The sequence below is a fragment of the Corvus hawaiiensis genome, chromosome 6 (genome assembly GCF_020740725.1).
Source record: "Corvus hawaiiensis isolate bCorHaw1 chromosome 6, bCorHaw1.pri.cur, whole genome shotgun sequence".
NCBI lineage: Eukaryota > Metazoa > Chordata > Aves > Passeriformes > Corvidae > Corvus > Corvus hawaiiensis.
In genome coordinates, this window is record NC_063218.1 from 19,969,258 (window position 1) to 20,041,346 (window position 72,089).

Consider the following 72,089-nt stretch of genomic DNA (forward strand, 5'->3'; position numbering starts at 1 on the left):
TGATCCATTCAGGTGTATTTGGGGTAGCATCCAGGTGCCTAGAGAAAGGCCCTAAACTATGAAATCACTTACTGCAGTAAAAATAGGTGAAGGTGAAGATTAAATACAGTTGCTTACTAAATTCAGCTGAGTCTAAATGCAGCTGGAATGTGGATGAAGGGCAGAAGTGTGTAAGGGAATGGGAGCCACTCTATCACATCCCATTGAGAATGCAATTAACAGAGGGTTACAGCACAAAACCTAAAAACCCACAGATGGATTTAACTTGCCTCTGGTGTGACACAGTCTGAAACAATCCCTTCTGTACAGGTTCTACATTACTGTTTTGGGTTTTGTTTCCTTCAAAAAGATTGACTTCCATACTTCACGTAATTAAATATAGAAACAACAACCAGGATTATAAGAATTGGGATTGTTCAGCCTGGAAAAGAGAAGGCTCCAGGGTGACCTAGTTGTGGCCTTCCAGCACCTGAAGGGAGCCTACAAAAAAGATGAAGAAAAAGTTTTTATGGTCATATAGTAATAGGTCAAGGAGGACTGGTTTAAAATTGAAAGACAGTAGGTAGAGATTAGATATTAGGAAAAAATTCTTTACTGTGAGGGTAGTGAGGCACTGGAACAGGTTTTCCAGAGAAGGATTCAATGCCCCACCCCTGGAAGTGTTCAAGGCCGGGTCGGTTGGAGCAACCTGGTCTAGTGAATGTTGTCCTTCACTCGGAATGTTCTGTGATTCTATTATATTAAAATCTCATGGTTATTTTATTTAGTGGTGGGCTTTTACTCTAAGTTGCACTACAGCAGAGATTTATACCTTTCAGTAATTCACTTTCAACATACAAATACTGAAACATACACATGTTCTGGCTCTGCTAAATTACTAAATAAACTGAATACAGGAGATCCTTGATCGGACAGAGGTCAACAGACAATCTCACTTTGGTTAATGTTGAATTTTGCAAGATTATATATAGAGTACTGTAAAAAGTACATGTGTGCTTTGTAACATCGAGAAAATTATACAGGCAGGATGCTCACAAATGAGCTGTCTTCTCCCCCAGTTTGCTGTTAGTAACAGTGAATATAGGACTGATCAAGTTCTAGGTCAGACTCTGCAAATGGATTCAGTTCACAAAAAAATTCAAAGCTGTGTTATTTTGTACTCACTAAAAATGTAAACCAGACAAAATCATAAGACATAGAAATATCACGTTTTTAAAAATATGTTATTTTCCTGAATTACTTTGTTGTTACTGTTCTTCCAAAGGTCACCCAGCTTGGTACATAAAAAGGTTTTTTATTTTAGGAAAAAACAGCTTCCATAGGTCCATATTCTGCTTCATTCTTTTTGCTTCCCATGTCATGTTAAGAGTCAAAAGGAAAAACAAGTATTTACTTAAAACTAACTGAAACAAGCACTAGTAATTTTAACTCTGACAGACTACAAGACACAATGAAGAACTCAAATGTTACTGCATCAGTAGTAACAGATATGTAGGTGACTAACCTGATTGTGTAAACTCAGTGAAATAGATAAAGAACCAAAAGTATAAAAGCAAAGACATAGCGCACCTATACTCTGTCCTAAGTATTTTAAAAATAGTCACATATAAGTGTTAGTTTAAATCTGTTGATTAAACAAATATGCACAGGGAACATACATATACATAAATCTGTGCATGTGTGGAAATAACCAAACACACACAAGTACTTAGGTTTTTGTATGTTTTCATAAAGAAGGAGCAAGAGAAATGGAAGTGGGCTTGCAATTATGTGTTGTTATCCCTTGCTAAATGAAAGCCTAAATGCCTGTGAGTCATAAACCCAGTTCTGACAGCAGGGATGCTCCCACTGGTCAGGTAGGCTTCAGCAGCAGAAGCCTCCTTCTTTGCTGGATGTGGTTCCAAGGAGCTGTTGCACTCTGAGGAGCAGCAAATAGAGACTGAACTACCCACATGAATTTCACTCAGGTGCTCTTACCCTGATTTCTTGTTGACCTTTGCAGATCATACCAGAAAAAGGGGAAAAAGATGAGACTGGAAAACAAGAAAGCTAGCAGGTTTTCATGGTTTGGGTTTGTTTTCCACATGTGTATGAATATTTTAAATGAATGAGAAAAGTACCTTTGTAGTCCATCAAAAGAAATACAGTAGGTGTTGTTCTTCATGCAGAAGATGTCATCTTTTGGGAGCTACCTGTAATGTTATCTGTGGATACAGTTCAGTCAATAAATGTGTGAATGGTTACAGTCTTGTTAGTCATGTTATAGTGCTTCACAGTCTTTGGAAAGTCCCTCTACAGCTGCAGGCCATGATAGATTGGTCTGTCACATTTGCTAGCCTGCATTGCAGTGATCTTGCTTCCTACCTTCATCTTTCCTCTTCTACCCTTCCCCTCCCTCCTCAAGCCATTTCCATTTGACTTTCATGGCAGTCATTCATTGTATCAGCAGCTCCCCTTTAATCAGAGCACTGCTTCCATCTGAAATAGCTGGTTAAATGACTGAGGGTCCATTAAGTGAATTATTTCAAGCTCTTGCCCCTTTCACAAATCTGCCCCTAAAGCAACACAGCAAGTAATAAATTTGAAGCACCTCTCAGTATGGTGAGGGAAGCAGACTGCACTTTACAACTAGCAATTAGCCTTAGGGCTTCAGGTATTTTTCTTTTCTCACTACAAATGAACTCACTTGGTTTAATTTTTTTTCTTTTGTTTGTTTTTGTTTTTTAAAGGAAAATGCAGGCCTTGTCCAGGGTTTAGTGTCTGAGACTGCTAGCATGTCCTTATAGTCTGTTCCCTGGTCTGTAGTATCCTAAAATATTGTGATATTCTGTAACATTTTCTATTCACTCAGTGATGGGGAATTATGGGAAATTATGATCCAGAAATGCCAAATATCAGACAGATTCAATGCCATCTCCATAAACATGTTGTCTCCTACCCACTGAGATTCACACAGGTTTAGGAAATGCAGGGGATCATAGGACAGGTATGTACAAAGTGGTTTAGACAATTAATCACCCTGTAATTTTAATAAATAACAGGATTTTTGTGCTGTAAGCATAGTGACAGCAGTCATAATAACACCTAGGAGTATGTGAAAGAAAATCCTTTTTACCAGTACAATGTCATAAAGTTAAGACATTTGATCTGAAAGAGTAAAATGCAGAAAGAATCACAAACCAGTTTCTAGTCTATTCAGTATATCACGCTGTGTGCAAAATCTGGGTTACTTCACTACCTTCTTGCTCGGCATTCAAATTTGTCACTCTTTTTACCCTTTTTAATGGAATTTACTTTGCAATTTTATTATCCAGCTCACCAAGTTTCTATCAGCTTTCTCCTTGTCCCTTTCCCAATTTTCTTTCTTTTTTTCCCTCCCTTGGAACTATGTGTGTGGGAAGAATTCTTTTATCTCTCTTTCAGCTTCATCTTGTAGTACTTTTTTGTTCTCTGGCTTTTTTTTTTTCCTGCTAAATTTATATGCCTTGTGATACAGCTTTTATCAGTCTCACACGTACTGCTGCTATTCCTTGTTCCTGATCATCTGTTTATGTGTCATCAAGTGCACCATGTGCTCTTGGCAGAACATCTGCAATTACTAGATAGTTTCTCATCTGAAAATGAGGGTGTTACCATCACTGATATAATTGAACTGAGCTATGGTTATGGACTGTGATTAGGTATTTTTTTTCTGTGACAGAGACTATAAGGGAAACAGGAAATGTGGCCCTGCAGTTTTCTGAAAAGACAGAAGGGTTTTTAGCAAGGCTCAACCAAGCGTAGAGCAGGCATAATATGCTAGAGACTTCAAATTTTGTTGCCATCAGAGGAGAAGCTGTCCATATAAATGAGACAGAAAGGAATTTGATTTGGCATCATGGTTAGTATTTGATTGTGCAAGAAAGGTGAATAGAAAAGTGACTGTTAATTTAGGGGCCATTCTTCACAGTTGACAGTGATTTATTTAGAGAAATATTGCTCAATCTCAAATAAAATTGCGGTTTAGGGAATACAGATGCTTCTCTCTACTCATACTGGAAATCAGTAGCCATGGCCACTTTTTGTAAGTGGGACTACTATTTTTTGGCAGACTGCACTCTTAACTTTTCCTTTACTACCAAGGGAGCAGTGGAATTTAGTAATTGTTAAATGCCTCTTAGCTCATAGCTATAGATAATGTTTTAAACAAAATAAAGTTAGAAATATATAGCAGCTATGCAAAGATCAATCTAAATGTGCTCACCACCAAACATTTTCAGATTTCAGAAAGCATTTTAGCAAGTCAGCCTTAGAATAACTGAAAGAGATTAAAAGACTGTGTCCAAAAAATGTTCAGAAATTTGACTTGCTGTTGGCCAATAACATAGGTAAATTCAAATCAGTGCTGCCAAAGGTCCACTCTGTGCAAGAGTAGCTCCTAGATTATTGTGAATATACAAATATACCTAAAACACATGAATCACTGCTTTGACTAACTCAAATAAATACTCACAATGGCAAAGTTCTTGGATTTGTTTGACAGTGAAGCCCATGTACATCATGTAGTTTTATCTCTGAAAATTTCTCCTAAAAACTGGAAAGAATAATAAGACAATGGTAACTCTGGAGCAACTTCTCAGAGAAAAAGCATTGTATTCCTTTTCATTATTTGCCACTTAAAATATCACTGAATCAACTTCCTGATCCTCTGCTATACCAGGAGTCCTTCTAGATTGGGGAAATTCTTAATGAATACCTGCTGCAGCTTTCAGAACAACCATGGGTTTCATCCTAGATGACATCCTCCAAAAATACCAAACAAGGCTGAGTTATTAGAGAGCCTTCATCTGTATGAGAGAGGAATTATGCTTGGAGGAAAGAGACAATGGAGAGCTCACAGAATTGCACTGAAGGGATGATTAATTTTTGTTTTGAACAGTGTTTTGGATCCCTCTTTGAGTCTGACAGTGACAGTGGGGCACACAAGTGGTTGTTTGGCACTATTATATTTTTAATGTATGTTGATCCACAAGACAGATGATCTGCATCAGACTTTTCTACATTCTTCCCAGTTGTCACTGGTTATGATTTAGCCTGATCCAGCCCACAGGTCTTCAGCAAGCTTTCTTTCATTGTTATCTGGATTGAAGTTCTCCTTTTCTGACGCTTTCAGCCCTGATAGAACTAAAGCCCAGGTTGCTTTACAACTCCTACATCTCCGTCATTAATTGTAATTGATTAACTTTCTTCTTGTAACACGTTCCTGATCAGCTCCAGCACATCTTTCTTTCTTTCATGCAAAGACATTTTTCCCTTATCTGTGTTACAAACTCCAAGTGGCAGGTGTGGGAGTAAAGAATTTTCTCTATGAACCCTTAAGCTTTTCTATACCTACTTAAAACCCCTTGCCTTTTAGAAAGCTTCCTTTCTATGCCTCGCTTTCCATCTCCTTTTTTTTCACCTTAGGACCCCAATACAGTTCTGTTATTTATACTAGAATTGTTAAACACACTTCCAGTATTTATCATCATCTCCTCACTGTCTTTTTTTCACTAGCTCCCTTTGATTTCTGCAATTACAGTGTTTGCAGATCTGCCATGATCCAGGGCAATGGTGTGGTACTATTCCAGTTACCCAAGGTATCACCAAAAAGTTGTTGTTTTCATTGCATTGTCAAGCTAACATTTCTGTGTTCTACCACTGAAAATTGCAATTTCTAAATATCATAATGACAGAGGACCTGGCTTCTACTCAAACTGGAGTAATTACTCTTTGACTACTGAAAATTATTCATTTGAATTCCCAGTGGATAAAGGAAATCCCCATCCATTGTTCTGAACAGTGGGCTTAACAATCGACCAGTATAAAATAGCTATTCACTTAAAACACTACCGAAAATCTGGAGTATTTTATTGCTGCTGTATTTTCCTCAGTGCTGGTTAATTTCAGACCCAGCAGAGACTGTAATTCATAGGGAAATGAACTGTTGCTCATAGTCCGCACATTATAAAACATTTACATTACAATTGTCTCCTTTCCGCTGCTTTTATTCAGGACAGAATCCCAGAGGAACTACTCTCAAAAGAGGTGTTCCTCGGACACAGAAGGGAGAGCAGTCAGACCTTTTGCTAGGAAAAGGAGTAGATGTACCTAGTATAATTTCTCAAGATGAGATGTTCTAGACAGCTGTCAGAATTAAAATTAAAAAACTCCGCCAACAATCTAGCTACTCGTGCTAGAGGTAAGCTCAAGTAGTGAATGCCAGTTATTATCAGCATTTGAATTAACAATTACAAAGTCCCAAAGGAGATTTCCTTGTTCTCTGTTTCTTTTAATTCAAAATGCCATTCAAGAAATGTAGAAAGGGCTCTGTTGGAGAACATTTAGAGTACAAACCAAGTATAAAGAGCTGTGGTTCTCCTAGGATATTTTGTTTGTCAGCTCTAAACTTAAGCAACCACTGAAGTCGAGGACAGTTTTGCCTTATGACTCTGCAGTTTGCCACTTCAGGGTCCCAAGCCAGCTTGGACTCCCAGCACACTGCATAGGAAGGACATTCACTCTCTGAGAGCTCTCACTGAGTGTGTTCTGCTCTACTGAAAGGCTTTTATCATTCATGGAGATCTCCTGATCAACCCTCTGGTCTAAGTTAGGATAACAGACTGCAGATTTTTAACCCCTGAAAACCACATGAGCAGTGTGAATTTGAAGAAGTCAGATGACAGACACCCTGAAAGTCCAGACCCTACCCTCTTGCTCTTACCAGAGTAGGCTGCTAGACTGGTTATATTCAGGCAACACTAATATACACACACTTAATCTCTTCATGGAGAGTTTTTTCACCGTAAGTCTTAAAACCAACTATTCTTACATACAAGAAAATTTTTGTTTTGTTGAGTTAAAGGACCATAAATGTCATTCACAAACAAAAGACCATCATAGTGGGAAAAGGCCCTCACCATGAATCCCTCACTTGTGAACACTTCTGATTCATGCCAGATCCCTGCTCTCTTAACTGTAATGGAAATTAAGATATTAATTTCGACTGCCACTCTGCATATGTTTTCTCTCATCTGGTGCACTTTTTAATAAACAGATTTCCCTCAGTCATTTCCCATTTGAAAGAAAGAAGGGAAGAAAAAATACCCTTTGCCCCCTTCAGGATCTTTATCTTTGTTAACACAACCTTACATTGTCGCCCTGAAGAATGTAAGATTGGTTTTGTTGTGCCCTGCAGGGCTTCCATGTCCCCAGAATCCTAGGGCAGTGGCACTAGCAAGTTGGCACACTGTAGCAGAAATGTCATTTTTTAATTATGTGGTTCTAAGGGAATCTATTATCTACTGCTGAGGTGCTGAAATCAGACAATTTATCTCCAAGGCAGCTCTGTCTACAATCTAGAATATATATCTTCTGTCACTGCACGAAAAAAGAATGAAAGGATGTTTTTATTTCTGGTGCTTTATGTTTATAAATGTATTCTTTTAAGTTTTGCAAGCAGATTTGAGGGGGTTGGGTGCTAAGGGGCAGGGTATAAAAAAATCATAGTCTGATGCTTCTCCAGGTTCTCTTGATCTCCCTAGTAGATTGTCCAAGGTCAAAAGGGATCTAGCTGCCCTTCAGGAAGGGTGTCATACCCCTTCAGGACAGGATGTCATACACATCCTAAAGGGGCTCATGTGCCAACCATAAACTAGCCTAGGTATAAGTCATTGTGCTGGGAACTCCAGGCACCCAAGTGCTGAGAGCACTGTAAAAGTGAACATCAACAAAAGGGCCAGGAAACTTGTTTACCTTAATTAACATAAATACTAACCTCTGCTTGACACCTCAGGTAGGTGTCCGCAACAGTTTGAAAGAATCTTTATTTCTTACACGCTAAGTGTTTTCATTTGAATGAGTAATAATATACATGCCAGATTATGTACACTGACACTGAATTATTTCTCTTTCCTCCCTAAGGTATCGAAGCAAATCAAAGAGTTTAGTACATGTTGTTTGTATTTTTTAATCTGCAAAATGCATTACACAAGCCACTCTGTGAAGCAGGATCTGAGCTGCCAGCAGTTCGTATGTATTAACGAAAAGGTACATTCCAAGTACTTTTAACACAATCCCACTCACGCATATTTTGAATTAATGTATGCTTTCTGTATCCTATAAAAGTTTACAAAAAAGTTGTAGGGGAGGACAGAGGGAAAGAAATAACGACTATCCCCTCAAAACTGTAATTCTTGCATTGCCCTCTAGTGCACACATGACAGCATGACACCCTTTTTTTTTTTTTAAACTCTTTGCAATATAAATTATTAAAATGAAACCTTTAATGTCATTTGATGGTTTACTGCATTTAATTTTGACAGAAACATTATATACAGTTTGTCTGAAATACATGAATAAGTTGCCTTCACCAATCTCTTCTGGAAAATCTGAGAAATAGTTTGATTTGTGTTGCTGACAAATACAGGCCATGTCTTTTCAAAACAAAATAAGTATGATTCCAAAGATTCCAGTCCCAAAAAATTCAGTCCTGAAAAGCCACCTGAAATGAAGCATTTGCAAATTACAGGATACCTATAGTCTTTACTATATGAGGGCAAAGTAAAGTCTTTAGTAGTATGTCACTGGTCTGCATACATTTACTTCTAAAAGTCAGCTGCCTCCCTCACATACAGAAAGATCAGCATACAGAGGAACATGCAAAATAGTTAAAGTGGACAGAGAATTCACATACCGAGATGAAATTTATTGTAAAACATTGTAGAGGCAAACATTTCAGAGGCTATGGATTCAAACAATAACCTTGTTACTTAAGTGCTTAGCAAGAACAACCTCTTAAGTTTCAGACCAGCCATTTGTGACTTTATGAATCACTGTAAAATCTTGTCATTTTTCAGATGCTTTTCTCTCACGCAGCTCTTAAATGTACTTGAGTATAGGAGACATAGTTGCATCTGTGCAAGCCAGAACACTTTCAGAACATCAAGCACCTGGATAGAATCAAGATTTGAATAGCAGAGGGAAAGAAATGGGATACTATGAAGATATATGTCTGTAATTGCATTGTGTAAATGGGAAAACATCTACTATCCATGTTGCACTGGTGAAAGCACAGCTGCTGAAGGAGCTCATCAAGTAAATATATTCCAGGCCTGTGTCCAGCATGATAAGCAGTTTGCCACTACCAAAGTCAAGAAAAAAATTATACACCACTTTAATAATGTCAGACTTTGATTACAGTGTGACACTGTGCCATGCTGATAATCTTACCTTTGTATTTGTATAGTAATCTTTATTAAAGAAAACTTCTGGACAACTTTTGACAATTAATTTTGTTCTTGCATCTTCATGTAAACGCAGGATGCAGATGTGCCTAGGTTTACCTCATTGTTTTGTAGGAAGCTGCCCTTGTAGTAATAACAGTTCCTACCTCACCAATTTTATTTGTCAGGATTGTGACATGCTTGTTCCTAATGCTTCATGATTTTTTTCTGGACCCATATCCCAATAATTTAAAAATAATGATAGTAAGGTTAGCATAGTTAGAGTTCATCATAATCACAAGATAGAAATAGTTAATTTTTAACTTAATGCTTGAAGATATGTTGGCACACACCTGTTAATGGATCATGAGCGATAATGGAGACTTTGATCAATTTCCCTGTTCACAGCTTTGGAACAACCCTAGCTAGAAGCCAAAAATAAAAAGTTTTAATATGGTTCTGCCTGCCAGGCACAGCCCTTTAGCCACTGCTGTCTAGCCTTTGGTTTTCAATCCACAAATCTTTTCACAAAGCAGAAAATGGTTATCAAGCCTACATGGGACAGGCAAGGTGTTTTTATTTAAAAACCCAAATGAGCAGCATGTGGTAAAACTTTCTATTTGGTTATCACAGAATGACTTCCTTACATTGACAGATGAATAACTACTTGTTTTACAGTCTCTCATTCTTTGAGCTTGCAATGTCATGCTCACAAAACCAAACTCTAATCACACTAGACTGCCACCAGATTTGCTCCCCGCATTTCAGGGTGTCAAGCCTGCTTCTACCACTCCAGGAAAGCAGGGTAAAAATAGAGACATCATGTTTGGAAAATGTTCATGGCCACAGAGCTGCTTTTTGTGTTATGGAGATACTTAGTTTCATGTGCCATTCATGTGGTTTCACCTCCCCTTTCTGTAAAACATACTGTGCTGGTTTTGACTGGGGTAGAGTTAATTTTCTTCATAGTGTTGGCATGGGGTTATGCTTTGGAGTTGTGCTGGTAACAGTGTTGAAACTTCAGGGATGTTTTAATCATTGCTAAGCAGAACTTACAGAAAGTCAAGGCCTTTTCTACTCCCTACTCCATCCCACCACCGAGAAGGCTGGGGGTACAAGGAATTGGGAGGAGATACAGCCAGGACAACTGACCCCAACTGACCAAAGAGATATTCCAGATATTATCACATCAAGCTTAGTGTATAAAGCTGGGGGAAGAACAAAGAAGTTGGGGACATTTGGAGTGATGGTGTGTATCTTCCTAAGTCACCACACATGAGGCCCTGCTTTTGTGGGGATGGCTGAACACCTGCCTGACCATGGGAAGCAGTGAATTAATTCCTTGGTTTGTTTTGCTTGAATGTGTGGTCTTTGATTTACTTTTTAAACTGTCTTTATCTCAGCACCTGAGTTTTCTCACTTTTACCCTTCTGATTCACTCCTCCATCCCACTGCGGGGGCGGGGGGGCACGGAGGAAGGAGTGAGTGGCTCTGTGGGGCTCAGTTGCTGGCTGGAGTGAAACCATGACACATACAAGTAGCAGAAAAGATGTCACTGATTCAAGAGGTAGCTGCTGTTCTCATTATCTTATGCAACAGTTTTTCCTCTCTGCTTCAAAGGCCAGTACATTGCATGATCACTGGAAAAAACCTGTCTTGATCTTTTTTCTGGAAAATTATTTCAGTCTTCCAAACTCAGATCATTCACACCTTGTAGCTCTATAAATTCCTTTTAAGCAGAGGGAGCTTGTATCATCGAAGTGGAAACTCAGCAGCACTAGGAAACTGGATGAAAAGTTCTCAAAGAAGCTGATTAAAATAAAAAAAAGTCATAGTTCAGTAATCTGAAATCATGAAATTTTTCTTCAGAACATCCTGAATGTTTTGAAGCCTTCTGTGACTGATCATGAATGCATTCACAACTAAGATCTTGGAACATGCTTGTGGATTTGGGTTACTCATTTTTGTGTACCTATGCTGTTAGCTTTATTTTGGGTAGGTTTATTGTTTGGGGTGCTTTTGGGGGGGACAGTTATTGCTGGCTTGCTTGTCTCGGGATTTTTTGTGTATGTGTTTATTGCTTTTATTTTTTGTCTATTAATCCTCAAAACGTTAAGGTTGCTTTCCCATCCACCCCTAACTTGGGCAAAGACTTGAAATACTGCTTTTCTATTGTGAATCAAAAAGCTAACAATAAACATTCAACCACGACTTTTTCTTACCCTCTCTTTTACAGACTGTGTTCTGCCTACTAAATCAGAGCAAGTCACAGAACTACAAAATAAGCTGAGTTGGAAGGGACCCATCAGGATCGTGGAGTCCAACTCCTGGCCCTGCACAGCACTATCCCCAAGAATCACACCATGAGCCTGAAAGCATTTTTCAAATGCTTCTTGAGCTCTGTCAGGCTTAGTGCTGTGACCGCTTCCCTGGGGAGCCTGTTCCAGTGCCCAACCACCCTCTGGGTGAAGGACCTTCTCCTACTATCCAACCCAAACCTTCACTGACAGAACTTCAGGCCATTTCCTCAGGTCCTGTCACTGCTCACCACAGAGAAGAGATGAATGCCTGCCCCTGTACTTCCCCTCACAGGAAGTTGTAACTGCAATGAGGTCTCCCCTCAGTCTCCTTTTCTCCAGGCTGAACAAACCAAGCAACCTCAGCCACTCTTCACATGGCTTCCCCTCAAGGCCCTTCACCATCTTTTTTGCCCTCCTTTGGACACTCTAATAGTTCGATATCTTTCTTATACGGTAGTGACCAAAACTGCTCACAATATTCAAGGTGAAATCACATATCTAATTCAAGCACTTAACTTTAATTGTTACCTAAATTAGACTTCTGGCAACCTTATCCAGAAAAGACAAGCACTTTCTGTGAGTAAGCCAGACCTTTCATATTCTGGAGTGATTTTAAGAGAAGCATCAAGTTTCCTTTGCTTATTCCTTGATTTCTTTCCCTCTCTATGTTTCCATCCCCTCTTTAATTTCATCCTGGGATATTCATGGACCGTAACCCAGATTTACAAACTTTATCTGTGAGAAGTTCAGAGGCCATAAATTTATGATCTGTCATGGTTTTCTTTTCCTGAAATCCTTACACTTTGTTTTTCTTCCCATGAAAGTAAAATATTGGCTTAACAATGATAATAATGAAAAAAATAATAATGACTTTTTAAATCATAGTGTTTCCCTCTAGAACAACAGTTTTATTCTACCAGTATTCCCACTGATGTATTCTTTTTTTCCCTCGAAATGGATTCTTGGCTAACTGATTTTGCTAATGTGCCTTTCATTGGTGTCCAAATGTACTTTGCTACACCACGTTATGGGAAAGTAGCTTAAAAATGGTTTTTATTATTCTTTTCTTTTAAGCAACTGACCTAGCCAGGCCAAAATCAAAAGTGCTTGGTATGAGATTGACCTTAGAGAAGGGTTTCCTCTCTATCCTGTTGAATAAATAGCCATCTCAGAATGCATAAAAGATTACTGAAATGCTCAGTTGAACTCATGTTGCAAAATAGGTTCCTGATGAAATCATGCTCAGTAAAAGCTAATGAAAAGATAAAAAAAGTGAGAAATATAACAACAGTGCACATAAGATCACACAATGAAAAAATATATATGGTACATACATTGGATTTCTGATATCTGATATCAGATTCTAAGACAGTAAGGCGAAAACATAGACATAAACAAATTAATACTCCCAAAGAGCCTGCTTGGTGACAGTGAGGTCCACAGAAACATCAGGATGAGACATATGGCATCGTACTAGCTGAAAATCAGATCCTAATCTAATCCTAGGTGTTCACATACCAGCCTCTGTGGATACATGCAGGACAAAAAACCCTGAAAAAAAAATCAGTCCATGTCTATCAAGTTGCTCATGGTTAGCACTGGAGCAAGGCAGACAGGAAATTCCTCTGTAGGCTTTGTTTATTATGTACTCTTTTTGTGGTGATGTGATGTTTTTATTGTATTTTCATACGTTCTCTGTACCCCAATGGTTCATCCCTACCTTCCCCACTTCTATTACCAGTTGGTCTGTCCCAGATCCAGGCCACTCCCCCGGGGCTCTCAATATGGTGATCCCCTCCCCTTGTTCTGGCTCTTCCCCTATCAATCACCCAAACCCCTCCTGTTGTTCCGAAAGTTCGGTATCTATCACCTGAGCCCTCCCTGTTATCCTTATATGGTCCTTGTCAATCCCCTGAGGTCCTGCCCCTTCTGATCCCTCCCCTCTGGAAATCCCCTAAACCTCCACGCCCCATTGGGGCATGTGACCCCTTTCCCTCCACCCCTCAAGACTATTGGCCCATGTGAATGTCCATCCCTGTCCACATCCCTCCCCTAAAGATCCCTATTGGTCCCCTGTCAAGCAATCCCTGTTGTAATGCCTCTCTTTATAAGTTGTTGCTTGGATCTGCTCTGGGCTTGTCCTTTGTGGATATCCTCCAATAAACCTGGATTACCTCCCGTGGCAAGCCTCCCTGCTATTTTTTCTCTCTCCCTTGGTCGAGGGCTGCTGGCTGCTACGCTGTCTGGAGCCTGTGCTCCACAGGGTAGAGCAGAGGCTTCAGAGGAGCAGCTTTAAAGCTCCGTGCCTCTGGCTGCTCCCCACTCCTGCTGCACACCGCTGGAGCTAGCCTGGACAGTGGACAGCAGCGGTCACTCCAACATCTTTTCCTTCTGTGTAAGACTCCGTTTCCAATTTTGCTCTTAGACAAATTTACCTTCCTTAAGTAAGTTATTTAATCTGTCAAACTCCTACACAGTCATTGACATCTAATTATTCCAATTTTGCACGGATGATTGCAAAAACAAAAGAGATCATGGGTCATGCAGAAAAAGATTTGAGATCTTCTTTCATTCTATTTCTATCATTCTAAGAACCTGACAGTTAACGTATATAAAAATATCACAGAGGTATCATACAAACCTGGCAGCATGCCCCTGCCACATAAAAATTTTAATGTAATGTTGTATTATTTGCTTGACTCTATAGATCAGCAGTGCATTTTTTTTGGTTTTTTTCCCCCCTCTCCCTGCACTTTTTTTCACACATAAGCAAAGCAGAGAATATTTCAAAGATTATTTAATATGGAAAAAACTGGTCCAGTTGCCTTAAGAAGAGGTGTACCCCAGGTTCCCTCAGGTTCACCAGAAACTTAAAAGTTTTCTCAAGGTTACCGCTCAGCTCCACAGGGACACAGCCAAATCTGGCAGACTGAGATGCAGAGAAACCTGAAGACTTCTTACTTGGTAGAGCACAAGGAATAAACAGATCCTGGGAAAATAATAAGCACGTCCATGTATTTTGTCACCCTAGATAATTTCTAAAACAACTTCCAAGTGTCATAAAAATAAATATTAATGCATTTTTCAAGCACTTTAGTACTAAAATCAAGGCTAAGTGTTTCCTCCATTCAACAGAGAGGAAAGGGCTTTTCTGCACCAGTGAAAAATTTCAGCAGAAGGTTGTTTTGTAAATGACAGTACAAAGCCCAGGAATCTAATGTCTCTTTAGCATCAGTCTTCACTGAGAATATCAACAGCAATGAAACTGTTAATGTAACTGAGGGTAGTAACAAACAGTTAGAAATTCAGATTAAAATAGATGCATTATTCTAGCTTATGGCAACTACACTCCCATATGATATAAGTTGTTTAAAGCTATTTAGTATGATTCCTAACCATACTACCTACATTTAAAAAACAACCCGCAAGAAAACATTGAAAATTAGGAGCTTAAGTAGTACACACCAGTGGGTTTCTTAAAATACTGGAACAAATTAATCATATTATTCCTAGTAAGCTTAAAAAGGATAGGAGATTAGTTGCAATTGGTGTGGACTTAACAGGAAGAGATTGTGGCAAACCAATCAAAATTCCTTACACAATCTATTATTCTATTATAAATACAGAGGAATGATTAGTTGTTTTAAACTTGAGTTTCAATAACCCTCTGTCATTGCTTCATACAGTATTTCCAAAAGTGTGCCAAGACACCTAAATGAAGATATCAATTAGAACCCCAGACATCTCTGTTCTGAGCTTGGTGCAACTTCATTTTATCTTTAATAACTTGAATGATTAACTAGATGGTCCTCTGATTATTTTTACAGGCAATGAACAAGAGAAGGAGAAGGTAAGGAATCTGAGAAACAGGATTTTAATTTCAAATAATCCTGACAAACTGCAGAAGATGAAAGATTACATACATGAATAGGAACAAACAGCAAGCTATTTTTAAAAGATCATTGGAGAATACTACCACATTCTTCTCTTTCCTTTCTTTTTTCCTTTAATAACTTTTTTTCTCATTCCAAAGAGTTTCTTGCTCAAAATCCCATCTGTAGAATAGTCCTAGTGAAACTGGCTTCTTTGAAATGTACTTATCTGAGTAATTAACATCTGAGTAATTAACATTCCCACTTACCTGTAAGGGGCAGAGAAACTCATCCTTAAATACAAAAAGACTGTGTAGGTTATAGCAAACCACAGTCAGAAGGAGTAGTTCCCTTGTCTCTTGTCCACAGAAAAGATGGTCTAAAACACTTTTCCTTCCTGGGGTTTGACTCTGTGATATTTAGAAATTATTACTGTTATTATTACAGTATTATTATATTATATTATTATATTACTGTTATTATTACAGTAACAATTATTATTGTTGTTGTTGTTATCTTTTTCATAAGCCTTTCAATGGACTCCAAAAGCACAGATGGAGGAAGAAAGGATGACACCAGGGCTTTTCTCCAGTTGTGGTATGCTAATGGAAAAGTGTTCAGTAAAAATAAACTGTAGAAATTAATTACCAAGAATAAGGGCGAATAGGCTTGACACTGAGTAAAAGGGTAGCATCAGCTTGCTCTTGTGACATAGAGTCAGTCAATATACTGTCAATTCTAAGACAGCAGTACATTTGAAACTCAGGGTAAGTAATCATGACATTATAGGTGTCAATTTGAATAAAGCACACTATGCAAATAACCCCTGAATTTGAAAAAAAGCCTCACAAAGGTTGGGGTGGTTTGCATTCTCAGTAAGTAAAAATAACTTGTGTGTTTTTAGTAGTGTTTGGGGCGCTTGATTTTATGGAGTTTTTTAACCCAGAAGATTTGCATTTCTATTAGAAATTCAAAGCCAACTGTACCATGGTTGTTTCTCAGTCATTTGTGCAAACTCCTATTAAAAGTCTCCAAAGGAGGTTCCATGGCCTCTACAGATAATATGTTCCACTGTTCCAAAACTTACATAATCCCTCTCTGAACTTCAAGCTTATTACCTGAAATGTATTTTTTTACCCATTGTCATTATAAAGAGCCTCTTATTTATTTTTGTTTGGCATCCATCATCAATCCAAGTATTTTTCTGTCTTCCCCTGATTCTTTTGTTCTTAGGTCAGACTAGTCTGGATCCCTCCATTTCCTGTGTAGGGTATGTTTTCTAAACATCTAGTTCTTCCTGGTTTTGCTCATGACACTCTGATCCAAACCGTAGTGTTCGGCACTCCAGCTGGGCCTGAGGAGAGCCCAGCAGCCTAGCCCAGTCTATAGAAAGTAATACCTTTTTGCTTGCCCATAAAAAGGTGTCTTTTTCACCAAAGTCTTCAAATCTGTGCTCTGCATTTTTGTTGTTTCCTGCTGCACTATTCTCTCGGGCAGAAATACTCTGTGGATGAAAAGTCACTGCTGGATTCCCTCAAAATAGAACAAAAATGTACCCCCTGACAGAGATAGGGCTTTAGTTTGTCTGCCAGGCACCTCAGGGGATTTCTCCAATATGTGATATGGATGAGGTTATGTTAGGTTTTTCACTCTGCCTGGTCCAGTACCCCAACAGTGTTTCATCATGCTTGTCATGCAAATGTAGACAGATAAGAAAATCCAAAAATGACAGGTTGCCTTTATTCATTTTAAGCATTTTCCTTATATAAGTAATGCCCTATAAATTCTGTTTACTTTAAGAGCAATTAGTGCATCTTTTATGTTTTTTTGCATCTCTCTTGATTCTTTTGGACATAAGCTATGCCTGAAACTTGTCCAAACCCTAAAGGTTTATTATGACTTGACCACCTGTAAAAAGATGTCCATGTATGTATAACGATTTTTAATATACTTGATTAAAAAAAAAAAAATTATAAAGTGGAAGTCATTTGCCTATCTCCCTTTCCAAAATTTATCATCTGGAGAACTTAGCTTTTGCCACTACATATACATGTGTACATAAGGAGTCTCATTCAAATTGATGTCCTAAAACACTACTACAGCCTTGTGTTTTGCTGAGGAAACTTTCCTGTCTGACCATCCAGGAGACACTCTGTCAGTCACACTTGCACCACCACAGACTTTCACTGCTGGGACCAAATTCACTTCACAGCATGTGGCTCCAGTGATCCAAGAGGTGCCCTGCTTGACCTCCTACACCCCCCACACTCACAGTCAGGTAAGGTTCTGTTGCCAGCTCAACCCCAGGTTTCCCACAACAGGGCTTCAGGCATCTGGATCCTTATAATAATTTAATCATGGTGCAACAACAGAATAGCAGCTTGAGCTTGCTCTGAAGATGGACCTTGAACAAAGGACTAGCTGGGCTTTTTATACCCCTCCAGTCTAAGTGTATGAAAGTCCGTGGTCACTGGCTCCTGCCATGTCTCTGACTGTCCAGTCACCAAGCTGGGCCCTGTACCTATTGTTATGCAAAGGGTCAGAACTAGTTCATGGCCTCTTGCCGTCATATCAGGGACAAGATAATACTAAGGAGGATTGATGAAGAAGCTATTTCAGGAAGATAGCACAAAGGACAGGGATGAGGTGTTGCAAGTGACTGATTATCCTTGGCCACTCCTCAAGAGGTGGCCCAACAGATTTTAACTGCAAGGCACCCCCACTCTATCAAAAGGAAATGAGGAAATTTGAGACTGAGTACACTAGTCTTAGGAAACAAGACTCTGCACTGTCGCAGCTTCCTATACATGGCAGCATTTAAACGTGTCACTGCTCTTCTTGGCAGTTTAAACAATTACAAACCCAGCCATTCTTTCCTGATGAAGCATAGCTCACATGTTCAAACATCATCCATATTACATGTATTTCCTTGGCAAATTGCCAGTTCCAATGCTTCCCCAGCCTTATCCTTGACAAGATGTTTGTACACTCTTCCTGACACCACTGCCTCAGCCCGAACACCTGCACCCAATGATAGGTTTGTTTTTCCCCTCCTCCCATTCCTGCCTGACATCTGCCTCAGATGGTCTGCATTGTGCACCCCTCTGCAGCTCATGGTCAGCCCACTGGAAAATATTGCACTCATTTTTAGAAAGAATAGGAAGGAGGAAGGGATTGAGAGCATCCCGGCTGACAGCGTTCTGCAGGGTGGACTGCTGGATGAAATGCTGGCTATGAGAGAGCAATGGGTACTTGGCAGCCCAGAATACCAGCTGTACCCTGGGCTGCATCAAAAGCAGTATGGCCAGGGAGGGAGGTATTTCTGACCTTCTGTTCCTCTCTGGTGAGACTCCAGCTCTGAGGTCCCCATTGCAGGAAGGAGATAGATGTGTTGAAGCAGGTTCAGAGGAGAGCCCCAAAGATGATCAGAAGGCTGGGGCATCTTTCCTATGAAGACAGGCCGAGAAAGCTGGGCTTGTTCAGCCTGGAGAACAGGAGACTCCAGGGAGACATTATTGCATTCTTTTGATATTTAAAAGAGCTTATAAGAAAAATGGTGTTAAACTTTTTAGCAGAGTCTGTTGCAGTAAGACAAGAGGTAATAGTTTTAAACTAAAAGAGGCTCAATTTCTATTAGATGTATAAGGAAGAAGTTTTACAATGAGGATGAAAAAATACTGGCACAGGTTGCCCAGGGAGGCGGTAGATGCCCCTCTCCTGGCAAGATCCAAGGTCAGGCTGGATGGGGCTCTGAGCAATGTGATCTAGTTGAGATGCACTCAGCTGCAGGTGGCTGCACTACATTGCCTTTAGAGGCCCCTTCCAACACAAGCCATTCTATGCATCTTTGAACCTTCACTGAATTTCTATGAAAGCTCACACCCTGCCAAAAAGTATTGCTCCAAATTGTATGATCCTGAGGACAAAAATATTTTTAAGCTCTGTTTGCATATTTCACATAACATATTTATATTAGAGATTGCTTCTTACTGTGTTCCTAATAATTTAATATTCTTAAATGTATAATAGCAGCTTCTAATTTTTTCACAAGGTGTTTATTTGAAATTAATCTCCATGTGATTATTGGACAGCAAATCACTCACCACTGAAGAGTTTTGATTAGTATATAGATGCAGTCAAAATTGCTAGAAGTTCAATATTCCTTTTCTTCAATTTTCACTTCTACTTATATTGTTTCTGTAAACATTGTCTACCTAGAGGTAATAGAAACAAAAGGTAAAAAGAAAAGGTCTTTTTTTACCATCTCAGCAGTATTTATGAAAACATTTTACAGTAACCCCTAGCCTGTAACAGAAGTCTATGAAATATTAAAGATTAGTATATATTTCTAAATATATAATTTTACCCATCTCCATATTGCACTTTAAATTATTAGTCAAATACAAGCTTTTTTTTTTTGCTATCTTGATATATTTCATACAAAATTTCATATAGGTTCAGTAGTTCATTGAATAATATAGGGGCTTCAAAGGTGAATCTATTAGGATCCACATTAAATTGGAGTATGCTTTTAATATTTAGAGAAGAATATGAAATGTTTTATCTACAAATTTTGTGTATGCATCAACTGGCAAAAATAATACAGTAGGAAAATCAGAAATAAATTGTTACGGACTATTTTTTATTTGTATTGAAGGTTTCGAGATTATTCTTTTTGTTTTTTTCCAGTTACCATGATTGTGACTTGTTATGTATCCATACAATATTTAGTAGCTTAGATATCTGAACAGGCAATCTCAATAATGTAAAATTTTTTGGTGTACATTTTTCATTGAATGATAAATTTTCCCCATATCAAAAAATACAGGAATGTTCCTAAAGAAGCACTTTGGCATTCTGAAATTTAATTTTCCTTATTAGGTACTGAGGGAGTCCACTTATATCCTTATATTGCTGTGATTTGCACAGCTAGAGATCAGTGAAACATTAAAAAATATTTTCTGCCATTCTAAAGTAGCCTAACAGTTTCTGAGAAGGCCTATGAATTATACAGAAGGTACAACAGAATAATTTATTGTGAAATTTTCTCTTTTCTTCAGTATTTTCTTTTGGGTATTTAAGAAAAAAAAAAGTGTTTAGAATGCACTTGGAGATTTTAGCACTTCACCCACATGAAGATGTGAAGACAGAGAAACCCATGGGGATTTAAACTCAGAAAATCAAGGATAGACTTGTGATTTTTTCAGTTCTTTTCTTCATTAAATGGATATAATATGATACATGTCATCTACAAGTAATATTAATTAGACTAATTTATTAGCATTTGTGAATGCTTACAAATCTTTGTATAAATGACACTATATGATAATTATATTTATGTACTGCATTCTGATTATTCCATCACTCAAATATTGGTTTGTATTTGGCTGAATAATTTTAATTAACATTTACTTTCAGCACTGATAAGTAAGGTACCTTTTCCACAGACTCCTGTACCATTTAAGGGATACCAAACACTGGATGTTATACATAAAGCATCAGTCACTATAAACATGACATCTTACTATAGTAACTAAATAAGTAGAAGCCATAGGTCAGGTTTTTAGATTTGATTTACATGTGAGCATTTTCTCAAACCAACAAGTACACTGGTACAATAGGAACCCATCTCCTTGGAAGTTGTTTATAAAGTTACTCTGTTTACTCACCTGGTATCTACACAAATATTGTGTCTACAACACAGGCAGGCAGCAAGGAACACATTTCTGAGTAGTACTGTTACAGTTCCTCTCCTTTCCTGGAACAAAGTTTATTCCCTGCTGAAAATTAGAATTGCTATTCCACCTGTCAGTAATACTAAAAATTTCCTATATTTTGCTTTAAAAAACCCAATCCTTGCAAAAGATATAATATATGAAATTAACAGCTACATTTTGATTCAGATTATTTATCCATACAAAAAGAAAACAATTATTCATTAACATTTTCTCCCTCCAGTTTCCTTGCCATCTTCCAATTTTACAGCCACAGAGCCTTCCAAGTCTCAGTCCAGAGCTGTGCACACTTGAAACAAGTGCATTAAATGAAAGAAAGGGAATAGCTTTGGTTAAATATCCTTATTTGCTGAACTGAAAGAGATTGTATAGTCATAAATTTTATACCAAGGAGGAAGCAAGAAGGGAATTTCATGACAGAGGTGTATCTTGATTACAGTGCTGCATCAAGTCATGGTCAGGGCAGTGTTGTTATTCCACCCACAAATGAAAAAATCATCCAGTAAAATCTGACCAAAATCCCCTCCCTCCTCCTATTTTATTTTCACATCTACATCTGAAGTACCTGTCATCCAAAAAAAAATATGACATCAATTAAAAATTGTAGCTTTGAACAATCAATAGCTTGGCACCTTGAGCTAATATGAACTAAAAAGCAAACCACAGTTTACTATATGTGAAGTGAATCATACAGTGGAAAAAAAGGGGAGATAAAATATTTTTTAGCTAATAACTTACTTTTACTCACAGATGTATTTAACAAAGGAACCCAAAAAGCAAGTTAGTGTGTTGCATAATCATTACTTCAAACATTTCTCTCTGGAAATTCCTTTATGTCCCTGGAAGATTATCATTGCATTATGTGTTTACACATAATCATCCTTGTGAATAATTCTTTGCTATTCAGTACTTTTTCTCTCACTGAAACAAAATCTCTGACAAGTTTCACAGCAAAAATAAATGGTCTCTGATTTACAATCCAGGTTGCTTCACTCAAAATTTGTGAGTACATTTAAAAACAACTCTGCATGACACCTGCTAATTAGGAATGAGCAGTTGCACTTAGTTAAAGGTTTCTCTAGCAACAGAATGTTCCCTTAGCAAATTCCTGAGATAAAACAACACTCCATTCTTTGCAGCTTCTAAGAGATGAGAAATGCTAAAGATCAAATATTAGGTTGTCAGATGGTTAGATGGTGACATGATTCCAGAAATCATTAAAGAATGGAACCAGCTGGAGACAGTGGGACAGGAAAAGACAGAAAAGGGGAGAGGGGTTGGTCCTATTTAAAGGACAACTTTTAAGAATAAACCAAGAGAAACCAGGTGTATCTTCAAAGCAACTGTCTGGAACAGCAAGGTTGAAATAAGAGAAAAATTTAAAAAATGAAATGTTGGGGAAAGAGAAAGCAAGCATTGTGATAACACATAATGGAAATAAATAAATGAGCTGATTTTAGACTGAGACATATGTAGGTAAACTGTAATTATGAAGATTGAAATCCGATCAGTAAGGAGGGACTGGTTTTCTGGACTGATACAAAGGAGTATGTAAAAAGTTCCACAGGAAAAGAGATGTCCCCCATGCTGTATGAGAGTATGTTATACTCTCGTTTGGCAGCAAATTACAAACTGGACTCTCAAGATCCAGTAACCAAAAGAGAATTCGTATTTGCCCTGCAACAGAAATAAATAAAATATCATCTCAGTTTGTGACATGAAAGTCCTTTCTGCTAGAGTTTTTGGAAGGTGCATTGCAAGGTCAGTGAAATCAGTATTGTCTCCAATGTACCATCAATGTTTATTTTTAATTTGGGACTGGTGAATAAAGATTTAATGGGATTTTAATGGCCTGTTGGACACACTTCAGTGTCCAGAGATGTGGCATCATATCCAGGACTGTCGTTATCTGGATTAATTATCAATAGCAGGCAGTTATCATTAGGGAGAAGTGAAAACGAGAGAGGTAGTAAATGAAATTTACTGGGCAGAGATGCTCAGAAATAAATAAATAACAACATCTGAGAAGTCACCAATGGATACTTCAAAATCATTTTCTGGTTTGATATTTTGCATTACATCTGGCACTTCTTTTGCTGCTCCAGAATCTGTAGTGACTGAAATATTTCCTTTGCCAGCTAGTATAAGCTAAACTCCTTCTTCATAATTGCACCTGTACAACTATATATTATATACGAAATTAGTGTCCAAATTTGCTTTTTAATGTCAGCAATGGGCTAATGTGAAACCTTGAGAAGACTGCATTAGCTTAACCAGTAAATATTTTATAATGTAATAAAGGACCCTTGATGATACATCTTTAACAAATGACAGTTAATGTTTGAGTGTCTTATTGAAGACATGACTGATAAAACCTACTATAAATAGGGGCTATCTTGAGTGATACAGAGTATCATGAATGTGACTTAATGTCTAAAGGGTAGTTCCACTGATGTAAATTATATGCATTTCTATGCATTGTTGCACGTGGACTGTCCAAGACTTCTAGATAATCTAGCATTTGTGAATGCTTAAACAGTCAAAATTTAGCAGTATTTGTCTTAATATAGGTAAAGACGCTACTAAGAGGGAAAAGAAGGCAGGTTATCATCCTCAAGAGAGGGAGATCTATTGTGGGGGGAAAAGAAAAGATCAGAAAGGATTTAGGATTAATCTAACTACTTGATACTGTGTGAGCTTTCACTGCAGGACTTAATAAAAAGATAAATACTCCACCTGTTTGCAAACACATGGGCATATATGTGAAACTAATGAGACAATATTAAATGGAAATAAAAAATTGATACTGTGTTTCTTAAATATTCAATCCCCGCTGTCAAAACCCGGGTTTTGTGTTCAGAACTTAACAAACAGTATTTAATTATATGCTCTGTCTCTGTTTATTCTGCTGTGTCTCTGGAAAAGTATTGAAGAACTACCTGTAACACAAACAGATACAAACTTCATCAGTGGGTCTCTGTATAGTGTAATAATAACAATTCACTGAGAGAAAAACTTTCTTCTCCTGAAATGTATCCCCTGTTTTAGAAGGAATATGATAAATTGTTCCCCAAATACACAGAAGTTCAATGCTGCAGATCAGAGGAGGTATGCCAAGAAAATTAAATGTCTGCCCAACCAGCAATTTGCTCAGAGTTTGAGGAACCTTCCCAAGAACACATCAGTCAGCACTTTGCTGCCAGCCTAACGCAACTTTTCAGTTTTATTTTTATCTCCGTTAATACAAGGCTATTGAAGACACAGAAGGCTAAGACTAGATAGGCCTGTAGCAAGGTTGGTGCAGAGTTATTTAAATTTTTCTTGCTTCTGTTCAGCAAAGGTGAACAGATGCATTAGATAAGCCAGAAATGTTTCTGAGCTAAAATAAGGCAATTTATGTTTATAGAGCATTTTTCACTTAAGAACCTTAAAATTACTGTGCCAATGGTGGGCTAAATCCAAAGCAAAAATTCATTTCCAGGTCCAGATTACCTAATTATACTTTATATACCAAAGAGGATCTCAGATACTCAGATGTGTCAAACCCACCAAAACCTCAGTACTGAACACAAACAGCTCGTCTAATCCTTTTCTGTGAGCAGCTCCTATCTTTGTGGTAATCTGAAACAGCATAGCAGATCTGCAGACTCTTACAATGCCATGTGTTTGACATCTGCTCTACTGTTTCATTACCAAATTCTTTTAAGAATCTGGCCCATTTAGTGTTTAACAAAAGAAAAAAGAAAAGTACTATAAATAAATTCTGCCACTTATTTCCCCTTTGCTGAGAGATGAAGATGGTTGACCTCCCAAGGATTCTATATAAATGCTGATTTTATCTAGCAGCAGGCCCTTGACCTTGGTGAGGCTGACAATTACTCTGATCAAATGGATGAAAAAGGCTGACAGACAAAAAGGGACTTCTTCCACGAGAGATCAATAGGTCATCAAAAATGAGACATCAAAATGAACTATGCTAAGGAAATTTTGAATTTAAATTAAACGGAAATCTAGAGCTAGGAATGAATAATTCAGATCAGTAAAGTGGGGAAAATTTTCCTTATGCTTGTTCACTTGTGTCTGAGAGTTTGAGATCCTGTGTCTCTGGCTTACTTCAGTTTTATTTTAAATAAAGCTATTTTATCAAGCAAAGACAACGTTAACAATGATTGTATACATCCATAAATGATCCAGTTATTTTGAGTTATACTGTTTGTTTAATTAAGGTTTTTTTTGAAATTATTATTTATATTTGCATTTATATGATATTTAGATATGCAATCTTTTTCAGTATCTGCTTCCTAAGTACATTTCAGTGCAACTATGCATTATTTGTGCTGTTGGCAACTAAGATAAATTTTTGAACTAAAACTTATCTGGAAAACCTATTCTCCTATTCTAGAAATATAGTAATGAAGTCCAGTTTTCATTGAATCTTATTTTTATGCAGTTTCTATGTTCCAGTTACATTAGCTGGAGTCCTCTTAAATTATAGTATTGTCTCAGTATTCAATGTTAGTTACCTATAATCACTGATGAACGATTATTAGCAAAAGCAATAGCTCTATTTTAGCTCATCAACATCATCAAGTCTATAATGTCCCTGAACTTACCATAGTTGGCTATGGAGAATATTGACTACATTGACACTCTGGAGAATAATCCAGGATGACAAGCAAGGTAACTTCATCCTTTCTAAATTCCCTCCTTACTATCTATAGCATGCATCAAATCTCTCTATGCTGTGAGTTGAAAGGAGTCTAAGATTTTACAGAAGAGCACATTTAGAGCACACATAGCTGGAAAGCAGTCAGGTTGGTGAGGACAGGCTGCTTAGGGTTCCTTCTGCAGACTCCCATCAAAAGCAATTAGAGATTTAGTCACGGCATGCTCTTTTCTAACCAGATCTTCCAGCTTTAGCAATTCTGTTTAACAGCATAGAAAACATTTTCATAGGCTGCACATTGAAAATAGAACAGAGAGCAAGCTACCCAGATGTACACTTGGCTGTGGTATTAGAATTAGAAAGATAGTCTAGACAGGCTAGAAAATATTCCTCTCATCATATCTTACCAATATTTCAGTGTCCATAAAATTGTCTGCCTGATTTTGCTAAATATCTGTGTGCACAGTTCCTATTGGCAACAGCTGGGTCTGGGTGTGAGAGAGAAGCCTGTGTATATGCTGAACTCAAAATTTATATAATACAATAAAGGGGAAATGAAAAGTTCTTTAACTTTCTGTTTTTCATGTGAATCTTAAAGCTCAATCCAGAAGGAACACATATGTGAAAAGGTATTTTGAAATACCAAGGCAGGGAGAAGAATACAATATTTTGTCAAGCATCTTAGCGGTTTGCAGTGATTTAGCAAGGGATGAGGAATCACAATGGAGTAAATATATTCATGCACCCAGTGGGCACTTTATGCACATGCTTGCGGAGGTGCACTGACTGGCCTGTACTGTTTCTATCCACACATCAGAATTACAGAACTGATGCATGAATGGCAATTGATGCACTCATGGCTGTTCTGATTACATAGAATTTTACCTCTTAAGTATCTTTTGTGTCATGTAGTCCATTGCGTTTGTGATTCACAAGCTTCAGTTTTGTGTAATTTTTAGACTAAGTGAAGCACAACTTACTTTTATGAATTAAATAAAGCTACACTCTAACTGCTTAAAGTTACACTTCAGCTAATATGCTCTGCTCAAATCACAGGCTTTGAATTTCAGTCTGGATTTCATCCACTCCTTTCCAAACGTTTTTGAAATACATGAGAAAAGTTTTCAGCCCTGAGAAACATCCCATTAACCAAAATTCACTGAAGGTGACGTTAAAGACATACAAGCAACTTAAAAGTAATGGCCCATGCCTGCATCAGAGATGACCTAAATACTTCATGAATTCTCTCCTTACACATTTCTCTTTTTGCCATGTCATCCTCAAAGCACAGTTTACATAAAAAACCCTGACATATTTACATCATTCCTTCATTGTTCCAGCAGCACAATAAGCAAAGTTTCGAAAACAGCAGGTAATTTTCATGTTTTTCATGGACACTCTGAATCTATGGCTAATTCATTACTAGATCTCCCACTCATTACTGATACAGAAGGGCTACCTGATGCAGCTTCATCTAGAGTCATCATACACATTGAGGAAAGACCATTAGAGAAATCTCCCTAGCTTTCTTTCTATGTTGGATTTTGCTTTTCTGATTTATAATGGTCTTGTCCAACAGGTAATGGGACTGATGCTCACTTGCCTTAGTAAAAGGCTGTTTGAAAGACTATAAAGTTAATTTATTGAAATATAATTAGCACTACTATTAATTTTTGCCATGCTTACTGTCATCAGTTTTAATGCCACAGATTCAATTTACAACGAACTGAACAACATTGTGAGACATTAGTATTAATTCACCTGGTCTTCTCTCCCCCAGTAAATCATACTGTAGGGCCCTGAACGCCAAGAGAGCAAGCAAGAGAACAAAGATTATTTGAAATATGTAACTATATGTCCTTGATCTTATTCAGCTCATTTACTTTGGCAAAGACTGCCAACTTCCAGGCCTGAAAGTTGAACTCTGCTTAAACAGAGAACGAATGCAGTGGGTCCCACAGTAATTCAGGCATGCCTCCCCAATTATGGTCTCAAATCCTAAATGGAAGGGCTCCTCTGTAAATACAGGTATTCCCTATTGACCTTCCAGAGCACCTCTGACCATACCTATTAGTCTGTATCAGTTTATCCCAGTGGAATCCCACTTATCCGTCGGCTGAAACTTATACTAGTGGTTATTTAGTGTGTTTGTGATAATTTAAAAATAAGACACCCTGTAGCACTCCACAGGTTATTTGTCTGCCAAGTCTGACTTACTTGACTTTTTTACACTTTCATAGTATCCAAGAATAAAAAGAAAAGGATTTTTTACTATTTTCTGCATAGACCAAGGAAAAAATGAATATACTTTCAGGAGTACATTTGGTTTACTTCAGAAATTGATTTATTTCTAGTGTAAAAAGAATGTCTTCATTTTACAAGACTGGAAGTGAGACACAGGGAGCCTAATATCCAGATCCACAGAAATACCTGGATGCTTAATTGCTGACATAGAATCATATCCTTTTGTAGAGTGCATTAAGCAGCATAAGTACAGCATAAGTAAGCAGAGTTTAAAATCTCACTCTGGAAGTCACAACCGCAAATGAAATGTGTGAAGATGCAATAGTCCTAATGGGCATTGAGAAAATATCACCAAATCCTCAGTACCTGAAAACTTACCCAGTCACCTTCAGCCCTTCTCCACTGTAAATCACAGGAAAACCTGGTGTGCATATTCTTTACATCAGCAACAGATGAAGAGAGTGCAAATCTTGTATGCCACTGCAGTTAGTCTCTGAGCAGGTGTTTTAAAAATTCTAGTTCTGTAATTAGGCTCCAAATCTTATGAAGAGTTTCCACTAGATCTAGGCTTAAGGAATGCCTCAAGACCCTGCAGAAAGGCTAGATCACAGGTGTTTAAGGTGTGAAGCATCCCACCACTAGTTTAGTAGGGAAAAAAGAGACACATAAGAGAAAAATGTTCTACAAATTGGATGTCCCCAGTACTGCATCTGGAGGAGGACACTCCCACCAGATGCAGTAATGCAGATACTGCATAGAAAGAAGAAACAAAGTGAGAGACAGTGTTTGTAAAAACTTCAGTAATTATCTTTAGTATGGTCTTCCCCAGTGCAAATATGACTTCCATCATTTACTCTCACATGATCTGGTTGCCATAACTGAAAGAACCATCTCTCTTCCTGCTCTTGACATCTGGAGTTACATTCCTCTATTTCCTTACCTCACTAACACTTCATCCATTTTCTGAAATTCTGTTATGAAATCTTTTCTCCGCTGCATTTTCCCTCCCTCTGCTTCTCGTATTTTCTACCAATTTCATTTTGTTCAGTACCTGCACAGCAACCACTAGCTGCAAAAGCACATTTAAGAGCATAAAGAAGGCAAGTGTTTCTCGCTTGTTTCTATATGAATGTATACAAAGCTGCATTTATTCATTTACCTGTACTTAAAAACACGTGCTGTCAAATCAACATCTATGAAAAAGAAAAGCCTTGAGAGATTTCTGTGCTCGTATCACAACACTTACACACATGTTTCTCCCACTATGAAATATGTGTGTAAGTTTCCACATGCACATATGGACATAGAAAAGTCAAAGCTGTCACTATTAACTCATAGTGTACTTTAACTTTCATGATATACACATCATTAAAGCATATGTTGAACACAGGTGTCACAGCTGTTAAAAAAAAAAAAAGAAAATCCAGGAACTTACAAGAAAAAAATTTCATAACTAAAATAGTAAAATCAGTACCTTTCCAGATGACCAGCACTCATTAAAAAAAAAAAATAGAACTTGGAACAACTGTATATAGAAATTTTTATTTAGGTACAATTTCAGTATTATAAGTCCAAGTATATTTGATTGAATTTGGAAAATATTGCATGAAAATTACTCTTTCTTTACCGATAGTATGATATACAGCTGAAATGAGAGAAGAATGAGGGGGTTTGGGATATACATTTAAAAACTGCTCTATCAATATATTTCAATATGCACTTAAACCTAAGTTTGAGCTGCCATGTTTATTTAAGTGGTACATTAAACTTTTTTGGTGTTGGGTTGTTCCATTATGCAAATATTCCTATGATCAGGTTCATTTTTTTAAAAAAATTGAAGCAATTCTTATTTTTATGTTCTAAAGAAGTAATCAGGGGAAATGCAAGTAAAAGAAGAGAAACAATAGGTATTAAGATGCAGGGAAACACAAGGCTTTAGATGTGTATATTCATAAAAATATCAATAGTCACTGGCAAGTATGCTTTAAAGATAAAAGGATATAATTCAGGATGCATAGGAATACAAAAGAAAATTTGGGGGACCAGAATAGCTCATTTTCCTAGTTAATGAATGGCCCCAGACAGTGTTGCTTTTCATCAATACAACAAAACTGGTTACCAGATACAGTACAACGCTATTTAATGCACTGTCAGCCCTGTTCATTCCCAGGTGGTGCTTGACAACCCAGAGACCTCATAGCAGACCAGGTGAATTGCTGACATGCAAGAAGTGTCTCTCCTTTTAGCAAGTCATTTTAGTACACAAAACTATAATCTTGAAGAACACTCATCTTTAACAAGACTATATCCTGAAAATTTCAATATTATATCTTGAAAATTTACATGCAAAGTGTGAGGTGTCATTATGCCTAGTCTATACATCCTATGACTCAATGTGAAAATGTCAGAAGGAGACTAAAAATAGTTGTGCAAAAATAATTATTATTGTTTTGATTATGCAAATATACTTTAGGTTCTATTTTTAGCAAAAGCAGTGCTTTTGAGCTATCATTTGATATCATTCTGAGCTATCATCTGCAGCACCTCCTCTGAGTATACAAGGAAGTTACAGCCTTAAATTTACTTTACATTTTTGTCATGGTCATATTCCACAGGACAGACTGTATGTAGGGCATTCACTCTTCTCTAAACACTGAAGATAAACAAATTAAAGCCCTCAAGTTTTTACTGAGTTTATCGTAAGTTCATGTTCAATCACTTACAGTTACCATTATTATTTTTTGAGGGTACCCTTGATGTAAGTATATTTTGAAGAGATGACACAGAATGATACAAGACCTTGTGGTATTTCTGGTTTTAATTACTCAAGTTCCAGTCACCTCCTTCAGTGGAAAGCAATTCTGATAATAGGACATGGAAACTCTTTTATCACAATGCTGGAGAAAGTTCTGATTCATATACTATTGAATTGTGCATGAGTATAGATTATTAGTTTATATTTACATCATACATCATGTATTTGGTTATATTTAGATCATATTTATATTAGATCATATTTATATTAGATCATGTTTAAATTATAAATGTCAATAGATGACAGCCATCAACATAATACTACCACAAATCATTCCTTACCCATACAAAATGAATGAAAAATAATACTCTTGGAAACTATACAATAGAGACTCTGCAAACTACTCAAACTTTAGTATCAAAATAAAAAATGAAAACTTGCTATTGTAAATTAAAAATCAGGAAGTTTCCCTCATGCAACTTTACTTAATACTTTCAGTTATCCTGCATATGTGCAATGGTTCTACTGTCCAAGAGCAATCCGGAACAGGCAAAGGCTACTACTGGGATTAAAATTGAGTTTGTGACCAAGTTCAGTTTCTCTGAGTAGGGATCTCTGGATTTTTTAAATGGAGTTGTTCTACAATCATTTAACACAAGCTAAGATTCAAAAGTAAGCCTTAAAAAATTGGGGAAAATTTCAGATAATCCAGTCCCTTCTAGGCTGGCTTGGTTGACTGAAATTTTTGGGGATTTTTTTTCATCAAAAAACCCTGCCAACTACACAACAATATATGCAAGTAATATATTCCAATTTTTGTAGAGTTAGGGAATGCACCTCATGAGCTAAAACCCATCATTCTACGTATTGCGCCTAGACAGTCCCTGCTCTCAAGTGTTTTGCCATTAACATCCAAAACAAGCAACAACCATGCAAGCAGCCAACAGAGTTCAAAGACGAGTCCAGGCTGATCAGCCTCCTCAGCAACTCTTACAGTTTACCTACAGCCTAAGAGCTATCAGATTCTTGGACACAACTGAGAGGAGACCTCTATCGTTATCATACTAAGACAAGGCTTTGGTACTGTCATTTTATGTTGACCAGCCCATTTTCTATGCCAAGTAAGTCATGGTTAGGAAGTCCAAGCCTGTCAGAAAGTGACAAAATACCAACTTCCCACAGACAATTTATATAGGCAGTGTTTACCTGTGAAGCTGAGAGAGAGCAGATCTTGTCAAACTGAAAAGGCCAACAGAAAGTTGTAAACTGAAAGGTCATTCCTGGTGAAACACAAGGACTTAAAGAAGGCCAGCCATCCCTAATAAAAAAATTCTTGTTACCTCCAAATTACTCTGTATTTATGTGTTTCAATGTGAAGAGCTTGTTTTGACTTTGTGAAACAAAAACCCCAGTATGTAATACATCTATGAGGAACAGTATGAATGTAACTGCTACATTAGATTGGCTAAAAATGTATGAGACATGGACCTAGACATAGATGTGGGCATAAAAACTGACTAGAGGGAAATACCATTCTCACCTGTAGCAGTTTGGAACAGTTTGCTAGTTTTTCTTCTTTCTCTGAAAATTTGGCACCAGCTACTGTTGAAGGTAAGGCATTGGTTTACATAGCTTTGTTTTGATATGTTTCAAAGTGAAATACAGCAAATCAACAGAGAGTCTTGAAAATCCTGATCAGTTTGCACAAGATAAGGCCCTAGACTTGCACTAATATATGGTCAGTGTCACTCCATGAAAGTCAATGGACCGTATTTTTTCTCTTCATTACACTAGTACAGCTCCATTAACTATAGAAATCATTAATCATACAGCAACACTGAACTCTGTGATGTTGTGCAGGATATAAATTAGGCAAGAATTTGGCCTCCTGGAAAATTTTTCCCCTGATTTGTAGCTGGCAGGAAATCCCTTGTTTTATTTTGCCTCAAAGTTTTAGTCAGCTAGGTTGATAGTAATTGTATTGCACAAAAAGCTATATTCTGATATACAACTATGAGCATGAATATAAATTAACATATGAATAAATATTTAGAAGTTTGGCCATAAGTAACTGATTGACTTCCTGTAACAATTCGAACCTCCTCCAAACTTTTTCTCTCCCCTCCCCATTTCTCTTCTGCAAAATACAAAAAAATAAGGCAACTTTCTCTATTAAGAAGAAGAATTATGCATAATATTGTTAAAGCTTTTCAAAGCCTCTGACATAGGGGCAAGTTATATCTTCTTTCCAACTAAATGTCAGGGTGGTTTTTGTGTTTTGGTTTTTTTTTGGGATCTCTCACAAAGTAAGGACAGAGGCACGAAAATTGCTTCCTCCTTCAGATCACTAAGAAATCATTTACAAAATATTAAGGTCACAAGTATTAGAAACATTCAACAGTAAAAAGATTATGAGTTGGAGCACATCTAACTAAGGCAGGCAAGGACACCCACTTACTAGAAATAAATAACTTGAAAAGAGCAGGAAAAATATCAATACTTAAACTCACAAAAGAAAATTTAATGTATTATTCAAATCCATTCCATTCTACTTTATCTATGGAGCTCCAGCCTATATATGAAGAAAATTCTTGACTAGGGTTTCTTGACTGAAAGTGACTTGGCTAAGGTGGTACTGCTAAAATACTGCATCACCAGGAAACTTATGGTATTGTCAGATTGAGGTTTACATAAGCAATATTTTAACCTCAACACCAGTTACTGGTAAATGGTGTGGAGGTGAGAGCTCCCAAAATCAAGCCAGAATCAGTTAAAAGATTGGCTATTTAAAACCAAACTTCAATTGGGAGAAGAAGTACTTACAGTACTGCCACAAGAAAGTCACTTGTCCTTACTAAGAGAGAAATAGTCAGCAATCAAGACATCATTTTCTCTGTGCCAGTCATCTGCCCAGACATAAGTTGGTTGAAATCAAAGGAAGAGAGAAGTCATTTAGTCATGAAGTCATGCAAGCTAGTCATTTTCCCACAGTGTTGATGCCATTTAAAGAGATTTAAAAATAAGCAGCAGGAACCTCATAATGCTCTCAGTGATTTTGTAGAAGGAAAGGAACACAGGCTTTTGGAAGCTATTTGGGACCTGTTTGTATCAATTACACCAGTGAATTGATGTAGAGGTGCATTAGCAACTGTGTATTGCTGAAGCACTAGCAATTATTCAAGCATATTTACTGAGGTTTAAGGACAGTGTAATAGTAGTGTCTGCATATTTTATATGCAGCCATTGTTACACCCCATTAAATGGACTGGTAATGATCCATTGCTATTTAATTAATATGCAATGAGCATGACATTAAATCTAACATGTAAATTAAAGCCCAGTTTAAGTCGCTTAATTTTGAAGTGTGATGGAAAACTTCTTTGGACCTATATGGCCTGTGTTTGTTTCTTTTACTTGTCTCCCTCTGTAGAGCTCAGATTATGTTGGGCAGACTCTAGATAAAGACAAAAGGGTAAAGTTTTTTTGACCAGAAATTTCAGTGCAGCAAATTAAAAACAGATCAACTCTTGGCATTAAGCAATGGGCAGAAATTTGGCCAAATTCCAAACATCATATTTCAGAATGTTCACACTCATGATTCAAGATTCTCTCTAATTCAGATAGCACTAATAAGAGTATTATATGATTAAATATGACAGAATTTTGGAAATAAAAGTATCCAACATCATGTGTATTATTATCTTTTCTTTTCTGAGGTAACTTAAAGTTCGAGACAAAAATATTTAACTAGACCTTGAATTACATTCAAAAGGATACCAGTCATAAGACTTTCCAACAAAAAACAAATGAACAAACAAACAAAAAAACCCTGTATAGTACTAAACATAGATTTTGCTACTCTTTGTAACAATATTGTTTGTAGAAAATAACAAACACAGAAGTAGCTATATAAGTGAATGCTATCTGTTTTCATCATTATAATCAATGCAGGCAAAAAGAAGTGACACAAATCCAAATATCTACTCATGGTTACATATATGGAAAATTTAGAAATTAAGTAAGAAAATGGATTAAATATGACAGAATCACAAAATGGGTAACGTTTAAAGGGACGACAGTGGGTCATCTGGTCCAACCTCCCTGCTCAAGCAGGGTCATCCTAGAGAAAACTGCACAGGACTGCATCCAGACAGTTCTTGAATATCTCCAGTGAGGGAGACTCCACAACCTCTCTGGGCAGTCTGTTCCAGTGCGCGGTCACCCGTGCAGTAAAGAAATTCTTCCTCATATTCAGGTGGAACTTCCTGTGCATCATTTCTGCCTGTTGCCTCTTATGCTATTACTTGGCACCACTGAGAAGAGACTGGATCTATCCTCTGACACCCTTCTTTCAGATACTTACAGACATTGATGAAGTCCCCTCTCAGTTGTCTCTTCTCAAGGCTGAACAGGCCCATCTCCCTCAGCCTTTCCTTGTAAGAGAGATGCTTCAGTACCTTGGCATCTTTGGTGCTCTCCACTGGACCCACTACAGGAGCTCCAACTTGGAGCTCTCTTGGACTGAGGAGCCCAGAACTGGACACAGCACTCCAGATATGGCCTCACCAGGGCAAGTAGAGGGGCAGGATGACACCCCTCAACCTGCTGGCTATGTTTTTTCCTAATGCAGCCCAGGATACCACTGTTCTTCTTAGCCACACTCTTGTGAGGCTATACAAAACACATAATATATGCAACTCGTCTCCAGAAACAATCCCATGTCAACACTGGTGGGTGCAGTCAGTGCACCCAGGGGTCAGTGTGGCCAGACAGCAGACCAAGCTGGGAAGACATGCAGAGATGCAGCAAGGGATCACCCACTCATGTCTCTGCTCCCTCATCCTCTGATTGACCCTAGCTGGAGATCCATCTGTCACTTATGCATCAGCAGTATTCAGCAAAATGTTGTTTCTCCTTCAATACTCTGGTTTGCTTCTGACAGTAACAAGATAACATGCTGTTTAATTCATTTACACCACTGATCTAAAATAGGGATTAAACTTTAGCTATTTCTGTGTCTGACACAAGCTTACAAAGTTTTCCTTTGTTCACCTTTTCTCCAGATCATTTACAGCATTGTATTTCTGGTTTCACTGACATTTAACTGTTTTATGTCTTCTTTTTCACATGCTATAATTCTCTCCCATGTTTCATCATTCTTGTACACAGCATCTACACCTGCTTAGTAAGCACATGATTCAAAAGAAAACTGAAAACTATTAAAGAAAAAGTAAAATAAATAAAATCCTAAGTAAATCAGTAAACTATTCCTTTCCTTGAAATATTTTCTGGGATCTCTTCCCTGCATTATGTCAAGAGACTCCAACCTCGGGAGATGACAACTACCTGCAATTTCTTTGAGGTTCATTAAGATTTTCTGTCAGAAGATAAGGTTTAGCAATTTGTTGAATGAAGTCTTTACACTTCTATTGCCTCAAATCTGCTATGGTTCAAGAAAACACTGTTACCTAAGAACTCATTCCAATTCATTCTAGCTGCTTAATCCAATTATCCTCCTAAATAATAAAAATTGGAGAAATTCACAAGCTACCCTTGTACATTTCACTACAAAGAAAGGAGAAGGCAAAATTTAAAAACAAAAAGGAAACCAATTGGTTCAGCTCCTTGAACATAAAGAATAATTAACCCAATCAATACAGTATATGCTAGAATGCCCTAAAATATTCAATTTAATTCTTGATGCATCCTGGCATATAAAAAGAAGCAAACAGCAGTACAAGAACAAGGAGTTGTATGTCCCAACAGGGTTTTTTTCAGAGCTCTTATAATTACTGAAGTTACAGCAGTCAGCAGCTGATCTGTGGCTGTGTTCAGGATCCAAAGGATCAGGACTATCAAATATTCAGACATATCAACCTGTAAATAAAAGAAACTCAGAATATATAAACCTAGAATTTTAACTACTTGCCAGGCTATTGGGTACACCCCCTTAAATAACAGCAAAAGACAGGGGAAAAAAACCATATAGAAGACAGCAGTGTTGTGTGACCCAGATTCAGACTACCCCTAAGCTGCTTTTATATTCCCTTTCCATTTCCTGGTCCCCTTTTGATCCCTGCTTCTATCCTAAGGTAAATGAGTACTTTGTTTTCCAGGAGCCATTAGGCTGGAGGATACTTGTTGAAGCATGTCACACTTCACTCCTACTCCTCATTTTCCTCACATGTCCCAAACATGTTCCCTATGCAGAAGGTAAAGGAAATCCCCATTTGCTGTTTCACATTGATGCTTTTCAGATAAGAGTGTCAAGGATTTGGAAAAAAAATCTACAATAAATATTTCCAAACCATGTGCTTTAATCTCTTTAGTTATTGCTAATTGCAATAGCTTTGAAAACTCTTCCAAGCCCATCTATTAAAATTTTAATTTCACTGTAGTTAGATGTTTCTACAATAGTGAACCAGCAGACCCTCTTGTTTTTAACTGAGTGATTAATTCTTCTGCAGAAAGAAGTATTTACTCTCAGAAAAAAATCCATTTCTTCTATTCCCCCCTCCCTGGGCAGAACTTCTCTTCTTCCATATCCCTATCCCTTATCATTTCTCCCTCTCTCCACACAAAGCTCCCAGTACTCATGTCAGTTACCACTGAAGTATTTTCCAATGCACAGAACAAAATCACAATTGTCTCATGACTTTCATCTTGAGCTAAAAAGGAAAATGGAAAAATATAGTGCAGCAGAATCACAAGAAGTGATTGAGATGCAGCTTGCAAAGTTGATGACTGATCATTTTTCAGAATGCAAATGCATTATTTAAATAGAAGTGTATAATTGTTTCATTGCCCTTCACTATCAGCGGTCATTAACATCCTTTCAGAGTTAGTGCAAAGTGGCCCAATCAAACTAAGAGCATTTTTGCTATATTTAACACTCACCTTGGTAGAACCCTCTGTTCTTCCCTCTTATAAAAATCTGCCAAAGTCTGAGTTATTTTACTGGTATGGTTTTTTTGGTGTTTCTTCTCCCTGGAACACAGGGCTTCAAATCTTTGGCACTGTCTAGTATGTAAGCTATCATCAAAAACACATGGACATTTTCTTACATTTGAATCCACCATTGTCCTTAAATTAGAATTCATTTGCATTCCAAAAACATAAGAGCAACTTACAGACTCGAAATACCTGAAATTAAAAAAAGCCTTGCAGAAGGCTGTCCTAACAAATCCAAATCTTGGCTATTTTATATGTGGACTAAATGCAATTTTGATGGCAGCAAGAAGGCCTAGTAATACTTTACATTATTTTTTTTAGTGTATTAACTGTTTCCAAGACCTTAAGCCATAGAAGTAACCCCTGTGTTTATGTAATTGAGAAAAAATAACAAAAGGTGAGCCACCTACTCTTACAGAGAAAAGAAATTTATGCAAGGTCACATTTCAAGACTTAACATTTTCCATTAAACAAGTTATTTCAAGGCACTTATGAAACATACTAAGAAAGAGCTGCATAAATTAATAGAGTATCCTGAACCATACAGGGAAATTAAAGGTTATAAATTTAGACCAAGTATGAAACATAACAGTGATTTCCAAAGGTGGTTACATATGGAATGAGACACGTTTTGACAGATGATATAGCCAAAAAGTGAACATTTCATATGTCCATTTCTCATATGAAAAGTAATGTCTATGGGCAGTAGTTTAGAAGAATAACCATGTATAAGAAATAGATATCTTAGCAGTACCTGTTTTGTTATCATAACATATCTGCACTTATAACCAGTGTCTGTCCTACCTCTCAGAGAGACTTGTAAACAGGATTCATAATTTTTTCATGCTGACACATGTAATGAAACATTTAATTGCTCACCATTACATTCCTAATTATTTGTTCACACTATCGTATGTGGAATTGAGTATCTTAACAGGTGTTTAAAGATAACGATGGCAATTTTGGACATGCAAGTCAGTTTACTCAGGTAAGCTTCCATATTTTGTGTGTGTAGTTTAAGTATCAGTGAAATACAAATTAACTTTAAAGCTGAGTTTATCTACCTTTTTTCAAACAGCAATATGGCTGGCATCTAGAACCATTGAATCATAGAATCTCCTGAATAGAAAAGGAGCCACAAGGATCATCAAGTCCAGCTTCTGGCCCTGCACAGAACAACCCCCAAATCACACCACATGCCTGAGATCATTGTCCAAACACTTCTTGAACTCTGTCAGGCTGTGACCACTCCCTGGGGAGCCTGTTCCAGTGCCCAGCCACCCTTTGGATGAAGAACCTTTTCCTAGTATTCAGCGTAAACCTATTCTGATCCAGCTTCATGCTGTTCCCTCAGATCCTGTAACTGGTCACCAGAGAGAAGGAATCAGTACCTGCCCCCCTTCCCCTCGTGGGGAAGCTGTAGAAGGTCTGTCATGCTGATGCCTTGTGAGAGTTTGGGATTAATTGCTCCTTTCTGTGCACTAGCATCTTCTTCTGCAAAAGGTAGGGATGACTTTCATGCTTGGAAGGTAATTTAAAAGCTATGGATGAGGAACTGTGCAGAAGTTCAATAAGAATGAAAAATAGCCTTCAGAATTTCCACTGATTTATAATTTTACTTAATCTATGGAATGAAAATGTACACATACAAATTATATAAGGACAGTGTATTTACATTCTGCTTTTGCCAAGTCAATATCAAAGCTGCACTACTTAGAAAACTTGTACATTAGATGATCTGGTAAAGAACAGTCAGTTCTGGATATAAATGGAGAAATTCTTTGCTGAAATATTTGCCTCTTTAGGATTTTATCCACGTTAGCTTGAAGAGTTCAATATAACTGAAAATCAGTATTACTGCTCTAGATAAACAGGATATCATGGTCTGTAGAAATGATTAAAAACCATCACACCATCAATTTCGTAAGTATAATGGAACATGACTTGTTCTCTGACTTCTGCTATATGATTGCCTCTACTCCCACCATACCTGGTCATTGAAAAAAAGGATCCTTTTTATGAATTGTGGGGTAATAGAAAAGAACCTCATTGGGACTGCTTGAAATTCACTGTTTTTTAGAAAAAGCTGTATTTTATTTTCATTTTTCTAAACATTTTTCAGACAACTCCGTAAGCAGATTATATTTTTTGTTTGTTTCTATTTTTGTTAAATTATGTGTTTACAAATGTCTGAATTTTTAAGGCCAGCAACACAATGATATAAAAATTTAAGAACATCTAGAGTTAAAATTAGCATAATTAATTTTGTTCTAAATGTAATTTCTCTCTGTGATCCCATTTCATTTAGCCAAAGATAAATGACCACTTTTAAGAGGGGAGTTTATCCAGTATTAATGAACACATAAGCCTAGAAAACACCGAGCTTAAAATGCTAGTCAGGAGTGTTTGAGTTAATAACTTTCACAGTGTCCTGGCCGGTTTCTCATGGACATTATAAGGTTTTGTAGAGCGTACAGACCAATGATACCCCAGTAATTTCAGCTTTAATGCAGCTTCAATGATAAAAATTATTCTGGTATGTGGTTTTTGTTATGTGTATAAGCCAAGCTGTCTCCTTATCACTTCATCAAGAAAAAAACTAAGAGCTTTGTGAAGCAGAGAAAAGCAAGATAAAAAACTTGCAGGTGAAAGAAGAAAGAATTAAATTGCTCAGAGTATCAAATGGTTATTTCCAAATAAATATTTTAATTTTGGGCTATTTCCCATTAAAAAAAAAAATCTGTTAAGGGTAGCAATGCAATCACAAACATATTGTGTGGTAACAAACACGAAAAATATCTCACTAGGAGACTAAGATTGAGAGATCAGCTGTTACAGTGGGGATTCTGTAACATGATGTATCAAACAACGAGGCCCGTGGAAAAGAAATAGATACGGACCGATTCTTGATAGATGTTTCAGAGAGATGTTTATTTCTCCAGCTGCACGGCCGGGGTTCTGCCAAGGAACTGCGGCAATCACGGGACCCGAGGGTCCTTCTGCCCACGCAGGGGAACACAAACCAACCAATGGGGAACGAGGCTGACCAGGGGCAGGGAAACCCCGTGTCTCCCCCCCCAGGGCCCCTCTCCCAGGGCTACACGGCGGGGGGAGGGACCCCAACAAATCAGCCACACGGTAGGAACTTGCTACATCTTTCCTATCACCACAGGGAGAATGTGCATCTCCTCATAATATCAGTGTATCTGGCATCATGAACTGCCACAATAGAAACGGTATGTTGAAACTGAATCCTGTCAGGAAAATACCAGATGAAATAAAGCCCATTACTGTAGTGCTGGGAGCTACAAGAAAGGACTGCACGGAAGAGTTTCTTTACTACAGTGTCATTTACGGGTCCCTACTGGGCTAAGCTCTACAGCATTGCGCAGATAAAGCCACACGTCATCCCCATCCAGTCTTTGAAACTAAGATGGACAAAAAGTCTGAAGAAGTGAGTATTATTATGAAATTTATATTACAGTTGGCAGCTGAAACATAGAGGGAACATGACCTGCCCATGAAATCTGGGACTCAAGCAAGAGCTGAAAGGGCAAGTGCCTCAGTTCCAGCTGCATTTGCACCCTCTAAATGTAGGTCACATTCATCAATATATGACATACTCTCACGTATAACCAGAAAGAACTATAGAGAAGAAAATAATTCTCCAGTCACAGAATAACGGAATGGGTTGGGCTGGAAGGGACCTGAAAGATCATCTAGTTCCAACCCCCCTGCCATGGACAGGGACACCTTTCACCAGACCAGGTGGCTCAAAGCCCCATCTAACCTGATGCTGAACACTTCCAAGGATGGGGCATCCACAACTTCTCTGCAAAACCTGCTTCAGTGCCTCATCACCTTTGCAGTCAAGAATTTCTTCCTAATAGCCAATCTAAATCTACTCTATTTCAGTTTGAAGCCATCCCCCCTTGTCCTGTCACTACACAGTAAATAAAAAGTCCCTCTCCAGTTTTTTTGTATGCTCCCTTCATGTACTGGAAGGGTGCCATAAGGCCTCCCTGAAGTCTTCTCTTCTCCAGGCTGGACAGCCTCAGCTAGGAGAGGTGTTCCAGCCCTTTGATCAGATTAGTGGCTCTCCTCTGGAGTCGTTCAAACAGGTAAATGTCTATCTTGTGTTGATGACCCCAGGGCTGGATGTAGCACTCCAGGTGAGTCTCACCAGATCAGAGGCGCAGAATCCCCTCCCTCACCCTGCTGCCCACACTGCTTTGGATGCCCACAATACGTTTAGCTTTCGGGGCTGTGAGTGCACGTTGCCAGGTAACAATGAGTGTCTCATCAACCAACACCCCCAAGTCTTTCTTCACTAGGCTTCCATCAATCCAGTCTCTGTCCAGCCTGCACTTGTGCTTGGGATTACTCCAACCCAGGTTCAGCATCTTGCACTTGGCCTTGCTGAACTTCAATCAATACTTTTCACAAGTTAGCACAGTGATTATCTCAGTGATAAAGCAGCACTGGCCTGACTTTCTGAATTCCTAAACAATCTGGAGTGTTTAGCTTCTTTCTTAGTGGTGTTGTGATGTCATTAGGAAGCCACTTTGAGCACTTCCTCCAGACCAATAGCTGTGAGATTTACAGCAATGAGTCAGTGAATAGCTTTCTGCCTCAATGATTCAAAACATAAAAAAAAGGCAAGTTCATTGAATTAGGTCTTCTCAACCTAACCTAATGCTAGAATTAGAATTAGAATAGGAAAAACCAGGATGGAAGTGCTCTGGCTTCAGTGTGGAGCTGAAGGATGAATCCCAACTCCAGAAACCAGTATGAGTACTGTATTATTCAGCTAGGTGCTCTTTGGCCCTTGATAATGTAGATCAGCACACTGCAGCTAGTAATCTTGGGATAGAACCAGTCTACAGGACACCACCACCAAGCCCTAATCAGACAGCAGTAGTTGGGGTAACATGCAAATACAGTTGACTCCCTCTTGTGCCTGTTCCTGTCACAGCCTGGCTTATTGCAGAGTGAACTGAAACTCTAAATTTTTAAGAGGAGGTGAAACAGAGTAATTCCTCCTTCTTCTCCACCTGCAAACATAATACTGCTTCTGGCTACTGCTGCTGCTACACCAACAGTGCCCAAGAGAAAGTGCCCAAACTGTGATTCAGTCCCTTTAGTTTCTTGGAACTAATATTCTTTTTTCCTTTCTCCTTTTCCTTTCCTTTTAGCCTGCGGACAACAGTGGCTATCAAGGAAATAACAGCTGACTATGTATAAATACATAATCATTCTTCAATTATAAAGAAGAGAGAGCTGAGTAAATCCCTTAAAAAAATAAATATCTCCAATAAATGTAACTAATTCAACCTGGGGACCTGAAAAAGAGAGGTCACTTTACATCTCCCCATTGTTTAATAAGAGGACTTACCTAATTTTCTGAGAGTGTCCCCATTGAAGAGAAGGCATCTCAAGAATCGATGAGTTGATGCATTTCTATGTGGGTCAGGTCTTTACCAAAGTATGCCGATTTGTTAAAACATTTTTAAGATTTAATGTTGGAGCAGGTGTTTGACTATGTGGATAGTGCATGCCCTGTGAGGACATGGCCCCAAATTACTGTGACATAAGCATAAGAATCTCTACAGACAGTTCACATTCTCTGGCCATCAGCTTAGCTGTGCTCAGACAGGTCATCAGGGGTCAACTGTCTCTTCACACAGTGGCGGATCTGTTAAATCTATCGTTTCTCAGATCACAGGAGTTCAGCGATTTGGAGGCCACTGTTTTTAATGTCTGGGGTAGGTGTGGTGAGAAGCCAGCACCTGGTATGCCTTGTGCCATAGGCAGTGTATGCTGAAGTCCATAAGCCCTCTGGACTTCAGTGCTGGTTAAGGCAACATAGAAAGGGACCATGGCCATATTCAACAGAGTTCCATTATGCAGACAAATCTGGATTTGTGAATTATGCCAGTTTCTCTCTGGAAATGACATGAGGAAAAGTCTCCCTCAAGACAATTAGTGTAGCTTGGAACCGTAAAGTGAGGCATGTGTGTGACTGAGTCTGGGGACTGATTCTTGGGGCAAATATGCCAAAACCAGAGGCCTAAATGTCAGCCTACTGTTCAGTTTCACTGTGTCAAGAGATTATTTCTAACTAGTATAACTGTTATAATTGTGTAACTAGCTAACCCATTAGACTCGTCCTTACCCAAACATGCCTGTAAGTTGCTGATAAACTTGAATGCACAGTGAAGAGAGAAAACAAAAAAAAAACAACCAAAAAACAGTGGAGAAAGGCAGGACCTAGCACCCCATCAGCCTCACAAGTAGATCACTGAAATGACCAGGTTTGGGAATTTTGGCAACTACACTGGCTGCAGTAATCACATTTCCTGCTGATATTTATTCATTTTCCCAAGCTGGTGTTTTATTGTATTTCCTCAATAACACTATTTTTAAACCTTTTAACTCATAGCTTCTGAGTGGAGAGACATTGCTCACTGAGAACACCTGCAATACATAATCTGACTGGTCAGAGTTCTGCAAGGTCTTGAGCCAATATAAATTTTTCATTATATAATCTTAGAAATTAAAAACTGTTCTTTTTATGGTCATATGGTGCCTGGAAGAAATTTTACATATGTAAAATAGTATTAAGAGTGCAGAAAACAGCATGTTTGAAAGCATAAAACTAAGAGCTGATGATGGATGGTCACATTTGGTTAAGAGAAATTTTTCCATTGTAATTATATTTCACATTTTTCTTTCATCACTGACCTTTCTACAAAGCTTCCCATTCCTTTTCAAGGGGTCATTAATAAAAGCAGAAGTTGTCCAAGTTAGGTCTTTTTTATGCCATTTCTGCAAAGTAGCCTAAGGAGAAAGTTAACATTTTCTTACAGCAAGGACTTCCTAACAGAGCTCCCACCACAGGAGAGTGAATTGGCCCCGCCTTCAAAAACAAGTTACACATTTCAGCAGCAAACCTATACTGTCAAACTCTACCTTTGCAGAGCAAAAGAACAAATGTTTTGATTCCATGCACAGCTCTACTCAGTGCTTTACTGCTTTGTGCCTATGTGAGTTGCTAAGGCCTGTCTAGAGTTCTCTTTACCTGAAGTGGGATAGTTGTATCACTCTAAATTGAAGAAGGCTGTTTGGGGAGACAAATGTGAATAGGGGAATTCATTTGGGAAATGGATGCAAAGAAACGTACCTCAGAAAGTAGTGATATACTAACAGAGGCACATTTGAGTAACTACAGACTGTGGAAGGTTCTCCTATTGAATTCATTCAGTTTCCCAACTGATTAGGTCTTCTTTAATTACAATCTGTATTTTCCAGTTCATTGCCACCTTACACAACTCATTTCTGATGGAGAAAATGTGGACATTTTCCAGCAAATTACAACAGGTTTTCTGTATGTCATCCATTATTTACAACAGAGTCCCTGATAATTTAGATCCAATGACACTATGAAGTAGTGCCTGGATATTATCTGGTCAGTAACAAATACAAATGTGCTGAACAATACGTTCACCACTGTGTTAATATTAGAATTTACTTCTCCAGAGGGGAGTGCTGGGCCATAAGAATGAATTAATATCTATCCTTTATAATAAGTTTCACCAGATTTTTTTTTTCTTCCATTTAAGCAATTCCCAGAGATGAACTTTGCTTTTCAACAACTTGAAATATATCAAAATAAAGGCGATTGGAAAATCATAAGACATTATTTTTTCTTCACAGGAAAATGCTGATTCCTTGAAACTGAAATATTTTATAAGCAGAAAACTGGTCTAAAAATAATCTGAAAGGGACTTCAAACATGACATAGAATGGTTCTCTCAGTGGCTGACAGAGAACACCCTATTTTGAATCAACTGTCTCACACGATCACAAGTTTAAGCATCTCTATAACCTGATTTTCACTAGGGATTAATAATTAGTTACCTAACATCTGAGGTGACAGTCTTTAGCAGTTAAAGACAGCTTGGCCTGGTGAATGCTTAATCTCTTTAAGAACTAAAACTGTTTCCATGGCACACCTTTGTTCAACCTTGTTTAAGCATACTGCAGGAGAAAATAACAGCGTAAATCCCTTCCTTGGAGGTTGCAGAATCAGAATTTGAATTCTGATCTTACTCTGGAGCATTGTGGGTAATGTTGTACTCATTAATCTTGGTCCTTTATTATTCTAGAATCCTTAGGGGGATTTTTTGGGGGTGAGGTTTTTTTTGGTTTTTTGTTTGTTTTGTATTGGCTGGGTTTTCTGATTTTTTTTTTTTTTTTTTTTAATTTCAGCTTTCCCTACAAGAAATGAAAAAAGGATTTTTGGACAGTACATAAAAAACACCCCAAGCCTATCTTACCTATTAGTGTAGTTGTTCCATACCAGATGCATGAGAATACTACACTGAGTCCCTAAGTGGATACATGCAGGAGTTGAAATATAAATGAAAACTCCTAATCCATTAGGATTATATTTATTTTTTTACTTTTTTTTCAGAAACACAAGGTTCAATCATATTACATTTTTCATTCTTCTCATCCCCCTTATAAAGCTTAGGCCAGACTAGTAGTTCTGTCTCTGGATGCACATGTAAAAAGAGAAAGATGTTGAATTTATCACAGTAGTTGTCAGGCTTCAGTTCTGAGATTATAGAACTGAAAAAACGTTGTGCTAGTTTAGGTTATTTCATCTGAAAATCTGTATTTCTATGGCTTTACTCAGTTTTGATTTCCCATTAGCATGGAAGGCACCTCCAAATCTCTAATAATGAATCCAAGAAAAGGGAAAAGCATGAATGTGGCATACTTTATAAGAGATGTACAAAATATATGAACTTTTTTTCCCTTAGCCACTATCTCATATGGTAAGTTCAGCGAAATTTAATTAGGGCTGCCGACATGGTAATTTGAATTGTTACCCATGATGCTTTCTGCTCTTTATAAAGCATTTCCTTTTGAAATGGTCATGACTTATATAAGCATATATAATTTTTTTCCCTGTGGCTAGCACTTGGTTGAAATATTAGATTCACTGTGAAATTCCTGAAATTACTATTTCACTCTTATCTAGTTGAATATAGAAGCACTTTCAGGACCCTTTTTAAAGCATGTCATTGACTGTATTAGTTTTGATAATATCTCAAGAATGCTTATCTATGAATACTTTTAAATTGGCAACTTAAACTAATGCCTCTTTATTCTGTGTTATGTACCTTTGATGTCCAGCTAAATCTCATGGGTGAAAGCAAAGGAGTTAAAGCAGAGACACTTGCAGAAGATAAAGGAGCTGAGACAACACTGATTGTTCAGAACACATGACCTACAGGAGACACTCTGGTCCTCCACATACATTCTCAAAGAAACATGATTTAGAAGGGGATCTCCTAGGAAAGGCAATCGAAAAGTCACATCAAAAAGCTCCTAGGTTTTCCACCAGCTATATGGAGTTTACAGTTTCCTCAGCTCAGATGTTTTGGCTCCAAAATATCAAAGAAATATTGCAAATACAAATGAGTGCTGGTGAAAGTACCTACTCTCTGAATTTGAAAGCTCCATTATCTGGTATGAACATTTGGCAAAACTAGGTTATTTGCAATTTACTGAGTAACTTCAGACAATGTGCTTATTGGTGATATTCCATGCTGCAGATCTTAACTCAGTATATTGGAACCTATCCTGAAATTTTTTCTTTGGCTGATTTTTCAGTTTAAATGAATGCGCAATTCTGCATTTATCTAACATAGTAAAAAGTAAACAAATCAAAATGTATCTTTAATAATAGCATTGACCAAGACTGAAAGTCTGAAAGTCTTGTCTGAAAGTTCAATGCAATAGTTATGTTTGAATCATGGGGAATGTTTGAGCCTTTCAGCTTCATATGAATAGTGAAAATCTGGTATAAGTTTGATCTGAATTGACAGCTTCCTTACAGTTTCATGTCACAGAATCTAAGAATGGCTGAGGTTGGAAGAGACCTCTGGAGGTCATCTGGCCCAACAATCCCTGCTAAAACAAGGCCACCTAGACCAGGTTGCTCAGGATCATGTCCACATGGTTTTTGAATATCTCCAAGCACGGAGACTTTACAACATTTCTGGGAAACCTGTGCCAGTGCTCTGTTACCCTCACGGTAAAAAAAAAATTTCTGATATTCAGAAAAACCTCCAGTGTTCCAGCTAGAGTGCATTACCTCTTTTTCTGCCACTGGACACCATAGAAAAGAGCCTGGCTCCCACTTGCTTGAATCCTCCTTTCAAGTAATAATTGTACACATTGATAAGACCCCAAACCTGAGCCTTCTCTTCTCCAGGCTAAACAGTCACATCTGTCTTAGTCTTTCCTCACGCAAGAGGTGTTCCAATCCCTTCATCAACTTAGTGGCCCTTCACTGGACTCCCTCCATTAGCTCCATGTCTCCCTTGTGTTTGGCAGCCCAGAACAAGACACAGTATTCCAGGCGTGAAACTAGATACAGTGACCAGTGTTTAGGACAAAAGAAGGACCTCAACCTGCTGGTAATGCTTTTCCTAATGAAGCCCAGGATACCATTTATTTTCCTTAACACACTTTGTCCCACTTCTCCTAGCAGTCCAAAAGAAGACCCATTTCTATCTCACAGTTACAACAGTCTGTATGGATTGGCACTCTTTGGACAAATTCTGTCAGAGTGCAAGAACTGAATGGGAATCTCAATGAACACCATTTTGATAATAAATACAAAGAAGCAGAAAAATGGTTTTTTTGTCTATAGATTCAGATTCAGGTAATACCAAGCTACCAAGGACCTGGATGGTTAGACAGGTAGGTTATAAACACCTCTTCTTGAAAATAACGTTAAAGAGAATTTGAGAAAAACTCTGTTAGAGAGGTAAAATTAAAATCACTTAATTTGAACTCTCAAAGCATATCTTTAACAGAAACAGGGCTTTAATAACCATTCAATTTGGGCCCTAGAACTGCTTATTCTTTTCAGTGATTTTACTCCTGTTGTGTGGAATGAGCAGCCTGGCTTCTCTGTTCTAAGAATGTCGACCTGCCATTTCCATACAGAGAGGCTAATTCTGAACCACATCACCTCTTGAGAAGAACTGAGCACAGCAGGGAGACAATTGCTTTGAAATAATTGATTTACAAATGGGGAAAGTGGACAGGAAGAATCGATTTGTGCAACCCTTCTCCCTTCCTGTACCTGACTGGTCTGCTTCATAGACTTGCGAAAGGAAAGCTGAACTGCATTTGTCTAGCACACGTCAGAACGGTGGCAGATGCAACGTGAGCCACCTGTCAGATACGCTGTGATATCTGTATGTTGCATCCACAGGAGTTTAATGTGTCCTAGACTTATGTGTCACTGTGCATGAATAGTAGCACTGGGCTTTCTGGCCATGTGGAAATCTAAACTTCTCTGCATAGATACCTGACACTGAGTCACTGTCTAAATCCATAGGACTAAAAATGGTAGTACTGGAAAATGTGCAGTAAGAATGAAGAATATACCATTGTTACTTCTTCTCTAGAAGCTCTTTTTATTAGTAGTTTTGCTCTAGTTTTTCCAATGCATTTCACTGAGTCAGAACTGAAATATGCTGAGTATAGAGCTGTGATATTTTATATCTGTCATTGGAAGTCTGCAAAATTTTCAGATTATTCTAAATTTTGAAATATGATACCTAACCGTTTTGTCACTGGCTAAAGCCAGGAGCTTGGTCAGTGTTTTCCTCATGTCAAAGGTGCAGATGTTCTAGAATTAGCTGCCTTTTCACTTTGAGGGCCCTTTAGAGATTTGTTCATCACTAGATCTAATAAGCAGCATTGGGGTTAATTACATCTGTGGAATCACTCCAGGGCTAAAATTAATGATTGGTCTGTAGCTGTAACTTAAAATTGTCTTGGAAGATGATATTTGCAAAGTATTTATGAGAAGCAGCAATATGTAACATTAGCTTTCCTTTCTGCAGAAGAAATACAAAAGGGAGGAAAAAGTAAATTCTATTAGTACGCTCGTTAGTTGCTAAAAAATCCAAGCTGTTCCTTTTAAGTGTTTTGCCTTTCACAAAGGTATGCAAGCAAAGGGATAGATGGGGAGTTTAAATGTTATGCCTTCATTCCAAAGCAAGCCCTTTCACACAGGAAGAGCATGGATTCCCATCAGGAGATTCTGAACAAAACAACTGGAATGAAATTTTTTTGGCAAGTAGTTTACATAAGGTCTGTCTTTCTGAAGGTAATGAAATCAAGAATATGAAGGGATGTTAAATTTAGCTGAATAACGAAAGTGACTAACAGAGAATCTAAAAATAAGTTTTAACATTTTTTCTTAACAATCTCCAGACTCCTAATCATGTCTGGAAACAAAATAATATAAACATGATACAAAAAACTTGATTTTCATCATTCTCAGAATAATTTGACAACATTTCATTCTTAAAGTTGATTTTCCTAATTTAGTTTTTTGCTTGAAAACGCAACAAGTCTGTCTGCACAAGGTTGCTGTATTGGCTGTTGGCATGAAAGGAAAGCTTCCTTTCTTTTTGTTTTGAAACATTCCCTAGGAAACAGAATGGTTTGGGTTTGGTTTCTTTCTTCCTCTTCAGTGATTTTGCTGTTCCAGAATTTTTGGTTTGGGTTTAGTGTTTGTGCCTAATAAGCAGATTTTAACAGGAAGCTTAATTAGATGAACTCTTAAGTTTTTTCTCACACATTATTTTTCATAATTCTGTAACATTGAATTTGAATCCTGATCTATAAAACATAAAGATAAAACAACTGCATAGGTAAAAACAATGTGATAATGGCAGCAAAGATAATTAAAGTTACTATATTCAAAGTCCTACTTAGCAAAACAAAAAACTGTCTACTCCAAAACTGTCAAACCAAAAAATACAAAAAACTCCTTGCAAGTATAGCCCATATTTCTCTCACACACATATCTCCTTCTTCCCCAGTATGTAGCAAAACTCAATCCACCTGCTTTTGACAGTAACCTTTAAGGTGATGATTCTTTGGAGGAATTAACTTTGAAAAAATAATTTCATTCTTCACATATCTTGGCTTCAAGCATTTGTCATCATTTACTGAAGTAGTTGAAATCTTACTGGAGGATGGGGACCATAGGAGGCTGATAAATGCCAAATTTGCTCTGAGTCTGTGCTTATACCATCATATACAGAACTGTATATCTTTAGTCTCCATAGCTATATTCAACATTTACCCATTAATATAGGAACAACTCAATTAGTGGCTCTGTAGGGACCAGAGCATAACCCTACTTTCCACAATTTAATAGCTACCATACATCATCAAGATCTAATTCCCAGGCTGAGTAGGCTGTAAATGGCAGTAGCCCACAGATCTATTTTTTTAAAACTTGAAATCCTTGTGATTTAATACACTTCCCCAAGCCCACTTGAATTGTGCATCCTTCAATTTTGCCTATAATTCTCACCTGGCATCCTGCAGATTAAGGCTGCTGACTGTTTTGTGGTTACATTATTTGATTTCTTGAAACATCACTAACATGAAAGGGAATTATTTGCCAGCTAGAATTTGTTTGTATTATCAGAGGTTCATTATCTCAGAAAAGTTATAGTTTGAGACTTAGAGTACTCTGTGTTTTGTGCTTCCATTGGTCTTCAACAGTATTACTTGTTCAATTGCCTTAGGCTTATTTCAGAGAAGGCTGCTGGCAACCCACTGATGCTCAAGATAAAGTAATGTTCTTATTTACTCCCTTTTATCTGGAATCTAGAATTCACTCCTTTTTCTTTTTTTTCTTTCTTTCCGTATTTCATGAGACAATATAGAATATGCATCACCATGAAATGGAATAACAGGAAATTCTATACTTCAGTCATAAGAACAGACCAGCAACTGCAGTCCTCATTAAGGCTTGATGTAAAACATAATGATCAGTTTGTATACAGCTAAATGATACGGAAACGTGAAAGACTTACCTCGTACTTTCTCTATGAGGACTATTCAATATATCATGGACAGCATTGGCCTGAGCAGGCAAGAGAAACAACAGTTAAGCTCTAAACATTTGTTTGAACTTTTTGCTCACTTTGAAATTGATTATTTAAACAGCAGTGTTGTAAAGAGATAAAATTTGTTGATGGAGTTATGAAGACATTAGTAGGCTGCCCCGTCCCGCTGTAAAAGGGGAGGATTCTTTTTGATAGATTTCTCGGACGAAAATAAAGCGCAAACGGGGCAATATTATATCTGAGAACTTTTTACTGATAAAGAGAGATAAGTGTTCCTACCGAAGGGGGATAGGAAAGAGAGCAAAGAGGAGAAAAGAGAGACAGAGACAGAAACAGAACACCGGGACAGATCGTTACCGCTGTGCCCCGGGCGCCGTCGGTGTCAGCTCGGCAGACGGAGCGTGTGTGCCGCAAGCTGGGATGAGTCTGCGTGCCTCCCGGGGCGGGCGGGCGCGATTTCCAAACAGCAGCCGGCCGCGTGTCCCTCCCGTCGGGAAGGACCGGCTGCCGTGCCCACGGGAGCGCTCCCGGAGCAGCTGCGGCTCTCCGGGTCGGGCGCGGCTGCTGCGGCCGCTCCGCCGGGGAGCAGCGCGGCACGAGGTGGTCGCGGCGACGAGCTGCCTCGGGGAAGCAGCGCAGCGGGGCAGGACAGGACAGTGCGGACAGGGAACACAGCTAGGGAAGAAGCAGGACCGCAGGGAGAAAAAGCCGGGGGCAAGCTGACCCTCCGGGCAAGCCCCCACTCCCCCCAAGAAACCCAAGTAAAATGGCCCTGGCTGTGTCGTAGTTAAGCGCTTTTATGTGCTAAGGCTCCTCCCATAGCCTGATTTCCCGGGCATTTTTCCCCAGGCATCGGGGCACCTGCCCCATCAGCAAGGGGGGGTTGTTCGCAGCCTGATCGCGGAAGCTTTCTCTGCCCTGATCGGCTGCCAGGCGAAGCCTCCCCGGGACAGGGCTCCCAGCACGTGTGCAGCCCCTATAGCAATCCTTCGCCTCGTGCATAGCATATGTTAAGGCATAAATAAAAATCAGATTGCTCCCTCTCATAGGCAAGCGCAAATGCATTGCATATGTCTCTATCAGACTCTAAAATCTCATTTTGTCAAAAGACTTTTAAAATGGGAGGCAAAGCTCACTAAGGAAACAGGATAGATTGCCAACAGACTTTAAATCTTGATTTTGAATGTCACAGTCTTCAAGATATCCCAGGTCCACAGCTCCTCAATGTTTCCATTAATGACTGGAATGAGGTCTTAGTGCACATTTATTAAATTTCCAGAGGACATGAAGCTGTAAATGTTTGAAAGTACATTAGAATGTGATTTGGAATTCAAATCAACCTTGCAAAATTATCTGAAAAAACACGAATGAGTTTAAGAACTGCAGTTCTATTTTTACTAGATATGCTTTATTTCACAGTGTAAGATGGAAACAAATGGCAAGGAAGAAATTACTCAGAAGAGTTTTCTGAAGACTGTATTTATCAAGCAGCAAACATGGGTCAATGAGCTCACACTTAGGCAATAAAAATAGAAAAGAAAGAAAACCAGCCTACTCAGATTGTACACAGCAATATTGCACATGGAACACATTAAATACTCCTGCTGTTCTATTGCTTTTGTCATTCAACACTGTTAAAGAGCTTAGCTAAAATACTAAGTCAGTTTGAGTCTATGGATTTAAAAAAAAAAAAAGAAAAATATAGCACCAACTGGATCTTTTCCTTCTCATTACAAAAGGAATCATTCACAAAAGACATAGGATGAAAGAGTGATCAAACTGAATAAGAAAAAAAGACTGAAGTAAGATATGGCAGAAATGTTGAAAAGGTAAAAGGTGCTGTAAAAGTAAACATAATTTTTCTTGTTCACTATGGATAGAGTAAGAAATGCCAGGGAAGAAGCTTAAGATCTCCATTATTTGAGGCTTTTGATAAAAATAACTGCCTAGAATAGCTTAAACATTAACTATGAGATGGTATTTCCAAAGTCCAGGACTGAGAATTCATTGGCCTTGGAAATGGATACAGATTCTGGTTTCTCCACCAAATGCCTTTGGGCAGACAAAAATAATATCAAAAATATGTCAGTTATATCTATCAGGGTTTTTTTCCTGTATGGTTTTTGCCTTTTGTTTTTAATTTCTGCTTCTGCCCTGGAAATTTTGGCTTCGAGTAGAGTCACAAGTGCTAATAGACACCAAGAAGAGTAGATTTCTCTATACTTGCAGGTGACTTTGTTATAATATCCAACCAGACAATAATGGGAGGTAGATGTTGATATGCCCTAGGTAAAATTTAACTGCTCGGGTTCAATTTCTGAAGTTTATTCATCAATTTTTGAAGTTTACTCATCTTCAGTGATTATGGAAATAACGCTTTATTTTATTTCTCTTTTATTCTGACTGTGCTTAATATTCCTTATGCAGTCCTTAAGCACATTAGAAGGAGAATGGGAATTGTTGTATAAATAAAATTAGATTTAATATTAGTTGTAACAAGCCTTTTTTTTCACCACGGGTGGTTTTTTTTGTATATTATAAGCAGGGAAACAAAAGTGGGAAAATGTTACGATGCTACTCAGCAGCATGATTTAGAGTCTTGGCTCCAGTTCTTTAGCTCAGTATACTATTTGGAACCTGCTTTCAGTACAAAATTTTCTATTCTTTACTGGCAGAAGTGCCCGTATGTCCACTTACCTCATATTCAGACTGAATTCTGCTTTAACATTCATTGCTCTGAGTTTTCCACCTGGTTTGATTACTTACATAAGTGTCTCACTCAAAGGGTCACAAAATTAGTCCCGATGATAGGCACAAAGTTGCAAATTCTGTAACACTGAGTTTGCTACATATTGATGTTTCATGGGACATAATATTTTTCTCCTTTGTGTTACTTAAATTTGAAGCGTAATATATTCTCTGAAAAATAATTTTCAGCCACTTTAAAGTCCATTTAAAATCCATTTTAATCACTTTCAGGTCCATTTTAATGTAAAAAATAATTATTTTCATTGTTTTTGAACACTTTAAAAATAAATAAATAAATAAATATTGCCAAGAAACATAAGTGGCAAATTACCTTTATTCTCTGCTGTCATCCAAGATTTTAGTGGGCAGAAATCCTTCTCTACATTCACAGCTTTATCCACAGTTTTCATTCTTAGTGTCCTCTAATTATGTCTAAGGCTTCTCTACAGAAAACATCTTTGACTTGGTACATTGCTATTAAATGTGCCTTGAATATCTAATGCTTGGAAATTGTGTTTTTTAAATACTTACTAATAAATATATATTATCAACACTGCTGCCAAATGTGTTCCAAGGTGTGCCCTAAAGGTGTTGCTATGAATGATGTGAGTTATCACAGTACACCTGAAGCAGGGTATGCAAATTGAGGATTGAAAAATCATGGAGCAAGTGCATGCATACCTGCAAGGCAACAGAAAACCCTGGAAATGCAAAGTATAGGAAGCCAAGCATGAAATCCTAGCCCCAGTGAAGAAAATTGCATACCACAATTAATTTCAGTGAGGACCAGGCTTTTACTCTAAACACAGATGGAAAAAAGAATGCTTCCCAGCTCCACAAAGCCATTTGCGTAGGTGATGCCATTTGTGCGCAGTGACAACTAATTTTTCCTTATTAAAACTAATGATCCTTAATTGCCTCTGGAATGGCAGACCATAATATGGATTGTAGGGTGCAAATCTGATAATGACTGTTTCAGGTTTGTGTCCAGATTTCTCAAGTAATACTTATCTGGACGCTCTAAGTGTAGAAACATTCCAGTTATTAAGATACTATTTTTTTGTAGCTATGCATGTTCAAGTAGCGTATTTAATGCCCAAGGAGTTACTTCTGACTGTGTCTATGCAACAGGATATGAGAGCTCTTCCACTCTTTAGGACCCACATACATGTCTTTGAACTATTTAATTCCCTGACAAAATGACACCCCAGTATGTTCTATGCTCCATCTGCTGCATGATGGAGACCAGGAATATGGGTCAGGAAAGAGCTATCGTACATTCTGGCCAGGTCCTACTTTGGATTTTTGAGACATTTTAAAGCTGAAATATGACTGCTCAGCCCAAAATTACAAAGAATATGACAAAATATTAACTGGGATTCATTTGTGATAGTCATGTTCTTTAAAATTCTTTTCCCAAGACAGATTATCAAGAATTTTTGTCTCAGAGATAACATCAAAAAGTGGTAAAAACTATGAGAAGTAAATTGCATCCAAAACATGAAACTTCATTTTCCCCAAAACTCCTAACATGTTTTGATGCTAGGGATCCTTTTTTCAAAAGAGAAGTTATTGCCTGGTTCAGTTTTCACCATTGCTGTCTTATTTGGCAGCATTCGAGCCTACAATTTATAATAATAGCATCACTATTAATAATTATAATAATAATGATATCAATCCTAAGCTTCCAGCCTATTTAAATAAGCTTGACCAGTGTCTGTGGACAGCCTAGGGAAAGAAAATATGCAACTTATATATCCTTTAGTCAAACCATTTTCATACATGAAATATATATTTATTGTTGAGATTATTTAATCAAAGTGCACAGATGTAATTTTGCTATGAGAAAGATCCACAGAGCACTAAACTATTCAAGTATCTTTGTTCTCAGTTTTGCAATTGCTCTGAATCCAGGTCACTGAAAACAAGCATTCCTTACATTTTAAGACATAATTGCTACCAAATAATTTATGGCTGCAAAATGCTACGCACAGCAGAGAGACTGCAGCTACTTACAGCCCAGTAAATTAAAACTAAACCTTCTGTGTGCTGAGTATGTTGCATAAGATTAATTGGATAATATTAGGCTGCTTCCATTATAAAGATCAAATGCAAGGAGAAAAGACATAAACTTTGTGTATGTATCAATGTAACCTCAACTCAGCAGTTGCTGATTATTTATTGTGCACGTAAACAGATCCTAATCCTGTTGTGGCAGCTGTTCAGGAAGATAGACAGAAAAAAGAAAATTTCTGCTGCGCATAGGTGAGAAGAAGATAAAAAGTAGATCTTATAAAATGATGATTACCTTTGGCTACTTTTGACTTCAGTGACTACTCAGCACCAGACCAGCAAGAACTTGGGCTCAAAAAATTATTCTTCCAATTTCCCCACCCTTTTTTCTATAAAATGTGTTTAGCAGCTTGGAACATGAAGTGATATCAGTTTCTTTAATTAAAACAAAATACAAAAGCATTCCTTTTTTCTCAGGTTCAGATTTTGATTGCAGACTTGCTTTTAAATTGTGCTTTCTATCTACCATACAATGAAAATTGTTGATTGTAAGCAATTTGACAAAATTTATGCTATTGCAAAGAATACTTGTAGATGGTTGAGGTCAATTTGTTTCTTGTTATCAAGAAACAAATTTATAATTTTCTGTCACCATAAATTTGAGCACACTTGGGTGCTCAGAAGTCTGCTTTAAGAAGGAATAAATTCAGTCTTTGAAATTAAAAGACTGACAGGAATTACCAGTTTAACAGCTAAATCTGCTGTCAATTACACTCTTGTACAGAATTGTCCTGAAAGGTAATATTAATATAATTATAACTGAAGGCAGGCTATACAAGACAACCCAAACTTTAAAAGTTCAATTCAAGCCACTCAAAATTTTTTGTTGACTTCAGTAGTGACTGATCTAGTCCTGTGTAAGCAGCAACTACATGAGACCTTGCTGTAAGCCTGCCCCAGTTCAAGCCTGTGGCACATTCATTTCCATCCCACCTTTTGTGCATTGACATTCAGGAAATTAAGTATTTTAAATGTCATAAGTGATCTCATTAGGATAAAGGAGTATTCCCATGGGCAGGATGCTTCCCATAAATACACAATGCCACAATCTTGCAGTATATTATTATTATTATTATTATTATTACTTACTGGATTTTTCCCAGTTTATCTTAAGTTGAAATGTGCCTCTTGATCCTTGATGTCAGGGTTCAACTGAATTGAAAATACTGAGGAATGTGATGTTCCATTAGAGATATGTGGAAAATTAGTAAGTGTAGTATGATTAATAGATGTGAGCCTTTGGTAATTATTATTCCAGAGCAGCAACATTCACAGTGTCTAAAATATGAGCATGCAACATAGATTGGAGGGATACTTTTTTCAGCTAGGAGGACCAGTATTTAAAGAATATGTTTTTAAGAAATAAAATGTATCGCTTTCTGAAAAAATAAAGAGGAAAAAATTATCATTAAAATCTTTCATGAGGTACAAAAATGAAAATGTGTTTTGTTTCTGACAGATGAAAATTTGTCACAATATGACCAATTGAATTCTAAATAAAAATTGAGATATTTCAGCCATTAGCTTTTACTTTACTTGAGGAAGTAGATTTCTTCCATTTTGATGAGAAAGTCAAGGAATTTGCTGTTGACCTAAGTTATGTTTTCATAGACATAATTCATGTAAAATCTGAGAGTTCTTACAGCTGTGGTCAGTCTGTGTTTTAGCATGGTGACTGAATGGTCTTCTATAACAATCACCAATCATACATTGCTAAGCAACCACTCATTTATGAACAGCCCTTTTTAATTAACACATTAACAATCCAGTACATGCTCTGCAAATTCTGTAACTGCTTGGGAAAATTTCCTTCCATTTTCCACATGTTTTACGTGACAGTTATTTTCATCTTGTTCAGAAGTCCTGCATTGCCTCACTGGGAGTGATCTTCAAAGATATCTTAGTATATATAAAGAGGCTAAGCACAGTTGTTATTGAACTAACGTTCATTATTCCTTCCTGTTGGGCTCCAGTACATGGAATTTTTGAGATAGATAGATAGATAGATAGATAGATAGATAGACAGATGCGTATGGCAATAGTTATTAATTATTTGCAGTAAATACAATCCAAAATTTAAAATATTTAATCTTACACAGAAAAAAATAGTTGATTTAAGCACTATATAGAGTGTTCTTTTAAAGGAATTAGTCCAAGCAATGTACAAATGATATTCCTGGAAACACTGCCTTTTTGCTTTCCCTTGCCTGATAATCCAAATTTTAATTTGACGCAATTATATTCTGCTTCCAGAGATAGTTTCATTTTTTGCACTGTAGAGATGCAAATTATGAGAAAAATTATGTTTTGTCAATAAAATATGCCCCATTTAATGCTGAAAACCAACTGCTACTCAAGTTTTTTACTACCACATCCCTACTCTCACCTCTTCCTGAGGATGTATTCTTGAATCATCTTATTGAGAGCAATGTGTGTTCAAGCTTTTGTTCAATGAAATGTCAGGAGCATGTACCCAGAGTCCAGGGGAAGAATCAGGCTGATCTGAGTTTAGATTACCATGAACTGAGTCCTAAAGTATCTTGAAGGATAGGGTATACATGTTGACACGAAGGCCACCTCTGGAAAAGACATGAATTCTCTTAACTCACAGTAATTATTAGAACAATAATAATGGTCAAAGATCATGGAAAAAAGCAAGCAACAGCTTAGGTACAAAGGAAGTTCAGTCCTTAACTTTCCCAATTTCTACCAAAATGTCTTTATTTCCTACCAGCAGCCGTTGCATCCCCACCCCAAACCTTATCTTTTACTTCTTTCCTGTATTTTTTCTGTTTATTTCTTTTGTCTTTGAAAGTCTTGGTGCTATCTGGGAAATGGAAACACCTCTTAAAGACTGTTTGTCTGCAGAAATCCACATGCAATTCCACATGTGCTAGAAAAGTAACTACATAAAGGATTAGAAGACGATGAAAACCACTTTGATTATTTTCCAAAGTCAACCTAGTCTAGTGCATTTTCAGTGCTTCCAGAAACAGATGGATTGATGTTGCTGACATCTCATCTACATTCACTTAGAACTTGAAGCAGGCAAAAACTGTAGCATTATGAAATTAAACAAACATGAATTAAACCTGAATCCACTTCAAAATAATCACTGTTCTTAGCTCTAATGGGTATGGGTTTTCTTTGAATCCTATTATACCAGAGAATGTGAAAAGAAGTGAAGTCTCCATTCTGATTGCTTTACTCTGTCATGTCCATTCAACATTTCATTAATTTCAATTACTGCCTTTCTAAATAGTTTATGATGTTCTGGCCATGTTCCTTTGCTTAATCATCAGGTTGCCAATATAACACTGGTTTCTTTTTCCTATGACATAATGAAGAAAATAAGCTATTCAGTTAATCTACCTTGAATTTACAAACTCTTCAGAGCCTTTCATTTCGACTTAGCTGTGTCTAGCAAACATAACAATGGTTTGGGCCACCTTCAGGAGCAAAAGTTAAGAGTGTATGGGAAGCTTGCTGTAATGTTGTGTCTCAGTGTCCAGTGTGATCAGGCTGTTGCTATGGACATAGATGAATCTAAATGCATCAGAACTCCAAGGAATTTATTGTGGTACACAGCACATCTATCAACTGAATCACAAGCTTTTAACAGAGTTACTAATCTGTTTCTAACATTTATTTAAGCAAGGCATCTCCATGCCTATAGCAACAGCTGTTCCAAAACTCAGATTCATAACAGTAAGAGAAAATACCTAATTGTACTGAATGGCAAAGGAGTTTTCATATTGTTGTTAAAAACACATACACAAAAAACTCTCATCTCACAGAACTTTAGGAAGCTGCTTTCAATTAATTTTGATCAGCTCTAAGCCTTGCTTTTGTATTTCTGGTTTTCTGTAGGGTATGAACTGTAAATAAATAGAAAGTCAATGGAAACATTAAAGAGTGAAATTAACTTCCTTTGGCAAAACCCAGTTAGTGTTCCCTAATAGAGGTGGAAGCCTAAATGGTAGATGAAAAGTGTGCATTCCTATGGAAATATTGAAGTAGTTTTACCATTTATTTGAGGCAAAAAATAGATTAATGGAAGTGGATGGATATCTTTAAATATCTTTAAATGTAGTAGAATAAAATATTTAAGAGCCAGACTTACTCAGAAGTTTGTTTTCTCTGACTGAGGAGACTTGTTCTAATTCTAACAAAGCATATCTTTAGGGATTTTAATCGCTGCTGGTGTTTTTTTGGTGTGTTCTGTTCAGAAAAAGAAAAAGGCAGTATTTCAGGGAAATCCACCTCAAGCATTTGTGTCCTTCTGTATTCTTACAGACTCCACAGAGGTGCAGGAGGTTGGCAAAGCATTGAGCAGGGTTGGAGAACAACCACTCTTGAGGTCTGGGAGTTCCCACCGTCTGGGAATCTCAAGAAGAGTACAGTTCAGCCATGTCGAAACCATGGTAACGGGAAATTTGGTCAAATTTCCCACTTCCCCTCATTCACCTATACCTGAATGTGAAGGCTGCTGGGGGGGAAAAAAATGCATTATGAAAAGTCTTAAATAGTGGAGAAATACCTGGCAGATCAGCATCTGGTTGATATGACCTCCAAAGCAGTCCAAATAACACATTTTCTTTCACCTCTTTTTACAATAGCAGAAATTTAAAAAGTGGACTGGGCCCTTACATTTCAGATATGTCCCACACACTTCCGGTGTCTGATAAAGTCTATTGCTGTTTATGAAATAATCTCTAATACGTTAAGTCTGCATAGAAATGCAGGAAATTGTAAAATAATTGAACAACCTGTTAAAAATTACTAAAAGTAGAAAGAGTGCAACAACATAAAATTGAAGTATGTAAGCCTGTTAAAAGTAATCAGTGTCTGATTGCATAGGTTTAATAACAGCTATTGTAAAATAAAATTGAGGAAGATAGTAATATCTAAACCTGTTCTTGATACCAAACAAAAACATTGCTCATATAGTATCCGTTATTGCCAAAAAGAGATAGATAGATAGATTAATTTCTAACAACAGGGCTGGAGAACAAGTGAAAAAAAGTATTTCTGACCTTCTACATAATGACATAAAATTTAGTATGCATCATTTCCACCCATAGGAATATGGTGGTAGTCAGCTTTAAGGGTTTATGAGATTACACTGAAGTGGTTAAAAAACCTGTCAGAATAAGAATACATCCTGATGTCTGAACTGAATGGAAATACAACTCAAATTTCTCTCAGGTAATCTGTTTGGGATTATCCTATAGGACTCTGGACATCTGTAATGTGGACATCTACCTCTTAGTTCCTTTCCAGGATTGTGTTATATTCAATGGGAGTAACAGTCAATTTAAGGGTATATTTTTCCTTAAGGAAGGTTAAAATAGGCCAAATTGTCAACCTTAAAAAAACCCCATATTTCTCTATAAAATTAACCAAAGCAGCTAAAACTATATTTAAACATCTAGATTGAAATATAAAAAGTGTATTCACTCTTCTGAAAAAACGATGACTTTTTAACCTGACAAAAAATTTAAAAAAACTCTACTGTTCAAACTTTTAAAAGACTGTGAAACACTTTTTGCTGACAACTGCAGAACACTTAGTTTTCAGTCACTGTCAGCAGTTACACTCTCAAATTCACTCCTGAACTTGGATTCTGTTTTAATATATGGTTAGCTGTTTCCCAACTGTAAACTCATGAGTTTTCTCAAATTCTGAATTCTGTTTGGTTATTAAAGTGCTAATGAAAGTGCTTCTTCAAATCTGTTTACTGTTCCAGCCATAAAACAGGTGGTTCTTCTCAGTGCAAATTAATTTTTGGAGGCATGAAGGAGGATGGAAGGGTAAGTCATGTCAGTGAAATAAGTGGGTTTGGTGATGTTTAGAGATTTCTGAATTTTTGATTCATTTTGCTAGCTGAAATAAGAGTTAAAGCAGCAAAAGGATTGTTCAAAATTCAAAATTAGAATGTAGCTCCTAAAAAACTCTCTTATGGGAAAAGGTGGAATGAACCCACTAAATTGCTACGATCTCTCATCTGTCTTGGTCAGAGATGTCTGACCACTCATCAGAAGAGGAACAACTCCCATACAAAGTTCAGCTCTACCATTTTAAGCCAGCAAAGTCTCCTTTTCTGTCAATGACAATAATAAGCTAGAAAGCTAAGGCCAGAATCTAGAATTCTGACAATGCAGCTGAAAGAACAAACTTCACACAAGAGTCTTCCACCACAGAGGATGGACGCTGCTGTGAAAATGCGAATCTATGAAAAGTGTATCCTGACTTTTCTTGGTCTTTGTTTTGGGCAAAGATTAAGGCATTGCAGTTCTTTAAAGGACCAAACAAAAAATATTACCAAACAAATGGACATGCTAGAAATCAAACTGGATGGAGAATTTGGTAGGAATTCTTTTAAAAGATCTGCACAATATGTGTAATCGGAAGTTAAACTGAAACTTTTTTCAATTATGAAACTAGATTTTGAATACCCACAGATACAAAAAACTTCAGAATCTGTCAGTATAAAGGAAAGTAATCATTACAAATAATACATAAAAAATCTTTTAATTAATTATTTTGACATTCAAGGAAGATGATATGATCAAGGGTAACGTGTGCAGCAGGTTGACAAAAGGAAATTGATAAAAGGAGTTATTAAGGCAGAGTATCATAAAAGAAAAATGTCTTTAAAGGTGTTATATTGATGACTTCAAAAGTGCACCACAGCAAGCTGTTACAAGTTTTTTCCAGATTAGATTTCCAATTATGTGAGTCAAGACAACTTAGCTTTACTCCAAATATGCTAGAATCAAATTGAGCTATTAATATATGTATAATATATTCTACGTAACCCAGATATCTATCTAGCCATCAGATTCTTTTCAACATCAAAACTGTACCATTATGTTTTTTGAAGTAATCTTCTCTAAAAACAATTATTTTATATTCTCTTTTAAAAAATATTATATTGTGAAGCAAATACCAAGCAACATAAGCTTATTTTTCATTTCGTCTTGCTTACATGCAAGTTCATGGTCATTCTATGTTCCAGGTACAGAGTGTATTAAAAAAATCAGTGTATAATTGATTATAAATTCATGCAAGTATGAGATTTTTATTTCCATAACTTTCTTTTCTTCTGCTTGCATTTTCATCAAATATGGAAGGAAAAAGGTATTTTTATCTGCCAAAATACTGCTAACAGAAGGTACTTTATACAAAATCTTGTAAAGGCCCAAGATTATTTGTAATAATGAATAACATATTTTGCTTCCAGAATTTATTCTGACCCTTTCCCAATGGATTTGTATTAGGGCACAGCATCAATCATCATCCACTACATTTGGATGACAAGATGTAGATAGAGCTAGAGAAAGTGAACAAGATAACTGCTAAGTACACAATTAGAGAGGCTTCATACAAAATGTGTTAAACAACAAATTACCTTTTTTTTTGTAGTGAAAAATGGAATTAGATGGTGCCATTTCAAATGGAAAGTGAACATACACTGAAAGTACCGCATGTCATTATCTTAATGTGCACATTTTCAGAAAGATGATCTGTGCATACATATGTACCTATGCACAGTAGTATATTCATGTCAGTAGATATTAAATTCTCCACCAACTTTAACCTCTTTTAATAGTTGCAGTAATTTCTAGCTGGAGACCCTATATTTAATAACAGGCTTCTCAAAACTTTCTTGTCTTGACATAGGTATGTTTGAGTACAGGTTTGGCCACTGGCTTTAAAAGGATGAATGGTCTCCAGAGTCCCCCCCAAACTTACTCAATATTTAATACCGGTTAGGGTTGCTTCTGACTGTATTTCTGTATTTTAATTCCTCTCTTATTTCTGTCCCTTCAGCAACAAACTGGCCTTGTGGCTGTGGTGGAAAACCAGACCTGAACAACAACAAGAGGCCTGAACATTTCCAAAGAACACAGTCTTGGAAGAAAGAACTACGCATACAAAATGCCAAGTTTATTTCTTGTCAGTCATAAAAAATTATTCTACATGAGTCATTTCAATTTGTCAAAGCATCTCTCAAAGTCCCTGCTACTTCCACTGGCATCATGAATTCATGTTGGCTACACAGCAATGTCAAATCAGCTCTCCACTGCAGATGGTCCAGCAGCACATCACAGGGAAGATGGATGCACACCTTCACTGCTGGAAGAGCAGCTGGATCCTACTCTGCATATTTACATAAATTTCAGAATCTGAAGACAGGCAACCAAAACTAGAGATTTGTACCCACTACTCTATTTAATCTTTGCATTATTAATTTTTTCAAAGTTCATGTCATCTATCTCCTATCAAAAATCTCCTCACTCTGGAAGAGATATTGCAGGGTTCATGTGCCTCGTCCTTATTGTTAGTTCACCAATCAATAGTCATAAATCATAGTTCAACAGGCAGCATTCCTGCACAGCTGTAAGAGGACCACTCATTTATTCAGGGGTGTATAGATGGGAAGAATACTGACTAGGTTATCACAGTCAGAAAAATGGCTTTTATAGCTGCACTGCAAAGCTCTCCTCTGAGCTGACAGCAACTATTTACTGTCAACTCAGAAGTGAAAGAAATAGTCAAGATTAGCACGTGACAGGAAAGGGTCTGTACATTTGGTTTGGAAGGCTCTGTTCTGGGTTTAATGTATCAAAGGATGCCAACATGACACATAATAGAAAAATGAAAATTCTGGATGACAGGAAGCATGATACAGCACTGTAATGTAAGTACATATCAAAGCTTCAAAACCTGTGTTAATCATTTTGATCTCTTAACATATATATACTGAGGAAAGATACCCTTTTCATGTCACCCCACAGGATGGCTTACATATCTTATATGAATTTAATATGTACACTGTATTTTCTCTAAATACATATTTTTAAAACAAAATCAGATTATATCCTGCATATTTCACGCTCTAGGTAACATTGGAAAATATAATTTCTCTAAATTAATAGGAAGAAATAGACAAACAGCCACCTTATACTAAAAAACCAACTCTCAGACTCTACCTGTACTGCAAAATCTTGATACATCAGTGCTATACATGACAATATGATATATACCAAAATATATATAAAAACATTTTACTTTACAATTCAAAACCAATTTTTTTTTACTTTTCCTTGAGATGAATCTGAAATCACGTATTTTTGAATTTTATTTTGCAGATTTTTTTCTTTTTTATTTTGCACATTCTAATATCTGAGAAAATTCTTAAACCAGATTTTTCATTCTGCATACAGCTTCATTGAGCAGGTCTAATAATTTTATTCAGGCTTTATGCTAACATGGGTAACTCACTACTAATAAATCCATTGTATTACTCCTCATTCTGTCGAAAAACTCACTGCAAATAGGTTGCTGTTGGTTGAACTGGAATTTTTATAGAGACATGAATCATCATATAATTTCTGTCAGTAATTATTGGTACATTGATTGTTCACATGCAATCCACAGCAAGCATCTAATAGCCAAATTTTGACTGAAAACAGCAGTGTTTTGAACCAGAGTTTTGACTGATATATTTGTTTCTATAGTGTAATCCTGGAATTAAAATTGATTTTAGCTTTCAGGTTTCAGGCTCAGAAAATTCTAGTCACATGCAATGTTATTTTTTCACTTTCTTTAAATTTTTCTAGTAACAAATTAATATTTTTGCATTTGTAGAAATTCCTACTGGTAAGTTTATTCACTGAAATGCCCCTTAGTATACTAAAAATCAAATATTATGATAAAGATTACTAATCATACTAAAATTATGAGAATGCATCTAAAAGAAAATCTATTTAACAATACAAATATACTTGAAAGACTTGGATTATTACTCAGCTGTAGCTGTGATGTATCCAGGACATTCAGATTTAGAAAAGCCAGACACATCAAGCCATGCTTTCTTGGTAATAGTAATAGTTGCATCTTTCACCTCCTTTCAAGCATCAGGGTCAGGCTTCTTTAATGTAGTAACCAAGAGTTTTTATTCTCGGGTGAAATTGTCAACCTGTCAGTTGTACTTTATACAGCTGCAATAGCAACTCAGCATGAAGTTTATTAAGTCTGTTTTCTGTCACTTTGCGAAGCTGTAGATTTATACCTGTCTTTGTATTCAGGCCCATTTAAAAATGAAATACCATTATAAAAAAAAACAGAAAAACCACTCACTTTATTTCTGAAATATGCAATTAATCTATCAACTGACTTGTGGCAAGCATAGAAAAATTCAAAAGCCATTCAACAGTTAAAAGTTAAATAAATGTTTATTTATTTATAATATATGTCTGTCCTTACTGCTCATAACCCTGAGTGGACTTGCTTTCAAAAAATATTTCATGCTTAACATGCTAGGAGGGTGAGGAGAAATGTTTTCCTGATTTATATTCTTTACTACCAGCTTAATTAAAATGGTGATTTTCTTTTCATATAATTATTCCAACAAAAAGGGAGATTAGTTGATGCATATGGTTCCTCGTGGGCAGTGAGGTGTTGGTCTAAAATACATTTCTGTACTTCAGTATAAACTAATTCATTTGCTAATAAAATGTGAAAACAAAACAAAGGGAAATAATAGAGGAAATGCAAAAAGAGGTAATCTAATCAATGAATAGATTGTATATTTTCTTCTCAGATAGACTAAAATAACCCATGACATATTCTGTATAATTTTTTTAAGGTAGGACAACATCTTCTGACATCTGTGATAAATTTTAAGATGAAAATTTTATTTACTAAATAGTCACAGAATCACAGAATGGTAAAGCTGGAAGGGACCGCTGGAGGTCATGTAGTCCAACCTCCATGCTCAAGCAGGGTTCCCCAGAGCACATTACTCAGGATTGTGTCCAGAGGGCTTTTGAATATCTCCACAACCTCTCTGGGCAACCTGCTCCAAGATGTGGTCACCTGCACAGTAAAGAAGTACTTCCTCATGATGTTCAGGGGGAACATACTGCGTTTCACTTTCTGCCCATTACCTCTCATTCTATTGCCACCACTGAAAAGAGCCTGGCTGCATCTTCTTCAAATACTTGTAGACATTGATGAGGTCCCCTCTCATTCATGTTTTCTGAGTCTGAATAGGCTCAGCTCCCTCTCTTTCCTAGTAAGAGAGATGCTCCAGTCTCTTAATCATCTTTGTAGCCCTCCACAGGACCCACTCTGGGAGCTCCAAGTCTCTCTTGTAATAAGTCCAGAACTGGACACAGCACTCCAGCTGTGGCCTCGCCAGGGCTGAGCAGAGGGACAGGATCACCTCCCTTGACCTGCTGGCAATGCTCTTCCTGATGCAGCCCAGGATACCATTGGCCTTCCTGGCTACAAGGAAGGGCGCACTGCTGGCTCATGGACAGCTTGCTGTCCACCAGGACCCCCAGACCCTTGTCTGCAGAGCTGCTTTCCAGTAGATCAGATCCCAGCCTGTGCTGGTGCATGGGGTTATTCTTCCCCAGGTGCAGGACCTGCATTTGCCTTTGCTGGATTTCAGGCAGTTCTTCTCTGGCCATCTCTCCATCCTGTTGAGGTCCTTCTGAAGGGCTGTATAGTACCCTGGGGTATCAGCTCTGTGTCATCAGCAAATTTACTGAGGAGGCATCTGCCTCTTAATCCAAGTAATTGATGAATAATTTAAAGTATTAACCCTTGGGGTCACTGTTACTTGCAGACCTCCAACTACACCCCGTGCTACTGATCACACCCTTCTGAGCTCTGCCATTCAGCCAGGTCTCAGTCCACCTCATGTGCATCTCCTGCTTATGCTTTGGACTTGGCTGGAGTTCATTGTTCATCCATGCAGGTCTACTGTCTCTTTTGCTCAACTTCTTTCCTGTCAGGATTCACTGTTCTTGAGCCTGGAGAAAGGGATCCTTGAGTATTAACCAGCTCACTTGGACACCTCTTCCCTCTCGAGCATGTTCCCATGGGATTCTTTCAAGAAGGTCCGTGCAGAAGCCAAACATAGTTCTCCTGAAGTCCAAGGTTACAGTCTTAATCACTGTCCTGGTCTCTCCCTACATGATTCTGAAATCCAGGAGCTGTGTTCACTGTAGGCAAAGCTCTCCCATCCTTCACATCTCCAACCAGACCTTTCTTGTTGGACCTTCTTATAAGGTCCAACAGCTCACCTTTTTTCATTGAGTCCTCCATCAGCTGCATCAGAAAATGAACATCAATGCTCAATCAGTATTAATCATAACCAAAACCAAGTTCAATCACAATACAAAAAAATGAGTACAGAATCTAGATTAATTTCTTAAAATTTTAAAACCCGTACTCAAATAAAAATGTCAAACTCCACTATGCTTACTTTCAAAACATTCAAACCATAAATGTACAATTATTAACTATGAAATTGTATTTAAGACCTATTTTAGGTTAGTTTAATTTAAGAAAGGAGGAAACCTGCAGACCAACCCATTCACAACAGATATATTATGGTGACATTTTCTGCATTAAATTATTAAAAAAGAAATTTTAAAAATGTTAATTGACTTATTGTACTGCTTTGGTGAAAGGAATTGCCCTCTTTGATCTGCAGCATAATGAGATTTATTTTGAACATCAAAGTAATCTATAAAAACTGAACAGGGAGATGAGCAGCTACATATTTTCATGTCCTCTGAGGAGCAGGGTAGGAATCAGCAATGCAAATGCCATCGGATGAAGGGACAGTCTGAAAGAAAATTAATCCTTGAAGAAAGCAGCTGAACTTTGCATTCTGTCACAGTGCACTGAAAGACCTTGAACCAAGTTTTTTTCTCTTACACTGCTATAAATCTGGTAGAAATCCATTGACTGCCCTGGCCTTCTTCTGAATTCATGTTGGTGAACACTGGGTCAGAATTTAGTCTCTGATACTTGGTTTTTTTCCTGGCTCTATGATAAACAATTTCAACAGCTACACCAGGATCTATAAAACAGACTCTTAACGCCCTTCACATTTCTATACCAAAAGAACTCAATATTGGGAAACAAACTTATGTGAGACTCTTTGAGTCTCACACTGTCCTCAGTCATCCCATGCATCTGTCCACACAACATTGTGATCAGCTCTTCACAAAGGTTTTATATCCAGGTGTCTTTTAAGTGTGAGCCATTTCCATCCAGGCATGGTACTTCAGCAGCAGTGTCATTTCATAAAGTCATGATATTTATTCCATCTACCTGTAAAAGACACTCTAGGAAAGGAATACCTGAAAGAGCAATCTCTTCTTCCAACATTGGAGAGATTTATTTTCTTAAGAAAACAGTTTGTTCTGAATATCAAAATGTGGAGGTTTTAGGTTATATTTCAAATTCATACTGCTATGATATAGTCCTCAGTTTCAAAAAGAATAGCATAATACAGCACTATTTCAACTAACAATTTCTAAAGGCAAAGAAATGTTCTTTCTAAATGTTCTTTCTTTTAGATTCAGATGTTCAAATTATCACTATTTAAACTAATTCATGTGCCCTTAATTGAATCTTTTTTGCATGGCAAATGGAGGAAAGTGTTATGTAGCACAGCAGATAAGCTTGAAAAATTGCAGATAAGCTCATCACAAGGGCATGATGTTCATATAGAAATATCCTGTGTTTTTTTCCTCTTAAGTATTATTTTCAATGGATCCTCTTGTGATTTCTAAAAAGCATCAAGTATCCAATTCCCACAGATAGATAATGCTGAGTGTGCAGCACTTGTGCAAATCAGGCTATTCATATGGATCCCTAAAAATAAAATGCTGCATGGTGGAAATGCTTGGCGTTGTTTCTTGGGAGGGGGAAGTAATTTGATTTTTTAATCTCTATAAAATACTGTAGCAAAATGTCTTTGTGGTAGAAATAGATCAAAAGCTTATGAAAAAGGTCACTCACAAGAGAAAGCTCACAGAAGTGAGTCCATTTTTAATAATTTCAGTGGGGGGAGAAGATAGATGACATTGCAAATATATCATACTAAAAATCACATCATACTAAAAATCATGTTAAAAAATTCTGTGTTGATATTTTTATGAAAATAATTTTCCAATATCCACACTGATATGACTGTTCTCCAGATTATGCTATAAAGTTTTAGACATCAACATCAAAATTTATTACTTCTGTTCTACTGAAATAAAATATTCAAATTATCTCATTTTTAAAATACTTTTGTTTTAAAGGAAATATCAGTGGTCCTCCCCCCCTTCCTCTCCCCTTCTCTCTCCTCCCATGTCCTCCCCATTCCTGAAGCTTCTCCTATCCCCTCCCCTCTCCTCCTCTCCTTTCCACATTTCCACAGAAAGAGGAAAACTGGCTTCCTCCAAGCTCTGTTTTGAATCACATGAATTTTAAAATCAAACTGAAATAATTTATAGATGCAAACCAGCATAGAAAGTCTGTAAAATTTGAATTTTTACAGCATTTTGAAAAAATATATAAGTGGTTTTTGCTAAAAGGGCACAATATTAGTATGGGTGTTTATCTTCTCATATTTGATTTGTCATTAACTCTTATTAACATGGACACCTAGTCAAAGTTTATTTACTAAGTTGAAAACATCTTGTATAATTAAACATATTAAATTATTTATGTAGTAACAGCGACATTCAGAACTGAGAAAAAATGGAATGGGGCAGCTCACTAGACTAGCTTATCTTAAAAATATATATATAATTCATTTCCCTTCTGGAACACTTTATTTGAATGCAATACTAATGTAGCCCTAATTTATTTATTTGTTTTTTAAGTCAGGGTTAACAACAGCCACTAGTTGTGCTTACCCTGGTGGAAATACTTATGAAGACCCATCTAAAAATGTAATTTAATGAAGAACTTAACACCAGCTCCAACTCAATGCAAGTTTTAACTGGAATTATAGATGGATATGTCAAAATTCATACATGGAACAAATTCCGATTTTCAATATAATTTTAATTATTGTGCATTCATTACTTAATTTAAGGATGATTATAGGTTACCCTAAAAACGAGTACTGTATGCCAGCCAACGGATTTTATGCCAAGAGTTAGTGGTGGTTACCTGTAAATGTTCTTATACTTACAATGACTGTTTTCAGCTGCCATATCTTAACCTCTGGCTCTGTCAATCTACCACGCACATCACCCATTTCATGACGCAACAGTGGGATGCTTAATGCTATGTAGAAGCCACTGTTCTATGTCTTGATAAAATCCCCACTTGTCTGCAGGTCCATAATGATCCTAGTCTAATTATCTTGACTAATATCTAATTAATCTTGACTACTTAATGAGGCTGTTGCCTTTCAGACTGCTGTCTCTTTTGTTCTAACTTCAAAAGACATGTATCAATGAAAAAGTTAGCAGTAGAAAACCAAAGAATAGTTTCTTTATAGCTGATAGTTGACTTACACTGAATATTTGCATTCTGTCATGGCTCTTGCATCTGATTCATATATAGTGCCAGGCAATTCACTCACTTAAAAATTCACCTCCTTGCAAATGTTCCCACCATATTAACCACTAAAGAGAAGAGAAACGAAGTAGGGAAGAAATTAAGGTAATAAAAATTTTTGACAATCTTATGTCTTGAGGAAGACACACAAAAATAAAAGAACT

The 72,089-nt window shown here is 37.3% G+C and overlaps 1 long non-coding RNA gene across 1 annotated transcript; it reads right to left on the reverse strand.

The window, feature by feature from the left end:
• Positions 1–19,523: 19,523 nt before the first annotated feature.
• Positions 19,524–52,175, reverse strand: LOC125326961. The gene is made up of 3 exons (XR_007204081.1): positions 52,087–52,175; positions 51,697–51,746; positions 19,524–19,628 (listed from the first exon to the last, which is right to left on the reverse strand). It is a non-coding gene; the product is annotated as an uncharacterized LOC125326961 (long non-coding RNA).
• Between the last annotated feature and the right edge of the window lie 19,914 nt (positions 52,176–72,089).